This window comes from Oenanthe melanoleuca, chromosome 3, assembly GCF_029582105.1.
Source record: "Oenanthe melanoleuca isolate GR-GAL-2019-014 chromosome 3, OMel1.0, whole genome shotgun sequence".
Lineage (NCBI taxonomy): Eukaryota > Metazoa > Chordata > Aves > Passeriformes > Muscicapidae > Oenanthe > Oenanthe melanoleuca.
The window spans coordinates 91,634,720-91,706,309 of NC_079336.1; the positions used below are offsets into that span (position 1 = coordinate 91,634,720).

At 46.9% G+C, this 71,590-nt stretch overlaps 1 protein-coding gene and 1 long non-coding RNA gene across 3 annotated transcripts; one reads left to right on the top strand and one right to left on the bottom strand.

Moving 5' to 3' along the window:
• Positions 1-11,203: 11,203 nt before the first annotated feature.
• Positions 11,204-19,440, top strand: LOC130251534 (uncharacterized). Its single transcript, XR_008840174.1, has 3 exons — positions 11,204-11,483; positions 12,774-12,834; positions 19,354-19,440. It is a non-coding gene; the product is annotated as an uncharacterized LOC130251534 (long non-coding RNA).
• An 8,895-nt stretch (positions 19,441-28,335) lies between these two features.
• DUSP10 (dual specificity phosphatase 10) lies at positions 28,336-53,095 on the bottom strand. Of its 2 annotated transcripts, none has more exons than XM_056488232.1 (4): positions 52,957-53,095; positions 50,669-51,514; positions 33,552-33,929; positions 28,336-30,575 (listed from the first exon to the last, which is right to left on the bottom strand). In XM_056488232.1, the coding sequence occupies exons 2-4, from the start codon at positions 51,468-51,470 to the stop codon at positions 30,310-30,312; spliced, it is 1,446 nt and encodes a 481-aa protein (XP_056344207.1). In that variant the 5' UTR covers positions 51,471-51,514; positions 52,957-53,095; the 3' UTR covers positions 28,336-30,309. The 2 variants fall into 2 exon arrangements, with proteins under 2 accessions (XP_056344207.1, XP_056344208.1); XM_056488233.1 differs by lacking the exon at positions 52,957-53,095 and adding an exon at positions 51,653-52,656.
• Between the last annotated feature and the right edge of the window lie 18,495 nt (positions 53,096-71,590).

Here is a 71,590-nt window from a genome sequence, read left to right on the forward strand (position 1 = left end):
TGATTTTAAATAAAAAAGGATTTCCTATTTTAATAAATAGTTTTGCACTTTTTTGCTGAGGGAAATGCTGCAGCTCTTGTTCAATGAAACAAGTGATATGAGCAGATAGAAAATGGTTTGATTGGAGCTTCTCACAGATTGAAGGTCTCACTGGAGGTGTGGAGGGAATGGAAGAGCCCTTACACTGCCTACAGACAATGTCTCAATACAGGTGCAAAGTAAAACAGGCAATGAAAAATTGTGTAGAATTGGATTTCTTATAGTTGAAATAGCAGAGGACAGCACTGGAATACATTCACTCATTCCAGTGGCAGGTCTGTGTGTTACACATCAATTCAGTCAGCACCACAGAGGAGTGTAAGGTCCAGAACATGGTCACATCTATTTTTCAAGTATTCATTGTGTAAAGATCATTGGGGAGCATGAAGGGGTTATTGGGGTTCATTTTGAAGCTTGAACTCCTCCCTCTCATATCTTCCACTGTAGGGTAAAATCACATATCAAATACTGTCAGGTTCTGTTCAGTCCTTAGTTTGCTTCAGCTTTTATTTTCACTCTTTGCAGCTTTTAACTGAGAGGTTTGTGCAAACCCAGGTCCTTTAACCTCTCAGGCTACTCCAGGCATAACCCATGCAGCCTTTCTTGTGTGTGTTTGCCCTGTCAGGACCTCTGCAGTGAGGGCAGAGCTGGCACAGACACAGCACTCCCTGACACAGGGTCTGGTCCCTTCTGCTCAGCCTGTGCTCTGCCAGCCCTGCCTGCCACCAAAACCTGCAGGATAGCCCTGATGGAGCTGCAAAGAGCAGGATTTAGCTGTAAAGAGGAGAGAAATAGCTTGTCACATCTTCCCCCAGAGTAACCACTGGGCAAACACATCTACAGCACTACTCAGAGCAGGAGCAGACTGCCAGCAAATGAGGGACTGTCTCAAAAGAGAAGAGTAGAAAAGAAAGTGGGAAATCTTGGGGAAACTCTTCCTCTTTTATATGGAATTAAAGGGGGAAAAACATGATTCCCTTCATTAAATGGACAACTGATGTACATTGCAGCTGTAAATCCATTTTGACTTTCCATCCCATATCTTGCCTTTGCAGAAAGATCTATCACACACAGGTGCCACTTCATCCCAGCTGATCCCAAGTGTCCAGGTGCCCTGAAATGTTGGACTTGCAGCACAATGAATGTTGCTGATGTTGCTATTTGACTCTTTTGGCCATCTATGACCTATTTTTAAGCCTCTCCAATAGCCAGCACTTCCAGCACCTTCTCCATGTGGGCTATTTTTAGAAAGCACACTTCATACTTACATTTACATCTGTCATCAGCAGATCTAGGGCCAATATCTTATTTATGTTACTGTACTTTCACACATTGTCAGAGCTGCTTTTCAGCTGGAGTTTGATGCTGTGCTGGAGCTCATGTGTTTGGTAGCATTTGGACAGGCAGTCTTCTAATGCAGGCTCTGAACAGCCAGCCCCAGGTGCACTACCAGGGAAGGAGTCACCTACTTTGCCACCCTCCCAGAGCCAGAACAGGTGAAGGAAAAGACCAAGTGCTCTCTTTGAAACAGTGAAATGTGGTGGGGAGGGCTAGAACAGGATGGCTGGGAGAGCTAGAACTCACCTTGGATAGCCTTTGAACAGCTAATGAGGAATGATCAGACATGAAGCTATTTATTTGTAACTAAGAGCATGATTTTAAAAGCCCAGAACACAAAAAGCAAGTCTATGGGAAGGTTACACAAAATTTGCCAGTCTTAAGTACATTTTCCCTTCTGTAGAAAGTGCAGTCCTTCACAAAAGTCTCACAAGAGGCAGAGGAGGTCACTCACCACAGCTGAGAGACAAATCTGACTTAATTTCAGGTAAGGTTGGCACAATGGGGTTATCCACTGTTATTTGTATGATTCAGAGAGGATCTGTAGTACTCCCTCCTGCCTTGAGATTGCTCTATAAGGCTAGAAATAGGCCAACAGGTCATATAGGAAAACAAGCAGGTGCTGGGATAAGGCTGGACCTGGGGCTAGGAGTGCAGGCATGGGTTACCCAGTGCCAGAAACCTCCTGTGGTGTGGGATGGCTCCAGCCACATCCCCAGCTGCAGAGCAGACACAGCTCCATATCCCAAGGGAGGAGACAGAGAATCATTGAAAAATGAACCATTCTGGGTCAGACCAAACACCTACCTGGTTTTATTTGATACCCCCTACATTTCTGTTCTTGGAAATTATAGGGCAGCAATAAACCCATAGGATCATTAACCATGCTGATAATTTCAATTGCAAGTAGCAGGCTTAGGAATCAGCATAGAAGGGACACCAAGAACTGCTTGTGAAAGCCCAGTTTTGTTACATTGCCCAGGATTTCAGAATAAATTCTGTAAAAACATGCAGATAAAACCTCACCATGGGCATCCCATGGGAATCTTGGTTCAATCTCCCTGTAATGCTGATTAAATACAGCAGGCACATGTGCTGGGTCAAACCACCTCTTCTCTGTTCCAGTTAGCCAGTTCTTCATCACAATCTATTCCCCCAGAATTTACAGGCAAGACCCTGTACACAGCAATCCATGTCCTGCCTGGACACTCATTCCTGGGTGTCCAGCCCCAGGAACAGCTTTTGACCATTTTCCAAAGGACAAAGAGTTCAGATACCAGCAGACCAGGAAAAACAATGAGAATGTATTAAAGCTCATCCAAATTTTTGCCTTTGCCCCTTTCCCACAGCATCCAGCCTGCAACAGCTTCATTGTCCCCAGACACATTTTGCAGGCAGGAGGAGTTCACATCACTGTAGCACCAGGCAGGGCCCCATGAATTACTGCCCTTTTGTGGCATGTTATGACACAGTGTGAATGACATCACACCCCTGAGAAGCATTACATTTTCAGTGATCCCTTTGTCTAATTTTAGAGGCCAAACCCTATAAGAAAATTCATCTGGAAAGGACATCATGGTAGAGAAAGGCAAAATCTGTCTACCTGGTTCAAGCCTGGGTTTCTTCCACTTTTTGAAATGGAATTACATCATGCTAGAAAATAATCACCAGGGGATTCAAAGGCCAAAACACAGAGTTACCAACTGGAGCCCCTTTGTGAATCCCATGAACACTTTACAAGGAAAAAGTTTTTGTCCTCTTCTATTGCATGGAATTTCATAGCTACACTGCATCCCTAAATATTCACCAAAAGACATTGATGCTAAAAAGTCAAGCACTCAAATAGTTGGTCAGAGGAAGAAATCAAGGTGATCTTGTCTACTACAAGAATTCTTTAAATTACATGGCACCATACTACTTTTTTCTGCCAAGCCTGTTTTTTCAGTAAGGAGATTTTGAGGCAAACCTTCCTTTTCTCCCACACACTGGATGTCCCAGGTCCCAAATGCTGTGCCTGCCTGTGGGACCCTGCCCCAGGTCCCTCCAGTGAGATTTGGCAGGAGCAGGGACCCAGAAAGGAGATCTCTGCCCTTCAGCTGCAGAGGGGCTCCGTGGGTTGTGCTGTGCCATTCAACAAGCAGAGGATGCTGAGGGCCAGGTCCTCACTCCAGGCTCTGCAGCTGCTTTCTGGCAGTGGAGGATGAAGGCTCAGCCCTGTTTCAGACCCTGCCCAGGACATGCTTTTGTGCTCAGTTCCTTCTGCCCTGTTCTTTCTCAGACCCATCTTAGAGCAGGTTTCTTTACTCTCTGTCCCTCTCCTGCTGACTCCTTGCTTATGTTGGCTCTTTTTCCAGTCTCAGTTTCCCCCAATGCACTTGGCTCCCTTCCAATCTCCTCTATTTTCTCTAAGTTCACCATTCCTGGGCCATTGTCCTCCTTCCCCCACAGCACCTCTGTCTCAGTGCTTTCCCCACCAGGTCCTTGTCCCAGACAACCTCAACCATTCTTCTTAGAGAAAGCCTTTGCCTTCTCTTGAATTGATACTTATCCTAAAAGTTTTGGCTTATCAAGAAGTGTTGGTTTGGGGTGCTTTTTTTGAGAGGCTTTTCATAGGTAATGTAGCAAGCACAGGCAGCTGCAGCTGTCCCTCAGCCAGCACTGCATGAGATAGCCTTCCCTTTATCCTCAAAGGTTCACATGTGGGATAGCCTGGCTTCCCTTCAAGTCACTGCCAATAATAGGTGTAATGTATTCCCTTCCCCTGGGCTGTACCCACAACAGGAGAGGTGGATCTGAGTTCAGCTGTTCCCAGAGCACAAAAACTGCCACCCAGAGCACAAAAACTGCCACCCAGAGCACATGCTCTGCACCCCATTCCCCAGCCCACACCAGGTATGTGCTGCTGGGAAAATGCTGAGCATTTGGGGAACCTGGCCCCACACACAAAACCTGAGAGTTTTCTGACCTGTCTGTGTGGCATATCTCATCCAAGAAACATATGACATATTGCCTTTCCAATTAACCACTTTAAGCATTTCAGGAGCCATAAAGCAGCTGTGAAGGCATCTGGCTGAACTAAGCAAGCCCATCCATCAGGCATTTGTTCAGCTTCAGATCCACAGACATGAAATGGAAGAAGCAGTTGAGGAGTAGAGGGAGCATATCACTGCAGACAACAGAGAATTTCCCTTAGGTGGCCAGGGCACATCCTTTCCTCTCTCCCTCCACTTGGTTTCCCTGTGCAGGCAGAGATAAAAGATCTCACTTCTCCAAGCTCCAGTCCCACCTGCTTCTGGATAAAACAGGCAAGAATATCCATAAGCAAACAGTCCATGTTCGTTTTTTCTTTTCCCAAGACTGATTTTATTTGGAGGTTTAACTCCCAAAGCCCCTGTAGGGTAGACTCTCTGGAGAAAAGCTTTTTTATTTTTGAGGAACTCCTATAAGCATCCACAAAGTGTCTCCATTGCAGTGCTCTCTTGTCAATTTGCCCAGAGACAATCTGATGGCTTGGAAGTTGAGGATTGCCCTACATCCTCTGTCTGTGGTGCCATCCTCTGTCATTTTGCCATTTCTTTGTGGTCTCCTACATATCTTGAACCATTTTGTTTCGGACAGTGGAGTTCCTTGGAGATGGAGGCTTATCCAGCACTGCCATGCTCCTGTTAGGAAGCAGACAGTGATATTGCATCTTTCCCCCAGGTTTTGCATGGAAAATCTCTCAGGGAACGTTGCAGCTGCTCACCGCTGAAAAAGTGACACCTCTCCATCACTATATTTCATCTTTTGTGGTCTGTTCCAGCTGGGAGCTCACTGACACAGAGGAGCAGGAAACAAACCACTGTCTAAACATCAGATGGTGCAGCAGAGACAGGAGAAACATTCCACAAAGCAGCTCCCACCTCACCTGCACTTTATTACCAGAGCAGTCTGCTGACACTGCACCTGCTGCTTCTAAAAAGTGGTAGAGGAAATCTTATAATATACCCAGCTATTACATTACCACCCACGTGGCACGGAGCACAGAACTGCACAAAGCCCCCAGAGACAGATTGCTGGGTTATAAATAGGTGCAGGACCTACATAGCTGGAGTGACTGGTAGCTGCAGAGCAGGACTCCAAATTAATGACATTTACCAAGTTTCTGGCTGCAGCTGGTTTGATGGCTGGAAATAACTGGCCCTGAAGAGTGGGCAGCAGCAGCTTCCCTCTGAGTGCTGCAGAGAAAGTGAGACAGCAACAGGCACATCCAGTCCAGGGAGCTTGGGGGAACAAACCAAACCAAATGGAAGGCAGGCAGAGGGCGAAGTTATTTTATGTAAGGAGGTCCATTCTCCTGGTTTGGAGGACAGGTGTCTGCCAATAAAGGCAGGAGCTTCTCTTTAAATGGAGAATGTAAACCCTCTCCCTCCAAATTATTATAATTTTGAAATTAAGGGGCTCTTGGGCAAAGATATGGGAATTAGGAATAACAGTACTTTACTAGGAAAATTAAAATAGAAATACAGTATTACAAAGAGCAAGCCCAAAACACTGACAGAGTCAGAATACAACCTGACACCCTGTCAGTCAGTCAGGGTGTTGGTAGCAGTCCCATTAAATGGTGGCTGCATCCTCCTGCAGTGGCAGATGTGGTTCAGCTGAAGCAGTGCTCCTGTAGAAGGTGCAGTTTTCCTCTGGAGGTCCAGGGATGATGTGGAAAGGTCCCATTTTCCTCTGGGATCCAGTAGAAAGAAGGTAACTTGCTGTCCAAAATCTCATTTTTTATCAAGTTAGGAAAGGCTTGGCTCCTCCCCCTGGCTGGAGCATCTCCCAGTGGGATGATGTAATTTTATCAGTCACACAGTGGGACTCAATGGGCCAGCAGCAGATGATATCTTCCTGGAGGGAGGATGGGCTGTGGAAAAGATAAAGATGATTGCCCCAGCTGGTTTGAAGATGGCCCATTAGCAGATGGTATGTGCCATGGAGATAAGGAATCACTGCCCCACTCGGGGCAAGAGATGGTGATAGAACACACATTTCTGGCCACATCCTGTATTGCAACCCAAGACATCCACTTTCAGGGAATGCTACATTCACAGCACAGCTGTGTGTAATGCCAAAGCCTGTACTGCTCATCCACAGAAGGCTGTGCAGTGAAATAGATCAGAGAGCAACGTGGTCAGAAAATGAAGGTGCTTGATCTATTTGCTCAATCCAATCTTCATCTATTCTGCCTGTGCAAACGGTTCTGATGTCTTCTCATAAGCAATTTAATTTAAAGAGGGGGAGGAGAAGTGATTTTCCCATAGTTTTAGCTGCATTTACACCATAAAACCCACACCTTGTGCTCAGGGCACACGTTCCCTGAATCACTGCTCTGAGTCAGCTCAGGACCCCACTCCAGACATTCCTGGGAGCAGCACGTTTGTCACCCCCTGTGTGACGGCTGGGCTGGCAGAGCAAACCCATCCTCCGTGCCTGGAGGGGACAGGAAGCCACCAGCTCTTATCCACTGATTTGTTTGCACAAGAAGAGTCATTAGAGACTGGGCAACTAATGCATCCACTGCATTGGTTGGGGTTTGTTTGGGTTTTTTTGACAGAATAGTAAGAACAGAAAGTGGTTTTAAATACCATTATTTTCACATTTCAGAGTTGATAATCTGCCAAAATAAGGATTATTTTATGCCTGATAAGCTGCTCCCAGCAGCCTGTGAGCTCCAACACTGGGACACTCTGTGTCACACTAACTTTCCTTGGGCCTGTTCTCACCTGAAACAGCACACAGTGTCTGATCCCCAAAAAACCCCAACCACACCTCAAAACCCCACTAAACTAACTTAAACCAGCTTGTATTTGCTGTGAGACAGCAGCAAGCCAGCAGATGGCTATGACAGATTAGCTGAGGAGAGGCAATCTGGACTTTTCCAAACCTTATGTAACACAGCTTCATATTTTATCTGTGGTTTTAACACCTTCCTAGCTCCAAGAGTTTTCAGCAGCATTTTCCCTTCATGGGACACATCCCTCAAAGCCAGCTCTGACTGAGGGAAGCAGACACTTGTACTGACACAGCACTGGGAACTCTCAGATGGGATTCAGTCACATTGTGCTGTGGCCATACATATTTATCCTGCTGGCTGTAGTCCATATCTCTATATTCTTACCCTGAAATACTGGTTGTCTAAATAGCATGACAAGTATACTCTGGTTTCTAAGAAAGTCCTCCCTAGGCATTTAAATTTTACATATTACGTAGGAACTATAGATAGCTGGGTTGCACAGATATTTCCCATGACCATGGATACCAGCACTGGAAAAGGAGGATGAGGGTACTTGAGCTTCTCTAAGACTGTGGGCCTTAATGACTCACAAACAACCTGTTTCAGGACCTTCCTACCCCCTAAATATTTGCACTGCATTTTGTGGAATCATGGCTCTTCTACCCTGCACATGTAGCTTCATCCCTTCCTTTTATTACCCCAAACTCTTGAGTGAAAGTCCCTCCTTTAGCAGGAAGTGCCCTGCAATGGACAGTATCTTAAAAACTAATAAAACATTACTGGTTTCACATCTACTCAAATATTAAAGAGGTTAAGAAACTAATCAGTCTCACATCCCCAGGCTAACAGAGACATTGAGCTTCTTTTCCTTTCCATAGCTCCCTCCCCAAACCCCAGCTTTTCTGGGGGTTTTTGGTTGGTTTGTTGTGATTTTTGTTGGCTGGGGTTTATTTTTGCCTTTTAGCCCTATTTCAGTGTAAAATCCCTTCTTCTTCCTAACCCTCCTTGCTCACAGTTAATCCTTTTAACATTCCCTGGATCCTCCCAGCACTACCCTGCCAGACATGGAATCTAGAATCTCAGAGTGTTCTGGACTGAAAGGAAAAGTAAAGATCATCCAGTTCCAGCCCACTGCCATGGGCAGGGACACTTTCCACCAGACCAGGCTACTCAGAGCCCAGTGTGACCTTGAACACTTCCATGGATGGGACATTCCCAGATTCTCTGGGCAACCTGTGCTGGTGCCTCACCACCCTCACAGTTCAGAATTTCTCCCTATCTAACCCAAACCTACTCTCTTTCAGTTTGAAGCCATTCCCCCTTTCCTAGCAGTACTTTTCCTTGTAAAAGTCCCTCTCCAGCTCTCTTGCAGACCCTTTCAGGTTCTGCTATAAGGTCTTCCCAGAGCCTTCTCTTCCCTGTCCACTCCAACCCACCTGCCCTCACTTACTGAAGGCCATAACACTTTTATTGAGCATTTTGAGTTGCCAGCCAAGCTGGGCAGTGTCTGGCAGGCTGTGTTGGAGGAGATGGAGCACAGCTTGGCCCTGGATGCAGTGAGGGTGCCCAGAGGAGCTGTGCAGTGGGAATGCTTGGCTGAAAAAGCCGGGAGCTGGGCACACCAAACCCAGAACGTGGCTGGGCTTGTGGAGCCAGCACACCACTGGCTTCCAGAAAAGCTTAAATGCCTGCTGGAGAGCTGACAGGACAGAGCTGGTGGTGCTAATGGCAGGCCTAAAAATACCTCCCCCTGGGAATCCAAAGTGCACAATCATTAGGACTTCTCATTTCCAGTGGAGTCATAAGGTGTCTTATCCATAAAAAACACCTGATCTCATGAAAGTTTTCAAAGAAATCTTTCTGTTACTAAAACACTTCAGATTAGGTTTCATACAGAATGAAAGCTTAGAAATACACAAATTGGAGCAAACTCCAGCCCTTCCCATGGAAATGGCACCTGCAGTGTCCTGTGATAAATGCTGCTCATTCAGCTCCTGCACACGCAGGACAAAATGGGACTGGGGACTATGGAAATACAGCACAAAGCAAGTTTTGGAAAGGCCATGATGGGGCAGGTGGAGTTTTGCACCCTAGCTTTCCCCACAGCTGGTAACACTGTCTGGAAGCAGCCAAGCAGATTCCCCAGTGAACCTTTCCCTCCCTGTAGCTCACTGGAATGCATAATGAGGAGCTGGAGATAATGAAACCATTGGGCCTGTTAGGTTAAAAAAAACAAAACAAAAAAAACAACTTTTAAAAAAAACTTTTAAAAGATTAAAAAAATTCAAGCAGTATTTTAGACACTGGGATTCAAAAACTTGGCCCTGTTTCCAGTCCTGCCACTCCTCTGCTGTCTGAAGTTGTGACTGGCTTTCCTCACTGGTGAGGTTTCCCTTCTCTCTGGAAAGCCCTCAAGTGCTGATAGGAGCATGCAACATGCTAGTGTGGGGCTAACTGGAACAAGTACCAGAAAGAAGAAAATATTTCTTTCATTACTATCTCACCCTGCTGCTTTTAAGGCAACTTCGTCTGACACATCTTGAAAAAGACACAAAAAGGTTGAAGCAAAATTGTTGCCTTAATCAGCAGCTAAAATATTTCATGGCAAAAAACCTGGCTGTTTCAGGAGTGACTGCTGCTAACATCTCAGTGAAACCTAAAACAGTCCACCTCAAAAATACAAATTTATAATCATTTTGGCCTCAGGCAATGCAGTCTAGAAAAATCATAGCAGGAGCTGACAGAAAATGTCATGCTGCTCTGTGTAGGGAGAACAACTAAAAATAAAGTAATATCAAAGCTGAGACTACTGCGTCATGCTCTTTGGACATTGTTTTTGATCTTTCAGTGCACCAAAAGTAACACTCATAAATTACAGATGTTATTGGGAGCAGCATGTAAACACCACAAGACAGAAGCAGGTTATTAGAGAGAAAGCAAGGAATAAAGAAAGGTGGAAAAAAAGTTGAGACTCCAAGGGGAATTCAGTAAAATCTGTTCTTGGCTACAACTGTGTACACAGAGGTTTTAATTGGAAGAAACAGCTTTTTCTGTCAAACACAGTGCTGTGTTGTCAGTGACATCCCACCAACAAATACAAATGCATGAGTCAATGCTCTGAAAAGATGCAGGGCAGATTAATGTTTCATTATCTCCTACAGACCTCCAAAATCACGCAAGTGATGGGAGAAGATGAGAGAGGGAGGCTTCAAGAGCTAACACAGCTTTCTCCTCCAGCATCATGACCAACATGTCAGCACCAGAATCGTGTTTCAGAGGTGTCAAACTGCCACAACTGAAACATGCCCATATTTTTTACATTACCAGCAGCAGTTTCAACCATTTCATGACTTGAGGAGGCTCAATCTTGGCTCAATCTAGCCAATAGCAAGGAGAAAGAAATTCAAACCAGAAACCAAGGGTGACACTTTGGTACATGTGAGTGCCTTGACTCTTCATTTTGAAAACCACAAATGGACAGCCCAAACTGCTGATCTGAATCTACTTCCTGCCATTTCACACAGCTAAAAATATTTGACAGTGACATGAAAAAAAAAGACACATAACGTTATGAACTATCATTATTTAACAGCATTTTGCTAAGTGGCCCAGTAATGAAGAATCCACATTAAAAAAAACCCAAAAAAATTAAATAATTTTAGAAGCCCTTCTCTCAAGAGGAGAAGTGAGCAACTGTACACTTGAAACAACATTAGAACTCCAAGCCGTAACACACAGCCAAGTGCAGAAGCTGTTAGCTAATAATACAAATTTAAACCTGAAACAACAGATGATAAAAAGAAAAGAAATTAAATTTAATACTAAAGAAAGGAGGTTGGGTTTTTCTGAGGATGCCAAGAAAGGAAAATAATACAGATTAAAATTTTAACATTAAGAAAAATACAGTAGTAGTTGATAGATGTTTCTCTGCTACAGAAATAGGTAAGAGAGCACCAGCTCCTATCATATGGTGATGAAATATGGTATCATATGGTGATGAAATACCCTGTGTTATAAAAATAACAGGCGAAGGTTAACGAAAGCTAGCGCGGATTCAAGTTTTAAAAATAGTTGCCCAAAGAGTTGTTTAGATCACTGAAGCTGAATCTTGAAACCTCTGAAGCTCCAGGAGAGGGCAAGAACAGGAATGTTGTACCAGAAAGGCACAGTTTTGATCAGGACAAGAGGATGGCTGGTGTGGCACTGGGACAGAGGTCACAGGTTTCACCCTTGTGCCATCACTTCCCTCCTGGACCAAGGAATGACAGCAGCACTGATCCACGTGGCACTCACCAAGTGGCTCTGAACCCAGGCAATAAAGGATCCCTTCCAAACACAGGTGGGTTTTCTGAATGAATGGTCCTCACCCAGTGCTGTTCATCACTTTTTGGCAGCTGCAGCACAAACAGAATCACTCTCAATCCAGGGTTACAAATGACAGAGACCTGAGGATCAGGAAGGAAGGAGCACAGGCAGTGATGGCTGCTGGCCTGGATTCCTGGTGAGCCAAGAACAATCTCCTGCTCTGGGGGAAGTGGCTGGGTGGCTCTGTACCCCCAAGGGAGGCACCCAGGCCATGCTCACAGCAACTATTAAAAAAGGCTTATCTTGATGGATTTATCAATCCACTGTGACAGTGTGATCAGCATAATCAAAGCCTGCAAACAGGGGAATATCAGGAAGCCAAATAACCTCTCATTTGGCTCTGTTGCAGCTACTGCTGTGCTGCATTCTGGTACCCACATGCCTAGAAAGCAGTCAGGAAACTGTGATGGGTTCAGTGGATAATGAAAACAGAGATGGAGGGATGCACACAACTGGGTCCAAAGCATTTATGAAAAAAAAAGAAACATTACAAATGTTTTCTTCACAGTTTAATCAGCAATTTCCACAACTGCCATAACTAATGGCTCTTACATTCAGCAAACAAAAATGTAGTGGGAATGGACTGATGGAAGATGAATCTAGGCCAATTCATCCTAGAAATAAAACACATAGCAATAGTGGAGTGACTGATCATTAGGATTAGTATCCCATACCTTGTGAAGGATCTTCAGCTGAGGAAAAAAACTTTATCATCTGAAAGCTATGCTCAGTTCTGAAATAGACTTTGTGTTATAGTTAAACCTGGGGAATTTTTCTGACCTTTGTAACAACAGAGCTAATCACTACTTATATCCCTGTTTTTCTCCAAACAATTCTGCTTGTAAACCTAAACTTAAAATGGAAATTTGTATTGTTGCCCCAAATAAATAGCTTTCATTCATTTTAAGGCTTCTGTGTTATCCCATGGCCTCACAGCAGCTCCATATGGATATATGGCTGTATATCTTGGTTTCTTGGAAGTAGAGGACATACAGCCTGAAAGCCAGGCTATATATTTACCTGTCTCTAACCTATGATATTCCTCAGTGTGATAAGGAAAAGAGCAATTTGGTTTTAGAGCTTGAGAAAATGCTGCACGTGTTTATCAAACCTCATCCATAATTGCCACTGTCCCTAAGTGTGGCCATTCTGAGGAATGGGTGGATAAAACACCTTTCAGGAGGAGCAGGGCTCACCACCAGCCTGCTGCAGCTGGACTGACTGAGAAAGGCACAGAGAAATGAGGATCTTTTTGCAATTCCAGACAGGCAGAGGCCAGATTCAAGAGTCAAGAACCAGAAAACACACCAAAAGAAACCAAGCAGGTGAGCATCTATCTCCAAAAGTGCCACAAGACAGTGTTGTTTCACAGTTATGGATTTGTCTGGCAAATTTGTCCATACCTCTATCCATGGCAGACCAAGTCCCAGCCACAATTTACCCCTCTTTGGGTCTAATTCTCTGCTGAAATAACTCAGCTGAGCATTTGCCTTTGGGTTGCTACAGAAAATAGGAGGCTGAAGCTACAGTATAGTTGTAATCAGCAAAAAGAATACAAATGTTCAGGATTATTAGTGGCTTCTAAAGGGACAACTGGCAATCTTAAAAATCAAGGCTTGGCTGGCAAGATGAACAATCTAGAAAAAAAGACTCTAGGTGCTTTATTTGCATGTGTGGAAGGGAGAGCAGTGTCTCTAAAGGCTGCCAGTTTAACAGGGGTGTGTTCACTGATCTGTACAGCTCCCTGCTCCCACGGGTCAGGTATAGGCAGCTGAATGTCAAGGGACAGAGATTTCATGTGCACACTAATCCTACTGCACAAAAGTCTCCTTGGACACTGCAAACAAAGGGGAAGGGACAGTGGATATGTAATCACTGATCTCTTCTTGCACTAATAATTCAAGAGCACACATTATGTTGGTTTTTCTTAATGAAGTGCCTCTATCTATTTTCTGTGCCCACATATGTTGTTTCTTCTTTTAGCAGGTTGAATGCCTGCCATTCAGTCACTGGGAGGGATTTGCCAGGCTAGACCCAGCACACATTTCTGTAGTCTGAAGAGGGAGAAGATCAGGATTCCAATCCCCATTTTACAGTGGTGCTTTTGCTATTTTCAGAGATGAGATTTTCTAAGATCACCACAAACAGAACTCTGCCCCAAATTTTTGTGGGGTCCTTCTCTCTGTTCTGGCTGCACAATGTGCATTGTATATCCTCTGATAGTTCAAGTGAATTAAGTCTCATTTCACACGTGGAAAATATGACAGTCAGCAAAAAGGATGAAGCATGCATTTTTATATAAAGCTTCATTTAATGTCCTTTGAAACCAGTGCAAAGCCCTGCATTGACGTCAGTGAGCTTTCAGTCAGGCTCATACCACTGTAAATGTAAATTCAAGATTTCCAGTAGTAGAACTCTTGTAATAAACCCCATTTTTGATGTACTGAACAGTGCAATCAGGCTCCCCTTTGATCATCCACAGCAATCTCCTTCTGTGGGTTTTAAAGCAGGTTATGAAGGGAGGAAAGCATCATCAGCCTCAATTTACAAGTGAGAAAGAAGTGAGGAGGAGACAAAGTGATTAGCAAGGCTGGCTACTACGTCAGTACAGAAATGAAAATATAGCACATGCTTCCTGACACCAAACTGGGCTCTTCTTAGATAAGTCACACTGATAAGAGGCTCTAATTTATTACTGATGTATCAAACAATCCTTCCTCTTTATCTTGCTAGGCAGAGCTTTCTGCAGGAATGAGCTCTGAGAGCTTCTGGCACAAATTCCAATTGATACAGAGGTTAAAATCCCCACAACCAGGAAAAATGAACCAAGAGAAAGGGGCCCTTCACAAGTCATAAACAAAAATTAAATGGTGCACAGTCTTTAAAATAAAAATGAAAAATTCAGTTTTTAAATTAAGTATTTATTGCTTTGGTCAGGTTTAATACTTTGTGTTGGCTTTACACAATGCACAGGTGTACAGAAGACTAAAGTTTAATCCATTTGTGTTAGGTGAAGCAAACACATAATTATCCAATCCTTTAAAAAGTCAGATTCATTCAAATAAAGCCCTCGTCTAATATTTTATGCATGATATTTTCCCCTGCTCAAAACCTCCAGTGCTGTCTTGCACTGCTGACAGTGATTTTCAGCAGTTTGCTGTCCCTAGATTTCAATGGCCAGCATGAAGACAGCAGTGTCATACTGCTTGCCAGAGATCCTCATCATTTATGCAGAGAAAAGCCTGATCAATTAATCAGTATTTAAGCAGAGAAGAGGGAAGGGAAGCAGAGATACACAGGCATTCCAAAACAGACTCTGTAAGGAAGTGTTACTTTTAATATAAAAGATTGGCTCACAATGCAGTGTTCAAAGTCAGAAGGACTTGAAAAATGCCTCCTATTTATTTGTGTGACAGAGCAGTCCCAGTCAGGAGAGCTGGAGCCCACTGCTGCTCATTCAGCAGCAGCAAACCTGTTTATGTAAGCTGCCAGCATCAGTGTACACAAAATCACAGAGCACCCGGCTTGTAAGCAGGCAGGGAATGCTGTGGTGCCAGGGACACTCATGCACATCCTCCAGGACGAGTGGGAAACGCTGAATTACCTGAAGCTGGCATTCAGAGGTGCCTCCACAAGTCAGACCCAAAGCTGCCAGATGAATGTTCCCTGGGATGTGTCCCTGCACATCGGTGTGACAGCCCCTGGCAGGCTCAGTTAGGCTCAACATGGGAATTACCTATGTCCTCCCCTGCAGCACACAGCTCCTGTCCTTCCCCCTCTCCCAGCCCTGGGAGGGAGCAGCTGTCTCATCCCAGGCCAGCATGAGCCAGGGGCTCCCATGTCCTGATGAAATTAACCTCCTGTGTTAATTAACATCTCTCTTCTCTTGTTTGGTTATACCGCTTTTGGAATCACCTCCCTGGCTGGGGGATGGGGCTATTTTCTCTGGCTGCTCTGCCAGGGGACACAACACATTTTTCCATATTACAGGACAGGCAGCACATGGCCAAGTTCTGCTACAGTCCCCCCATGTCTCCAGCAATCTGTTTCTCTAGGGTGCTGCTGTGTTTATCCCTAAAATCCAGTCTCTTTCCTTAGCTATTTCCTATTCATCTAGATGACCACAAGCAATAGCTTTCCTTTGTGTTTTCAGAGGAAAACCTTCCTTTAGATTTTTTTGTGCCTTGCCCCAGAGGGGGTCTCAGATGGCTCAGAGACCTGGCTGACAGCTTCACTGGCAAGAAACACATGAGGATCCTTTGTGCAGATGGCATCTGAGACAACACTGTCTGCTTGGACCTAAGGAGGTCAAAATCTAAAACTATTCTAAAAGAGGCTGTTCAGATGTGGACTAACACAGTGTGGGGAGCAGTCCCTTTCTTGCTGGGTGGTGGTGATGGGGTCTGTTCACACCTCACAGATGAACAGTTCTTACATTAAGACAAAAAATACAAAGGGCATCTGTATTTATTTGCAGCAGTGCTTTCATAAGAACTGCCTGGAGCAATATTAGGATTGTGTCTGCACAGAATTCACTAACCATCCATAAAATACATATGTTTCTCCCCTGGGACTCATTACAGGGCTGGGGGTAGATGGGGCTGAGTCTGCCCTTCTTGGTGGTAGGTGGGAAAGGGAGCTCTGCCTGCTGGAAAGGCTTGGGAATCACTGCCAGAGCAGGCTGTGATTTAATGCTAGGAAAAACTGTATCCCCTCAGTAAATGTACTTGGACTAGATTTTATGTAAGCAAACTCAGAAAAACCTTACTCATTCTTATGTCACTAATCCAGGCACCTCATAATTTGCAGGGGGTGGGGGGAGGAGAAGGAAAATCGACACACTGCTGCTTGCCAGCCAAAACACAGCACTGATTTCCCACTGCTTGGATTTCATCAATTTTCTGCAAGACAACAGCAGGGTATTTGCTAATACACAGGAAGCCACAGACAACCCCCTGCAGGCATTTATTGCCTTTGCTCATCAATAACTGATGTTATTGATGAGCAAACTGGACATCTGTGCACTGGCAGGGGGAGAGGCACAGCTTTCTTGACATGCCACGTTTTAGTGGTCATAATGAAATGAAAGCATGCCAGGGGCTGCTGTCAGGGACATCATCCCTCTAATTTCTGTGTTGTTGGAGCTCAAACATTTTACAGGTCAGGATGTAGTGCCTTGATGTATCCTAGAAACAAGTCAATCTTGCTCTGCATCCTTGTGCCTTCCCTGCTCTCGCCAAGGCAGCACAGTCATCATCTCCCCCTCTTTTCCAGCCTTCCCTCTACCCACAAACACTTCAGAGGCATGGAGCAATTCAGTCACTGACTCTCAGAGCTGCCTCCTTCCCCCTGTGACAGCATCTTCTGAGGCAGAGCAAACACTTCAGTGTCTCTGGGGAAGTCAGGCTGAGTGCACCAAGTGTAGGGTCTCTGATCAGAACACACAGGGACTGAGCCCCACGTGCCCCAACACATGGCAGACCAGAGTCCCACCCAGGAACTTGGCCAGCTTTGGCTTCATGAAGCAATGCTTGTGCTTTTACTGACCACTGGCAGGACCCAAAAACTGTCTCTGCACAGGCAGAAAATTAATCAGTCACTAAAACCTTTCTCAGGAACCACATTAGCCTCAGACACCATGATCTCATCATGATGGTTGCTGGCTTTGTGATTCTCCTTAACAACTCCTGGTTCTCCCCCTCCTCTCTCCCTAAAAATGCTGCATTTTTCACACACAGGCACAAAATTGTCAAGGCCAAATGCTGACATCCATTCTGTCCAAAATTACTGCTTCACAAGCACACCCCCATCCATGAAAACATCCCAGCACCCACAAATCTGTCTCGTTCCTCCTTTAGGACCACAGACAGCAGGAAGGAACTGACCAAACGCATCCACCAAGCAAGCCAAAACAGAAATCTTCACCAAAAAGTTTCTAAATGTTCTCACCTTTGGGAATCTTGGTACCAAGCTGGACAGTTTGCTGCCAGTTGTGGAAATTAAAAGATAATATCCTGACCTTTCTGCCCTATACTTGTGTTTGCTCAGAAGGTCTCCCTGCCTCTTCAGCAGAGTAGTCACCACCCAAATTTTGCTTTAGAGACTCCCATACCAGCATCTGCCTGACCCCTCCAGGGGTGGGGAATGCCTGCAGCATCAGCCCTTGCACACAGCACCCTCAGCATTCCAGCTGGGAACAGCAAGGAAAGGCAAAGAGGAAAGTGAGGATCCTCATACCCTGTGGAAATCCCCCAGGAAAACCCAGGGGAGCTTCCTCCTGGACATTTATTTACCTATTTGGTCTCCACCAAGCAGGGGAAGATGAGACTTGGGATCACAAGAGCCTGGAGGATGGTGACAAATGCTCCCAGCTCTGCCCAGCACAGCCAGAAAAAGAACAAGGGGAAGAGAAAAAGTGGGTTTGGAGATCCTCCTGAGGAAGGCAGCTCCTTGTTTTCTGGTGTATAATCAAAGCCCCAAACCCAGCCCCATAGAAATCACCCATCTTTCTCTGTCAGGAGTTTCACCACACCTCCAGCAATGAATGTAAGAAACCTGACACCGAGTTTCATGAGCTTTAGCTGTGCTATGATTCACACTTTCCTGCAATTATTGTAATTTAATGATATTGTTATATTTTGATCCCATTACATCTAATTAGATAAGACAGGGAAATTATCATTATCATCATAAGCCTGTACCTCACACCAGTTGATGACTCTTTAGTTTTACATGACATCCAGCATTTTAAGCTGATTTTTAATTCCCATTTAATTCCAGCAGTACTCCAAATTCACATCACATTTCCAATGAAAGGCTGGATTCCTGTCTGCCTTTGGGGCTCCCAGTCTGTAAGCCTGGGGAATGCAATCCCCCTGGGAGCAGAGGCAGCACAGGAGCCACAGCTCACCATTCTGTCACCCAGGTTTGAGTCAGGAGTGCCTGCAGACTTGGCAGGGGACAACAGGCTGAGGACAGGGTGACACAGACTTCAGTGTTTCACCTTACTGAGAGCCCCTCTTTGTGAGGGAAAGCATCAGGAATGTCAGGATCTCTTGGGAACACCCTCCATGATGTTAGGACAAACCAGAACACATATCACAGTATGTGGTGCAGGTTGTTTCCAAGTCACTTTTCAAGCTCAGAATAACAATTCTATCTTTTCTATCTATTCCATCAACCCATCATTTCCTCTGGTGGAGACTTTCATTCCCAGCTGCCCACTTCTACTCTTTCCAGTCAGTTAGAAAATGTTATTTCTTGAGCAATCCCAGCCATAACCTGTGTCCTCATAACCAAGTCCCCCCTTCATTATCAACAAGGGGCAGATGTGGTTCTGTTTATTATCCAGAAAACTACTTATTCTTTAAATGTCTTAAATTTGCATCTTTGGAGGTATTTAATTCAGCTTTTCTCACCCCAAGTTTTATGCTACAAAGAAACACTATTCAGTCCTGCCTGGCAGCAATTACTACAGCCCCAGTTTGCTTCAGGATTTATGAAAAGGCCTCTATAGATTCTGGCAGCAGATTTGTTTGTTATTTTTATGGAATACTCATAGACTGCAAGTGATCACTGCAAGAGTGTTGCTGCTAAAGAACTTCCTTCAGGCTGGCAGTAGCTCAGTTTCCCTGCCCATGCACACAGAACAGTAAGAGCAGCAATGCCTTTAAATTGAAACTGTGAAGACTGAGCTGCCAATCATTAAATTCTTTACACATTAAAAAAAAAAAAAAAGAAAAAGAAAAAAAAAAGCATATTTGAATAGAGGACTCCAAGCTGTAGCTCCAGCTGGGATTTAGTGATGCTAAATTCACTGCTGGCACATTTTTCATATGCCACAGGTATCTCTGAGCTTTTGGGAAACTACCTGGCTGGACTGGATCTGAGAAGTGACCTGACAACACAGATGGACCTACCCTGTCACCCACACAGCCAACAGGAGATCCAGAGTTAACACAAAATCAACACCAAATCAGCTTCTCAAGGAGAAATTTTAAGACCATGCTGTCCACTAAGGAGGGAGGAGGTCACAGGAGCAAGGTGCTTCAGAAATTGAATTTGTCAGGTCAGAGCAGCTTAGAAGTCAGGCATAAGGTTTACTTCTTTATGATTAGAAGTTAAAGTTATTTATTGGAATTTCAAAACCCAGCCTTGCCATCAGGACTGTAATGCCGTAAGTATATAAAAACCTCAACATAATTTAGGAAAAAAAATGCTGTAAAGTACATTAATAATTACATTAAATAATTATCCTCTTATTTGTATTCAAAAAGAAATCCTTTAAAGGCTTACTGAATAAAATTCAATAATAGAAATAAAATTAGTCAGTCAGCCAGCTAGTCTTTGATTAGGGGGACAGAAAACAGGCTGGCCAAGTGTTGGTGGAGGATTATTTCTGTGGCATTCAACCTCAGGGTCAGGAAAGGAGAAGATGATGAAGGAAGAAAGCTGAGCAAGTGCAAAATAAACAGGATGAGCTCCCAGCAATGGGAAAAATACATTGTCAGTGGATTGAGGTTGGTCAATTTTGTAGCTGATGCTCACCACTATCCTTGAGTCTGCAGGGACTAGAAGAAAGTGATAAAAAGCTGGTGCTAAACATGGCAAGGCATTAAATCTGGAATTATTAGTAGCCACTTCCAAATAGCCACACAGATTTCTGCTCAAGCTGCCAACATCAGTGAGTAATTTTGAAAGCATGGGTACAGAGAGGCAGATATATTTCATAATAACTCCAACACTGATTTTGATAACTAGATTGGAATTTGAACTTTCACTGATCTATTTTCTGGGTTACAGTGGGGCTGATAAGGAAGAAAAAAGGACCACCTTTTCTGAGAAATATTGCATCCTGCCTGGAATGGGATAAACATGTGGTCAAGACATAATAGGGGGAAAAGGGAAAAGGTCTTATCTCAGAATTTCCATTTGTAGGACACAGAACCTGGGGAGAGGAGCAAGAGGAATCAGGTGTGTGGAAAGAGGATCAAAACTTCCAGATTTTTGAGAACTTCAGCTTCAGGCAGCACCCACAGGGCTTTTGAGATCAGGCATTTGAGAGGGTTTCACTTTGCAGAAGCTTAGAAACTTTGGAGACTCTAGCCCCAAAGCAGCAAAACCAAAATAAGACAGTTCAAAGTAGGTTAATTATTCAAAATTTACTCAAACTATAATTGCAAGGATGCTCTTGAGTAAATGAGATTGTTTAAATGCTGTGATGACAGGTCTGTAAAAATTTTGCTAGCAAGTTTCAAAAAATGGCACAAATCTCTACAAAATAATTCAGAGGAGCCAACCCTAGTATCATCCATGCATAACTAAAACTATGAATGCAAGACACAAAATTCTGAAATTTTAATAAAGAAAAGTTGCTGAGAAGTTATTTTAAAAGAACACCTTTTACCTCATCAGTGGAATTATCTGCATCAAATGTAACCAATGCCCTTGATACCTGCCCTGCAAAAAAGGTGCTGATGCTGTTAAAAGAAATAAGAGGTACATTACCAACTAAATAATATATATCTCTGAATTACCAAAATATTAAAATGCCTTTGAGGCATCATTTGCTTGTTTCTAATTCAACCTGAGATGGCAGGTTCTCACAGGATAATGGTCTTCTCATAATTATGATCTATTTTGCTCTTTCCAGCACATTTTGGGCTGATTTTCTGACAGTGTGTTGTGAGTCTTTTTACCAGCATTTACAGCTTGTTGTCCTTCATCACAGACAAACCAAATTCTACATGCTGCATTGAGACCACACTTCAGCACATAAATGCCTGCCTGCCCAGAAGGAGGAGCAGAAACAAGGAAACCTCCCCTGGCATGGGTGCAAGGTGGGATTCCCAGGTCAGGGAGATTGTCACAGGGATATCCAGCAGGGAATGTCCAGCTCAAACCCAGTCTCAGCAGCAAAGGAGCAGCTCACTTGTCAAAACTACAAACACAAAACTCCCACAAGTCCTTCTCTTGCACTTCCAGGGTATCAAGTGAAGGATTTTCCCAGTAAACATAGCTGAGTGCTTCTAGTCTGAGTGCTCTCCCAGAGGGGATCAGGCAAGCATTAGGAAGGAAGAAAAATACCTGCAGAGGGTTTGTTGTTAGAAACCATCATCTAGAAGGGAAGCTTCACTTCCCTCCAAGTCAGGCAGCCTGAAGAGACTGAAGCTTTATTTGGGAAAGCCTGAAACTCTGCAGAGCCTCGCTAAGTCAATATTTTTTAACATCTCTCATGAGAATACATCATTACACCTTCACATTAAGGCCCAGTTCAGAGATATCTGTCTATTTGTACCCCCCTTTGCTGCCAGATAGTCTTGGTAGAACAAAAACATTGCCAGCATCCTCCAGGTGAGGCACAGCAGCTTTGCAAGTGCTGTCCACCACTGACACAGACATTTTTCCAAAGACTCTGAAACAACCAAGGCAGGCAGACAAAGCTCCTCTCTCTCTCACATTTACTATTTTAGATTATTACCCACTGGAGGCATTAGCATTCCTTATTGGAAGAAACACCATAGTTTCAAAAACTACCTACACTGAGTCATTTTAAAAATTGTTCCTTCCTAGATGACCAAAAAGTTTTGAAGAAAGCAAAAAAAAAAACTTATTTTGACCAACAACTTTATTTCATTTTAGATGTGCATTCAGAAGATGAAGCCCTTTTAGGGGGGTGAGCAATTGAACAGTTTCATCACTAAAAAGGTTAAAGTGACACACTCTGACCTTATCAAAAGGTTCCCTTCCCTGCCAATTATTTTCTAAACAAAACCCTTAGGAGAATTATGCATTCTATGCAATGTCTTGCTGTTAATGAAATTAATCGTTTTCCTGATGAAATTTAAATTATTTTAATCTTCCTCATGAATAAAATCAAAACATCTTATTCCAAGCACTCTCATCAATTCAAGTTAAAAGAGAATTACCTAAGAATACAATGGAAATAGATTAAATCAGCTTCAGATGTTCATAAAGGGGTGCTCAGCCTTGGCACCTACCCAGCATGGAAAATTTTAGCCTCAAATAGCTCAGGTTCTGTCGAATTGTGAGGGACAGAAACCTGAGCCTTCTCATGATGAGTGCAAGGAAGCCTCAGTGAGGCAGACAGAGCCAGCAGGAGGATAAAGAAGTGCCCAAGTGCCCTCCATGGGACACAGAATTTAACCTTTATGGCAAAAGGGCTGCATGTCTTTTCCACCCTTCAATAATTTTTTAAAATTTTTTTTCACCTTAAGGGTGAAAAAGGAAGCAAAGAGAACACCCATTTCCAGCTGAAACAAAGGAGAATTTCAGTAGGCAAGCCATCATTACTCTGTGGGTGTACACCATGTGCCTGGAAGGCTGCTGGAGACACCTGGCAGACAGAGATGTAGAATAGGAGAGGTTGAAGAAGCAAAAATACTGTAGTAAACTTCCTTGGGATGTCAGGATGATGCAGAAATCCTTTTGCCCAGTTTCCCCATACGTGACCCTTCCTCTGACAGATTGCACCAAGCCATGGTTCCTCTCCTTCCCCATGTACAACGGGCAGTCACCCCAGCAAAAGCAGGGCAAAGGCAGCAAGAGATGATTTACTTAATTCTCCAGTGCTTTATCCAGCCCCATCCAGCCCAGACACCTCAGGAATTCAGCTGGGAGGGCCCCTAGCTTGAGCACACCCTGGAGTGGATGGTTTGCAAGATGCTCTCTGCAAGGTGGTGAGTGGAGAAGGGCTCAGCTGGCTCTGACTGAGTGGTCCCCACTCAGCTGGCACGTCCCCACCTCAGCAGTGTGCTGTAGGAAGCTCCTAGCTCTGCAGCCTTCAAAGATGATACAACATGCACAACTAAAATGAAGGAAAATGAAGAAAAAAACCCCTATTTTTCAACAGGCATTATTAGCCTGTCCCCAAAGCAAACCTCCTGCCTGTACAATACTCAGTGACCTGCACACATGGGGGATGCTGGGGCAGTGGTTCACCCCTTGCCAGCAGCAGTTGATGCTCAGACTCAATCTTGGAGGACTTTTCCAACTACAACAATTCTGTGATTCCCTGGGTACCTGCACTGCAGCACCTGCCAGAGCAGCTCTCTTGCTCAGCCTGAGGCCAGGGCTGCACAGAGGTGTGTGCACCCTGGCAGCCTCCCAAAGTGCTGCAGAACCCCTCACCCCCTGGGTCATCTCTGCTGTGGCCAGCCCAGCCCAGAGAAGTCCCTTTGGGGCTGTGCTGGGAGCTGGTCTTGCCCAAATACGTCGAAAACAGGAGGCCAGGGCTGGATGCAGGTTTGCTGAGATCAGGGCTATTCTGGTGCAGACAGGCTCTGTGCTGCTGATAGGCAGGATTAATGAGCCAGCCTGCTCATCCCTTGCAATTAGGAACAACACTACGACTATTTTGGTGCCATTTCTCTGCTGAGCTCTCAAACAGCTTATCAGCCCCTTCTATATCCACATGCAATCACAGCTTTGTTAAATATAGGAGCAAAACAGCCACATGGACAGCTGCTCTGCCCCTGGAGCTAAGGTGTGCAGGACCTCTTGCTAATGCTCATACAACATTACAGAGAAAGGGGTTTGGTGAATGGCACTAAGCAGCCTTCAGTGTCACTTTGTCACTAAAACTCCTCTGGCATTTTCAGTGCTCATAGGAGAGCTGGGCACAGTGATCACCTAATTTTCTCAGTTTACCAGGAACTGCAGAAGTTCAGTCCAGGTGTTGAAGGGTTACAAGACAGACAAAGCACTGAGGTACAGCACAACACTAAATCAAAGCTGGATGCCTTAAAAAGAGCTTCCAAATGGATGCTAAAGGGGCAAAGCTTGGTTCAGGACAGCCAGACCCTGTTCAGATCTCTGAAAACACAAACAGCTCCTCAGCCACCTGCTGGTATCCCAGTTTTTCACACCAGTATCCTCTTCCATCACCCCAATGGATTTTAACAACCAACATTGAAGCTGCTGCCAATGCCTCTGACTAAGGATTTTGTACCTGCCTAGACCAGAGAGATTCTACAACCCAGCAGCCCTCTATCCAGAGTCCCTACATCACAGACAAATCTCTGTCCATCCTTATAGCAGCTTACTGTGCTGCTCTACAATGTGATCTTCTTTAAATGCTCCACTGGTGTCTGCCAGGAGTGCAACTTGATATGAAACTCACAAGTGCCAGACAGCTCCTTCATCTCCCCATGACAAATAAATCTTCAGGATAAATCCAAGCTCTCCAATGTCACTTCATATATATAGACAATCAAAGAAACTAAGGTACAGAAGTGTGAAGACAAGGCATACGAGTCAAATCATATTTAACCCCTCGTTTATTGATCTAACAGAAATGGTTTGTTACTTTTTAAATTTTACTCTCTGGTTCATGTGAAGGTTTTTCAAGCATTTCTGCACTGTGCTGAACTCTCCCCCTCACACAGCCATTCTTATCCTCAGGAATAAACCTTTAGGTTATTTTTCCTTGCCACTGAAATGGCCCCAGCCCTGAAGCAGGAGCTCACAGGCTCTTGGCTCAGACTGACAAACTCCCGTCACATCCTGGGAAGACACTGAACAGATGGGCACCTCACAGGGCAGGATTTAAGCCAGGCTGGATCCAGCCAAATTCAACAGGACCTCAGACAGCTTCCAAGGCCAGGGACTGCATCTCTACATACTGCAGGATACAGGACACTGACTCCATAAAAATGCAAAGAGCAGAGCAGCTCAGACACCGAGTCAGCATTAGGATTGCTGGCTGCACTTGGGTAAGTTCTGCTGCTGCTCCTCACTCTGGCTCACAGCTCACCTGGGCAGCACCAACTGGAGATGCTCAGCAGGTGACTGAAATGTGCAGTTCTGCCATCCCATCAGTGCCCCTTGTTTCTAGTAAGGAGGCAGTTGCAAGCTGGAATTGCTGCAGGACGTCTTGGGCTCTGGGCTCCCAAGAAGAGCTGCTGACTGATGATGACCACACTAGAAGCCCATCGGGATCATTGCAAATAATTCATCCTGCTGCAATATGCCTTAAAAATGACTGACTTGAAGTTGCTTTCCTCCCAGTCTGAGGAATGGCAAGACTGGAAAAGATGCAGAAGACAGCTAAAGCAAGACAAGAAAGGAGCCTGCTCTTCCACTGGGACAAGGGCCTGACAGGAGGAGTACAGACAGCAGAGGCAAGAAACCCCTCAGCAGAAGGAGCACTGGACTGAGCAGAGACAGTAACCCTGCAGGATCCTGGCAGCAGGATCACCCCTGGGAACACAGCAGGACCTGAACTTGGCTTCCAGCAGCTGCACATCACTGGGAAAACAAATGGCTGTGATTATCTACTGCTCCCAGGCTGGCTCAAACCATTTGAAACCTGCTCTTCAGCAACTCCTCTGCAGTACTTACAGGAACAGCAGGCAAACAGGCCACAGGAGAGCAGATACCTGCAAATGAGCCAGCCCTCAACTACTCATTATCTCTGATTCCCTCCTTGGCTAGGGTGAAAGATAGCAGGCTTCATTTTTGTCCTCCCTACTGAATCAGCACCTTCAGTTCCCAGGGCCTTCCTGCTGCTGTGTACACATGCTGAGAGCAGCTTCACCATGGCTAAGCAGGACTGGAGGCTAAAACACTTCCCCATCTGCCTTTCCCACAGCCCTTGTGGCTCCCCAGTCTCATCAGCTCCTGCCTGTGCTTTTGAACACACCAACCTGCAAGGAGTCCTCGGCAGAGCTTCTCACTATCAGGCACCAGTGCACTTCCCACACGATTGCTTCACTCAAAACACCTTGAGTCTGTATCTGTCAGAAGTAGGAGAGGGACCTTTCATATTTTTCCAAAGGCTGCTGGCACATCTGTGAAAGGAAAAGCCATAGGAAGCCACAGAAAATCATCTGCCAAGACAAGGGGGATGCAGGTATCCCCAGTGTGACCAAGAAGAATAAAGCATATGAGCTGCTTAGCATGGAAAGTTTAACAATCTCTTGGCTCTGGAAGTCCAACCCTAAAGGCAGGATAGCTTGCAAGGTGGATGAATGGAACAGTTCTAGCTTTAGCAGAGCTTCACAGCAGGTCTCACACATGGCTGGTCACCGTTTGTGAACAGTAAATCCCCAACCAGGAGCAGCACTTGCTCACAGCACCTTGCCTGCCTTGCTTTGTGAGGTGAATCTCAGGGAGCCACTCACAGGACCTGGGAGATATTCTCAGAAACAAGAACTCAGGGGATAAATGGAAAATGAGTTATGAGGGAATCAATTTTCCAGGACTGTCCCTATTTCAGCACACCTTGCACAAGAGCACAACGCTGACACTGAGCAGGGAAAAGCAGGTCTTGGTCTGACTGACACCCATGTGTGAATAAAACCTACTGAGTGATTTTCCCATTTGTTTTTAACTGTGCCTCATCTTGGAGTCGCTGAGGGGAGTGTCACAGCCAGCAGTAAGAGCAAGGGATGGGTGATCAAGCCTCAATTCTGTCCTTAAAGACATAAATAACCTTTCTAGTGCTCCTGTGCTACAGTAATAACAATACCTGCTTAAACCCCATCACAATTCTGGCCCACATCCCTTCAGCCTCCCTCCCCTCCAGAAATGAGGGCAGATCTTTTATTTTTTTTCTGGCTAGGCACATATAGTGCTCAGGCAGGGGCTTTCTGAGGAGGCACATATTTGCAGTGCATCACACTGGGAAGCAGAAAAGGATGGAAAAATGCACACAGGCAGGGCTCCCCAAACCCTCACCAAATTTCTCCTACCCTTAGCATAAAGGTGCTAAGTTGTCATTTTCTAGCTTCACTAAATTCTGCTTTTAAAAAAAACAAAAAAACAATCAGCATTACCCTCCAACCTGCTCCCTGGTGAAGCAATTCTCAGGCTGCCACTTGTGGGACACAACCCTCCAAGGAATGGTCTGCAGGAAGGAAGGGGTTTGATCAGCCCATCTCCACTATCAACAAACCCACAGCAAACTGCTCACTCACAGCCTTGCACTGCCCTGCCCCATCCTTTCCAAGACCATGACACTGCAGAATAAAATCCAGCATTGCTCCTCATAGTGACAGGGTTCCTGCAGCAGAAACTCCAGCTCCACACCATGCATGGAGCAGCAGCAGCCAAACTGAGGCAAACACACTGAATCCTCTGCTGCCAGCAACTCACTCAAGGCTGCAAGAGCTGCTCAAGTAAGAATTAAACACCAGTACTTACATGGCTGCAAACCATCCTAATGTGTGTGGTGGCAAGGCTGAGCCACAGAGAGGATGCTGTGAGTCCTGGTGGTGCAGCACAACCTTCCTCCCTCCCGAGGTGCTCAAGCAGGAGTAAGAAAAGCAGTAACATGGAAGATGCACTCTGAGCCAAGTCCTCCTTCCCATCATGCTGGCCCCAGGAATGCAGCCTGCATGCTCCCCTTGGTGAATAACCTGTTTCCTGGCAGAGCATCAGCACTATTACACAGTGTTTATGGCCACAAACAGGCTGCAAGGAACAACTCCACAGCCAGCCCTCAGCCCTGCTGCTGCTGCTTGTCCTTTGGTAAGAAAGGTTTTTCCAAGCTCCTCCCTCCTACCTAACAAGGGGCACCTGCAGCTCATGGAGAACAGCTGGAAGAGGTTTGGCCCAAACAGAAGGAAAAGGGTGGAGGGAGGGAAGCAGAGCACTTTGCTAAGGAACCTCCTTCCTTCCCAAAGCACAAAGTTTCCCAACCAACAAATGGCACCTTCTCTGTCCAGCCACTCTCTCCTTAGCTCCAGGAACAGTCACAGCCCAAGAGATTTTGCTGTCTGGGCAACAATCACTGCCAAGGGTGTCTTCAACCAAAGGACCAATAATAACCATAGAAAAGAAAATAAAAAATTTAAAAAATCAACTCCAGTAGAAAAATAATTTAATAAAGGGATAAGTTTCAAGAAAATATCTGTATAGTAACAACATTTTAAGTAAAATGTCCACAAAAATATACATGTCTAATGTGATTATACATTAATTTTTCCAACAGGTCCTGTTTTACACTTGGTTCAGTCCATGTAGGTTTTCATCTAGGAAAAGCCTTCACTGCTCTCAGCCTTCCTGGGACAGATCAGTTTGCACAACAGAATTATATGAGAAATGTCTTCTAACTCATTTTAGGCTCATACAAGTAAAACTTTGGAGGTGGTAACAGTCCAGAACAGATCAGGTTATACCATATCATTAAAAAAAAAAGTGAATACAAACAAGGAAAGTGAAAGTCAGCTGCCCAAGGGACACTGTCAGGCAGAAACATCAGCCCTACAATACACACCACACAACACTGACACAGCTGGAAAAGGAGGGGCACAAAGGGAAGAAGGGCAAGAGGGAGGGGAAAAATCCCAGGAGGATGATTCCCAGGAACTGCTAAACAAGGGGACTATAGAGAGGCCAGGGAAAAGCACATGTGACCAACATATGTCTAAAAACCAGACAATTTTGTAACATAGAAGATAAGTTAACTACAGGGAGATGGAAAGGAATCAGTGGAGATAGTTTATTTCTTATTTTTCCAAATGGCTACTGAGCTGTAGAAATAACAGGTCTGTTCCAAAAAGCCATCACCAATAGTGCTAATTCAGTCAAACCAGAGAGAAAATTCTGGCTACAGAGAGATGCAAGAGTAGAGCAGAAAGTAAAGAAAACATGTTCCACCAGCAGAGGACAGGAACACAACACTGAAGGGGAGATGCCAAACGAGACATCAGTTTTGTCAATGGGAGAGGTACAATGCCACAAAAAAACAAACCAAAGGGAACTAAACAAAAACCCCATCCCATAGAAAGAAAATGGAAAATGGCTAAAGAAATAAAAGGACACACACTTTCCAAAAGATTTTTTTTGTTTTATAATCAAATTTCTTTTACATAGACAACTGAAACACACCAATATTTTGTGCGAAAAAATATTTTTAAATAAACTTTGCTTGTTCTAGATTTTTGTACATTCTGATATACATATGTAACAAGGTTTATGGCACTGTAACCAGGATCAAAATCATATAAAGGAACAAAATAATTGCTCTCATTTATCCTTCCTGAACCAAGCTGGCTGCTGTTGCACTATTAGACTTTAAAAATTATTATCTTATTATTAGTGGGCAGCCAACTCTTAATTGGTTTGAACACTCAAAACAAACCCCAAATTATTATTGCACAAGAAGCCAGTGAAGGCATATGGCATAGAATGATCGAAGTCCCTTACTGTTAAAACCTTACACCCCAAAATAGAAAAATAGAACTGGAACATGAAACACGCCAAATAAACTTTGTTTTCTTCTTTAGTTTGAGTCAGGAGTGTGAAAAGTACCTTGCAGACTTTTAAGCTGCTCTGATTTCCTTTGCATTGGTGAGCATTTTGCTAAGTTATCTTTAGCAAAGCCTTTGCAGAACGAAGGCCCTTCTGTTTCAGGGAGGTTTTTTTCTGCTTTGTTTTGGCTATTTGTGTTTCGTCTTCAACTTAGGTTTCTTCAGTCTATGAACCTGCACAGACTACTCAGCCATAAACTCTACAAGTAGCCAGAGAGGAGGGAAAACTAAAAATTAAAAGGAAAAAAGCCCAACATATCTTCTTCTTCTTCTTGTTTTTATATTTTAAAAAGTACTCCTTTTGCTCTGAAGCCTCCCTGCTCTGCCGGTGTCTGAGAAGGAAATCACAACAGCATCCCAAACCCAGCAAAGTTCTTGGATCTTTTAAAAACCTTTCCTTACAAAAAAAGGTTTTTATTCACAAAAAGTTTGCCACAAAACTCCCCTTTGAAAGCTAAAAAGAAAAGCCCAGAACCCACCCATCACTGCCCCAAATCAGGTGAAGAACAGGCTGCAGCTCGGCCGTCACACGACAGTCTCGACGCCGATCAGCTTTGGTGTGAGGATTCGCGGGGTCACTCCATTGTTCAGGTCTTCTTCAAACTCCAGTAACTGCCCCATGAAGTTGAGGTTGGGGGAAATGATTGGTCGTTTGCCTTTGACAAATTTGTAGGCATCGGTCATGGTCATGCGTGTGTGCTTCATTAAATACGCGATAACGATGGTGGCGGAGCGGGACACGCCGGCCTGGCAGTGGATGAGGAGGCCTTTTCCACACTGATGAGCTTCCTCTGCAAATGAGACAGACAGAAGAAAGTCAGATTCTGGCCAGTTTTTAAATTAGAACAAGCTCAGTGCAACTAAGAGTAACTTCATGTGCAAAGTCCCTTGATTTGAGTACAAGCACAGCGGCGTCTCTTCCCCTTCCCCTCCAGCACATCTTACTCCGAGGTTTAGAGCTACTGAATGCAAAACCCCCAGTCCAGTCTGACACTGAAAATCTCCTCACATCCACTCTACTCTTCATTAGTGGAACCATGGACTGAGAGATGCTGCTTCACTGCCAGGGAGCACTTCGTGAGGAATCTCAGGCTGCATTTCCACCTCAGTAACAACGCCACTGCATTGTGTCACCACCTCATCCTCCCTGTTTTTCAAAGCAGGGAGCCACTCTTCTAAAAACCAGGTGTTTTTAGATTAAACTCATAACAATACATCTGTTTCAAAGCCCTGTCCTCTGTAGCTTTGCAAAGCTGCTCTTGAAACGAGCTTCAGTGGGGCTCTCTGCTGTGGTGCCTGTGCAAAAGGAGGAGCTGGATACGCACGCACACCCACTCCACCAAGATCCATCCCTTAGAGGCACCCTGGGCACCATTTAGCAGGGACAGAGTCCTCCTTACCACATGCTAACAGGACATGAGAGAGGAGAGTCACTGCCATACCACCCTCATCTGCCACAGCTTGCTTTTAAAACAGGAGATGGAACTTTCAGGAAGTGACACTTCAAACTACTTCTTTTGTTTCCATCCGCAGGAGGAACGTGAATTTAGTTTGCAGGTTTGGGCATGAATCCAACCCCACCAAGAGCACAGTTCAACCCACTCCACATGTTCAGCCTATACTGTGAAAGCACAAATGAAGCCAACTTCCCTCTAGACATTTTTGCTAGTTAGTATTTCAGAAAGCTGAAACTCTCTAACGCATTTTGACACACATTCCAGAGAGTTTCTGATGATTTCACTTCCTATGGCTTTAGTCTTAGCTAAACCTGGGGTTGGTTGTGGTTTTTTGAATACATACTTAAAGAAACATAGGCCAACAATCTGCTGTTTAAATGTTTCCAAATCTTCTCAAATGCAATTTAAAGTTTACCCTGAGGAAGGGAAAGCTTAGACCAGTTACTTCCCCAGCTGGTTAATTTGATACGGAAGAAAAATTCTCAATGGAGAAATATTTGTTTATTAAAAACAAAGACAGACCCTCAAGCTGTAATTATTAAAAAGGAAAGTAAAATGGGTTTTGAAACACTTTCTAAACCTTTCCAGAGCAAAGCTGCTTTCTTCTGCTCTTGGTAAGGTCACAAGCCAAACACTATCTTTCAGTGGTTTTGAGAATTCTAATCCTGCAATTCATGGGGATGAGAGGTGCAGAAATCTCTCTTCTACCTCAGAAGGACCTCAACAGAGCTTCACAGTCACTTTACCTAAGCTTAGCCTATTGCATCTCCCCATCCTGTTGAACTCAAAATTTAAGATTTTACTGGATTTCTTGACACAGCTGAGGATCAAAGCAAGGTGCCCTTCTCCCTGCTCTTCACCCAAAGAAGCATTCACCTTCCCAGGCACACTGTAACCAGCAGCTTGGGGAGCTGACAGCACCACAGGTACCACTGGGGCAGGGTTAGGAACAAAGGGAAAATTTGAGTTAGAGATCCTCTGGTCCTTCACACTGTAGAAGACAAGCCCAAAGGCTCAGAGTGGTAAAACTCCCCTGAACTGCAGCATAAGCAGTGATTTCTCTATTCACTTCACTAAAGCAGCGTGGCTGCAGAGCACATGCATCAGCACACCATGACCCCTGCCAGGACACAGCCAGGTGAGGCTGAGGAGCCTCTGCTTCTGAGCTGCCAGCCCTGCCCAGCATGCAGCAGGGGCAGCAATGTGCTGAGCCTGGCCCTCCTGCCTGGCACCCAGTCCCACAGCTGGGGCCAAATCCTTGCCAAGCCTGAGTGCCCCTGAGTGCAGAGCCAGCACAAGGGAGGGCAGGGCAGAACACAGCTCTGCACCCACTCCAGACAGGGGCAGTCAAGGACCTACGCTGTGCTGCAGCACACAGGCACGCTTCTTCCTTGGTCTAGCACCCCTCCATCCAGCCTGAAGTGTTGGTAAAAGAATTAAACCAGTCTCAGCACAAGAAAATAGGATTTAATGTCAGTGGTTCCCCAAGCATATTTCAGAAAACCCCTCAGGACACATACTTGCGCTAGGGAAGCACCTTTACTATGCCACAAAAGCAGTGTCCACAAAGACATCCAGAGGGGCAATGAAAGCTCCTCAAAAGCTTTCAGTACCACATGCTGAAGTCCTCTCTGACCAGCCCTGCTTCAAGTGCCCATCTGGCTTGAGCCTAGCTGAGCATGGCCCTAAACTTGGCTGAGAGCTGTGCTGTGCTGATGGCAATGAGGTCCAGAACAAGGCTGCTGGGTCACTTCCTCAGCAATCTCCACAAGCTGCATGGCTGTGGTGAACTCTCTCACACAGCCTACAGGGTTTAGAGGCTTATTAATGCAAGTTTTCATCACTATCCACTCAAAAGCTACAAATCTAATGGTGGAACAAGCCAAGTGTGAAAGTTTGTCACTTTTCTCATTAAGTTAGCAAAGACTGAGACACCATTAAGAATAGTCTCTATGAAAAGCTGGCTGGAAGCCACTGTGTGGAAACTGGGAATGCAAAGGAATCAGAAAGAGGGGATGATGAAAACCTCAATTCTGTAGGGTTTCCTGAATTTAGAAGCCTGGAGGTAGGCGTTACTATCACTGGATAAAAACTGTAACCTCGGGCTACTCAACTGGATGTGCCAGAGATGAGAAAGGGCAGAAATATGAGGTGCTCAGCATTTCTGACAACCCCAACTAAAGGGAATACGGCCTTAACCAGCCTTCTGAGCTGCTGGCAAAGCATAAAGCTCACTCTAAATTGCTGTAACGGGTAAAAATAAGAGCAACAAAAACACAAACATTTGTGTTTCCAGGCAAGGGTAATTACCAATGAACTCAAAAGCCTCCTCGAAGTACTGCCTGAGGTTCTGCTTGTTGCTGTCGGTGGCGGGCAGCCGCTTGTAGTTGAACATGCCCTTCTCGTAATGGTACAGGGGCAGGTGCGTGGTCACGTTGATGACGTAGCCGATGTTCATCCTCTGCATCTTCTCCAGGTCCTGAGCATCGTGCTCGTTTCCCAGGAAGAGGAAGGGCAGGATGGGGGTGAGCTCGGCGTTCTCGATGTCGGGCGTGGTGGGGATGGACTGAGGTAGCACGGGGGGCACGGCGGCGGCGCCGCCCCCTCCTCCCCCCTCGGGGCACTCCTGCAGCTGCAGCGAGTTGTCGCAGAGGTTTTCATGGTTCTGCTTGAACCCGCTGAGTCCTCCTGGGGAGAGACACCAAGCAGACACCTTGGTTAGGCACCCCGAGATTTCTGTGGGGCCACAGTGGCGCTACTGTCCCCACCACCACTGCAGCAGTGCCGCTGGGCTGGCATGGATCAGCAGCGGGCATTGTCCTCCCTGTGCCAAGGAACGGGCTCGCACACAAACACGCCTCTGTGCAATCAGCTGCTGGGCTGCCTCACCTACCCGCCTGGGCCACAAGCAACGGGCTGTTCCAAGCCAGAAACATCACCAAAACTAGGGGCTATCCCAGCAGCAAGCCTGCTGGGATGGTCTGAGCTTTACCTGCCCTTTAGCAGCCCCGCAAGAGCTCTGAGGATGGGAGCAGCTCACCCTGGTACACAGCATGAACCTGTCTGTGCGCCCCAACAGAAGAAAACCACTCCTTGTAACCCAACGGTGACTGAGGTGCTTGCTCAACATGTGGCAAACAGCTCTCCTTTTGCTGCTCCGGCTCACAAATATCGAGCAAGAGTTATTTTTAGGACATTAAAATGGATTGGGAATTGGATCTGAGGGGGGAGGGAGAAGTCACTTTCTCAGTGAAGGAAGCTCATGCTCTACTGCTGGCTTTTTCAAGCACCATTTCCCTCTCCCCATTTTATTTTTTTTTTTTTTTGAGGAGGGTGGCTTCGCAGAGCTGGAGCAAGCCAAGTGGAGTTCTTTTACACCTCATTCTGCACTGACATCAGCGGCAGGCTCCCCACCTGCCCCGTTTCCATGGCGATCCCACAAAGCACACAATGACATCAGCTGGCATGACATCAGCTCTTTGAGGGCAAACAATGCAAGAACTGCTACTTTGTGTGTTCCTGGGAGCCGCTGATGTCATGCTAACAGGTGGCTCCCCAAAGGAAAAGGCAGAAAGAGGAGAAACGCAGGGATGCATTCCCCTTGTACCGGGATCCTTGAGGTTGTGCTCGGCATCCAGACGAGCCAAGTGCTCAGACTCAATGGCACTTTGTTAACTGCAAGCCAAAAAAAATCCCAGGAGGGGGGAGAGCGACTCTGAAGTTACTAGAAAGAGCCACACTAGCCAAAATAAATGTGGAATGTCACCCTCCCAATAATGATATTTAAAAAGAAATAGAAAAAAAATAAAAGAGAGGCTACTTGTCTTTCCCATGCTCTTTCACAGTGATCCAGATAAGGTTTTAAAGTGAAGCAAAACATGCTGCCACTCAGGCTCTGGACCAGACACAGCAAAGGGTTGTGCTGCCTGCTGTTGAGTGCTGCCATTCCAATGTCCAATCCAAGTGTCTGTGACATGCCTGTCCATGGGCTGGGACCCATCCAGGCCCATTTCAGTGCCCTGTGCTGCCTCCCAAGGGCACGAGGCACCCAGACTAGGTTACAACCATCTGAGCCCCTCTAATGCAAGTGCCCTTTTTCACATCCAAACTCATGTCCTTCACACACTGCTAGTAACCTAACTTCCCAGAAATCCTTGAAATGCCTACAAAATGCAGAATACTTCCCCTGCCTCAAAAATGTGCTTGTCTTCAGCTATTTCTGCTGTTTACAGGAATCAGAGCAAACAGATTTGCCTTAAAGATCTCTACTCTCAAAGTTGTTACAACAGGGATAGAAAGGGGATCAGGATAGAAAGAAGAGCAAGGACAAAAATCTGAGCTCAACTGCACCATCTGGCCTCAGCAGGGCCTGAAAAGTCTTCTCAGTCCACTCAAGAAAACAAACAAGATGATGGTCCCCAAGTTATCTGAAGTCTCATCCAAACCAAGAGGCCCAGCCTAGAGTCTAAGCTAAGGGCTACATCCTAACCCACATTCCCATCTTTCTGAACTTGAATATTGCTGTTTAAACAACAGCCACAGTATGCTCAGATTCCCAAGAAAATCCCTGAAAAAGCTGTTTTAGTGACCCTGGAGTTTCCACCTCTCCTGCTGACTTCTGGGAATAAGCAGCCCCACCTCTGGCTCACCACTCAGGTAGGGACACACTGATGGTGTGGCAGACACCACCCTGCGTCACCAGCTGCCTTGTAAGACACAGCAGAACATCAGGGCAAAGGATGGGAAGGGACCCCAAATACAACATGAGGAAGATGCCCAAACAGTAGAGTTGCCAGACATACAACACCTTCAACCATAACTGTTTTTACAAACATTTGCCACTGTTGCCATTCCTAATGTCAGTTCACATCCCCGCTTCTTCTTGTTCACCTCCTCGTGTGAGAGGAGAGTTAAAAAGTCAGTTCAAGCAATATTTAAAGCAACTCTCAAAGCAAATGTTCCTGAAAGAACACATTAATGGGTAGAGGATTACTAACCTGAAGTGGATCAGACACATCAGAGGAAGGACTGGACAAGAACACTGGTACCCAGAAAAGATAGAGCACGATGCAGTGATGGAGGGAAGCTGAACCCTAATCCAACAGCAGGAACTTAGCTCGGATCTGTGCTGCCAGATGAGTCATGCAGGTCCCAAAGCAGGACCCAGACACCTCCTGAGTGTTGTTCCATTCTCAACACACACGATCCTTGCACAAACTGATTCATGAGGCACTAGGGTAATTTAAGTGGAGCTCATGCATGCATAATGTTCAGGCTTTCCTTAAGTTTGAGTCTACCTCCCAAAACACATCCAAGCAAAGTTAATAATGATCAGACAGAGAGGGATTGGTTTTCCACACTAAGGTAAATATAAAGTACAAAGTATTCAGGTGCATCTGTATTCCCTTGTCAAGCAGCTGCTATTTCAGCATTCAAAATCTTCATGTGGGAAGGGCAGAAGAGGTGGGAGAGAAGAGGCTGTACCCAGAGCAGAGGCCAACACAAAGCTCTTGCAAGCCTGGTCTAAGAGTTGATTTATTAAACTTAGTAAGGTGCAAGACAACACTGCTACTGACCACAACTCCAGATCACAAGGAAGCTCAAGTCATGGATGCAGACACTCCACTTGGGGTTGTAATAAAAGCTGTTTTGTGGCTGACCCTGCCCAAGCCTTCCCAAACCTGGGGAATGAAGGAAGCATTACAAAGGGCAGTAACAACACTTGTGGCCAAGAAGCACAACTTAGCAGAAGCCTCTCACTAGCACAGAAGCTTTTCAGATGCTGTTTGCAATATGGGAAAAGCCTTCCTCATATAGAGAAATGGGAATGCATGGCAGGGCTATTGGAAACACAGCCATGGAACCTGGACTCAGGATGTAGCCACCTGCAGTGACAAACCAAAATGCCAGCAGGCTGATGAGCCATAGATGGATGTCCCCTTCAACAGCCTGCCTGCCTGCAGCCCATCTCTCCTGGCTTTAAACACTCCACAGAGCTTGTAATGACCAAAGCATGGGAAGTGTGCCCAGCCAGGGTGATGCAGCCTGTGCACAGAGAACATCCCAAGTGCTTTTGCTCTTGGGCAGGTGTTCAGAGGGCTGAACCTACCCAAACCCAAGCAGAGATGGACATGCAGGGACACTCAGCACTCTGGGGAACCTGAGGCATTTCTTCCATGAGGAAATCAACCAGTGAAGCAGAACCCTTGCTGGCAGATGGCCTTGCGTGGTATCTAGCAGGATACAACAGAACACCAAGGACTCTTTGCTCACCACTGATGCAAGACTCCGGTTGCAGAACGATTTTTGCAGTTGTAACTGCATGACATTTTCCAACATCCTGCCCTGCCAGAACAGTTAGTAACTGACAAAAGACCTTGGAGCATCTGAGACCTCAAAACTTTTGGGAAGTTTTAAGTCAGCCTTGTGCATACTCCAGCTATTCCCACTCATTTGTTCAAGTTCTCCGCAGCCATCTGCCCATAAACATCTTACTTAATGCTCCTCACACTCTCCCACCAGGCAGCACCCAAGCAGCAGCAGCTGCACACAGATTTCCCAGCTCAAAGCCACCCAGAGGCCCGGGGCTCACATCAGCACTGCGAGACCAGGTGAGCAGCTGGACAGCAGCCAAAGCAGCTCTGGACAAATAAAAAAGGACAAGCAGCATGGTGCTGGCATAAAAGTCATGCTTAACACAGTGTCTGTCATTTGCCATCAGGAGAGGGCAAATACAATGCAAAACAGGCACAAAAGGTACAGCAGGAATGAGGCAGCCAGCTTTTTATGGGACTATGGCCTTGCAATAGCATCCTCTTCCAAGAAATCCAGAAAAACAAACCTTACCTGCACAAATTTATAGAAGTGGATTGGCTGGTTCAGGATTTGTTTGAGGGGATTTTTTTTTTGTTTATTTGGACCATTGCAGCTTTTTAGTTTAGAGTTTTTGTTGTTTGTTGTTCAAGAATATTGAGAATTTAAGTACAAGGAGTGCAGTAACACCTGACAGAGGAGTCCTCTGTCTCTCCTTTGGCATCTCCTTCAGCCACCACTTCTGCTTTCTGGCTGTGTGACTACATGCAAATCAGGATTTGGGTTTACAATATACTTGGGTACATTTGCAATATGTTTCCTATCTGGAAACAGGCTCTTGCCCCACAGTTGAAGGAGTAAATTAGCTTGTTCCCTCTCCAGTGGGAGAACTCAGAGAGGCAGCTACAGTGAAACACCCTCACCACAAAGCAACACCTTTGCATTACCTCATCAGTGTGGATATACTTTGTTCTGAGCGTGGCAGGTACTAGGTGTTCCCGCTCCCACTGCAAACAGGAACATGCTTTTATACATGACAGACTGCAGATGTGGGAGCTACATTTAGACTAAGCACGTGGTCTTGGGAGACAACCAGACCTTTTATAAGGCTTTCAAAGCTGTCCAGGCGGATTTCTGGATCTGCTCATCCTCGATTACAATACCACAAAGCCATCTCAGAAAAAAAATAAATAAAAGGAAAGAAAGAAAGGAAAGCAACACACATACAAGCACAAGAACAGAAATCCCAGGACACTGGGAAGTATCAGCAGAAGAGCTGTTCAGCCTGTGAATTCCCTCCTCTTGTGTTGCTGGGCTCTCACGGGGTGTGCAGCAGAGAATCTGGTGACACCACAGCTCTGGCCACCACGAGCTGTACTCACTCAGGAATGAAGCCAAGCTTTAAAACACTCACTCAGCATGTGCCCTGTCAGTACCACCACAGCAAACCCTGGCTGGGTTTGAGTGAGTTTAGGGCTGAAATGTCACAGGGAGCATTTGGGGTGCAGGACAGAGACACTCAGACAATTGGTGCAGATCTGTTTAAGACAACGCTTTGAATTTGTGCAAGTACAGCCTGTTCCTTTAAACCTGTGACCTCATTTATTTACATTACTGCAGAAAAGCACTGCCAGAAGCAACAGCTGATGACAGTCTCATGTATTTTTCCACTAAGACAACAATTAAACTGCTCCTGTGTTATTAATGAACAGATGACTTTGTGTCAGGTTGATTCAAAGCACAAGGTGCCTCAAGGTTAAGCAAACGTGACTCCAGCATGTAAAAACAGAAGTTAGGTATTGTCCAGAACTCTCCTCCTTCCTCAGCCTGCTGGGCAGGAGGGCCCAGGTCTCATGGCCACCCCCCCGTGCTGCCAGCAGTGTCCCAAGGTCCTGCTGCAGGGTGGCACGCTGGTGCTGAGCCACCACCACTGCAATGCCACCCTGCCACCCTGCAGGCTGCTCCTCCACCACGGGTTCTCCAAGGAAGATGCTGCTGTGCAGGTGGAAGCAGAATTCTGCCTCACCTGCCTGTGGGATGTTCCCAGGAAACCCTGCCGTGGGGCTTTCCCTGTCACCCACACAGCATTCAGACCAGCCTTGCTGCACAAGACTGACCCTTGAGCAAACATAAAAAGTAAAAGTAAACAGCACAACCCAAGAACAGCTTCCACCTCAATACACTCAATCTAATCTAGTCTCTCCCTCGAACTGAGCTGCCAAAAGCACTTCAAAAAACAGGCAAAACTTGGCATTCTGAAGAACTTGCAAGGTCAGTTCTTTCTGTGTGGGAACTATCCTGAGAGGTCAGTTTGTACACAAACTCTGGCCTAGAGGAGTCACAAGCACATCCTTGACACAATGGCTTTGAGGCCCCTTTAGAAGTCAAGAGTGTGACGCTGGCTGAAGAGGAAAGGTTTCCCCTCAGCATCGAGGGACGTGCGCACACGTCTGCATGTTATTTCTAATTATATCTCACTATGGTTCACACCCCTTGCCACAGCACATCCTCTCCCACTGGCTTTTGAGGTCCTTGGCACCGTTTACTTTTATTTTTTTCCTCTGACACAAGGCACAGCAAAGCTGGCTCTCCTAGGGACACATCCTAGGGAGGGAAGCAAAGTTATCCAAAGCCCCTTCCCCTGCCAGGCTGTGCCAGAGCTGCTGGCTCTGCTCAGCTCCATTCTTGGCTCCTCCCATCCCACCACCACCCATTTTCAACCACACCATCACCCCCAGGAGCCTCCCACACCTCAACACATGACTTGGTTTTTTCCACCATCACCCCTTCACTTTTCTTCTTCTCATGACTACTAGATCATCTCCATTCATTCAAATTAAAAAGAAACAATCTTTTTTCCTTGACCTGTCACTAGAAAACCTTCCCTAGACTTCAGCTGAATTATTTTTTTTCTTTATACTTTTTTGTCTTTTCTCAGACCCTGGACACCCAAGCTAACCCACACATCCCATCCATATCGTCCCTTTACTAGTCAGAGATGCTACTAACCTTTGGACTACTAACCAGCCTGTCCAGAATATTTTGGGACCACCTCTCTGCATTCAAGACAGTGGTTCCAGCTTGTAACAGAAAATCTGTCCTGTGCTATGGGAGTGCTGAGTCTGCTTATTTCAAAATAAAAACTCAAGTACTCACGGGAAAATAAGCCAGCATCCTTCAAAGCACTCTGTTATCCTTGGGGAGTGGTCAGGAAGGTGAAAGAGGAGAAGGCCTGCTCTGAATTTTGGTACAAGGACTGAACTATACAAGAATGTAAATAGGAATAAGGGAAGAAATCCCACATCCCAAACACACTATGGTGACGACTCTGCAGCCACCAAGGAGGACTGGACTTACCCTCCCTGGAGGGCAAGCGTTTATAGCAGAAACTCAAAATTAGTCACATTACAACTTCTCATGGCAAAAGTATGTGTTCCCATGGGGATGCAGGCTAACATGAAGTCCAATTAAATAATCACTGGAAATGTCAGCGTAAACCCTGAAGGAATACATACTTCTACTGTGAAATGCTCCCACTGGAAATCATATTAACAAAAAGGTCATCAAGAAATGCTAAAGCTATGTACAAAGGAGGCAGGGGAAGTGAGGGGGGAGGGAACAGAAACTATTTTAATGCAATAAAATACCACAAATGGTTTTATATTGACCAAGACCTATGGGTCTGTTTTCCCAGACAGAGGTAGAGCTGAGCAGATTTGCCCAGAACACCAAGTTGCATTTGTTTTTTAATCCATTACCAGTTCCCTCCCTGGCCATCACCATATGCATCTGTCAGGGCAGTGGCCTGGAAGGAGCCAGCACAGGAGCAGGATGCAGGCAGCTGTGGCTCAGCACGTCTGGGGAGGGAGAAGGTCCCAGCACTGTGTCAGACACCCGAAATCCTGGATGTGTAGGAGTGGACCTTTCTGTTTAATCTGCCTGTTTTAGAGAACACTGACATTTTCATGCTTCAGCCATCCATTTATTCTCTTTCCCCTTTTAAGGGCAACCTCTCCAGGACAGCTTCTTTCTAAAGAGAGGGCAGGCTGCTTTGTTTCTCCTGAGGATAACACAGGCTCTTTTCCAGTCCAAACCACTGCTCCTCTACATCAGGAACACCAGCACCATGCACATTAATATGAAAGGAAAACGGGGTGCTGATATACCATACTCCCCCCTTTGGGAGTACCATCCATCCCTGATGAATTTAAACTCTTTTTAGACTGAAAAGTTGCTACCCTTTTATATAGAAATAACAATACCTGGCTCTGATTTGACATTTTCCAGCAAGGTATTCCAAAGCACATGAAGGAAAAACAGAGAAAGCAAAGGATGCTGTTTTGACATATCCCAGTGCCACACAGTCCAAAACAAAAGCAGCAGACTACTGGAACTGGCATGGTGCATGCCAGCCCCCACTTGGACAAAAGCTTCAGGGCCAGCTCTGCTGGCACATATATCCCAGTCTAAATGGTCAAGGAACCAAAGTGAGCCCACAGAAACCCCAGAGGGAAAGAGAAAGTTGACCTAGATTGCATCCAGATTCTCCAGAGCCAAGGCAAGAAGAAGGGAGAGGGGGAAGAGAAAGACATATTTATAGAATCCAGAGCTAAACAGCAAAAAAAACCAAGGAATATCTCCAGCCAGATGAAAATCAACCCTTGTGCTCAAATAAAATAACTCATTGTCTCCATGGGTGAGTTAACCCAGGAAGTGTAAGAACTGTGTTATCCCTCAACAGAGATGTTGCTCTGCCTAGCTGGACTAACACCTGTGAATTTAAGATTAATTTCATTTTAAACAATCAGAGTGGTTTTGTACCTAAAATATGCCAGCAAATTTTAAGCAGCAGCAAAAATCTTATTCTTAGCTCTCATCAGCTGGACAGACAGATTCCCATTACCTTAACACAGAACAAGAAGAATTAAGAGCCCAGCACCAACATAGTGCAGGTCAACTGCTCCAACAACAGCTTTTGCTTTAAAACATTAGTGTTCAACTGCTTCACACTTTGGCATAATGAACTGGAGACAACCTATTCGACTGATATGACAGAAGCTTGCAAGTTATCTTCTATTTTCCAAGTCTCTTTAAGCCATTGTAAAAAAAAAAAAAAAAAAAAAAAAAGATAATTCATGTGTGGACAAGGAGTAACATTTGTTCTTCTTTTTATTACCATTAATTAGAAGCAGCTCTTCTCTGTTGCAGTGAATCAAGTGGGAATTTATCCAGGCATGCTGTAGACTTTTTAAAACTAGAGCATAGTAGAAGAATTGGAGCCAATGTGTTGACATCTGTATTATTATTCTCTTAATTTATTTTTTCCAACTCACACAAGCAGAGAAACACATGAAGATGAACCTTGATTTTTTTGAAGCACAAAAAACACCTGAAGGCAAATCAGAGCCTAAAATTTAGCAAAAATGCACTGTCAAGGGAAGAGGGTGCTCCTAAATCCTTCTCCCAGCTGGATTGTCCCAGGGCACCACTGTGACTGTGGATGAACCTGGGTCAAGCACACTTCACACCAATGGCAGCAAGAGAGAGAAGCTCAGTGTTACAAAGGGTGCAAAGGACAGCAAAACAAACAAACAAACAACAAAAAATCAGATTAAAATAACTTCTCTATGCCTCATGGCAAGTCTGTCGTGTGGGCTTAGTCAGAGCACCCCTGGCCATGAGACTGCTCTGCTATCTAGACCCAGATTTGTCTCTCTAGTCCAGTTCCTCCCTCTCTGCACATGGTAGACTGACTTGCTTCTCCATCTCTGCCCCTGTCCTTCCAGCCCCAAAATGCTGCTCCAGAAGTAGGTCAGAGACCACCTCCTGTTAGGACACAGGCACCTGGGGAATCAACTTCTTTCTAAGCAGCAGAGGAGACACCAAAAACAACCTTCAGCTCCCAGATGTGAGGCTGCCTTCACCATAGATATTAACCGAAGCAAAGAGTTTCCTGTGCTAAAAAGTCACAAGGTGCTTAAAAAAATGAAACAACAAAACCCCCAAGTTTCACTACTGAGCATTCACCAACACACTGTGCAGAGACCACGAGCATCCCTGGACTTTCCAACTGCAGAAATGTGTCCCCCAAATTCCTCTGTGCCTCCTGCCCACAGCAGTCCTGATTCTGCCTCCTCACAGGGTGTCCTGACTGGCACAGCCAGGACTGGTGGCCAAAGCCAGGGGCTCTGGGGCACACTTCATCCTTCCCACAGCCCCCAGTATCCAGTGGCCAAAGCCAGGGGCTCTGGGGCACACTTCAGCCTTCCCACAGCCCCCAGTATCCAGAGGATCCAGAGCAGGTGGAAGAGCTGCAGAGGAAGCTGAAGCAAATGCAGTGTTCAAGGCAGCACCTCTCAAGGGGACTCTCTGCAGCCTTTACTTTTCGATGAGGCAGGGACAGGTGGCATCCATTATAGATACACTGCTCTCCTTTGAGCCCCAGCTTACCAAACACCTTTGTGATAACAACAAATTAACTTTTACAGTATAGAGGTGTTTAAAAAACTGCTGAAGACTGATTCAGGTGAGAATCAAAGCTTGAGAAAAACTACTGCTCACAGTAATTCAGGTCAGCCTTGTGATTTCTGCAGCCAGCACTCTCTCCCAGGCCCACCAGGGACTTCCCAACAAGGCCAAAGCACCACACATAATCTTATCTCACACACAGAAGGACAATGCATTAGGTTATCTTCAGATTACCATAATCTATTTCTTTAAACAGCATGACTCCTATATCCCTGCACGCTGATGCTGAATGTTTGAGAGGTGTTTCCTTCCTGGCTGTGTGGTGAAATTGCAAAGCAGGGAAACGTTGAGATGTTTGCATGCTGCTTATTTTTATGGCATTTCTTCACTTTCAAGTTGCTTGCATAAATAACAACCTCAACTATAATGGGGCTTTTCACAGAGTAAAGAGTCATAGCCTCAAGACAAGGGATGAGCCCCCACTTCATAAAGCCAAGGCAATCTCACCAAAAACATCTGTGCTCATAAGTGTAGTAACAACTTTGGCTGCTGCTTTGGAAGGAAACCACCCACGTGTAAGTCTAAAAAAAATTTAAAAAATAGTCCATCTGTATCAGGTAAGATGCAGACACCACTTAAACCTCAAACACAGCTACCCCTCCATCCTGAGCCTCTCCAAAAGTTGGTATCCACCTCAAGAATAAAAAGCCAGAAGACAGATGAGCACACCATCCTAGAAAGATTTCGGTAGCGGAATTTCTCACCTCTGGCAGGGCAAGGGTAAGGCAGCACATGAGGCATTCAGCTAATTATAACCAAACATCTACCTACCAGGAACATTGTAGGGAATGTTACGCCAGTTTACACAGACCTAGAACCAGATTTTTCTTCACAAGCATCAGATAGGTTTGCCTAATGTAACAGTTTGCTTCTTAACTCTTAGTTCTTAATTCCAAGGGTACAAGAAACTGGGGAGCCAAAAACAGAGGGAGAAAATCTCTTCTATTCCTCCCTTTCCAAGGCAGTGTCATTGCCTCCTTCCCAAAGACAGTTAAAATGTGCATGCCAGCCAGCACAGCAAACTCTCAGATGCCATAATCTGGGAGAAAATGCCACATTTACCATTACTGTTGAGTAGGCAAAGTGTAGAGGTACCTCCCCTCTACAGAAGTATGCCCTCAAAATATGGTGGTCTCCAGGCACACCATTGTCCCAATTTATCTATATGCAAAAAGTAATGACACATGCAACCAATTTTCTAGTGTGATGGCCAAGCAGATTATTTATTCCAGTAGAAAGATTCTTTAAGCACCAGCAGAGCCTGAACACTGAAGGTGAAATCCCAGCCCCGGCAGAGCCAGCAGAAGTTTTTCCCCTGGTGACTGATGGGGCTCTTCTCTGCAGCACAGAGGGAACACACTTTATTTTTAAATGTTAAGTAACTCATGTGAAATGTCCAGTGTTTTTAAAACTACACATTTCCCTATTACAACCATGACCTAATACTTATTCAGTGGAGATCTCTGGTGGAAATAAGTGCCAGGCACATGTTTTGTTGGTCAGCTGGATTTGTTGACCATTACATCAAGTTTTACTTTCAAATACATTTGTGCAGTGTAATCCAATTAGGGTTTAAAGCAACACTGACACTGTTAAATTATACAATTAATGACAGTAATAATTAATGTATTTGTACAGGCTATGACCAGGTCAGGTATTTCAAAGGCAGCTGATCACAGTATTTACACGAATATAGGAGAACATAAAGCAAGTAATTATTCCTTTTGTAAGCATCTCAGTCCCTCTGTAGTTGTTTCAACTTTGCTGATATGTGACTCTAGTGTGGTAAGAGATCTGAAACTATTCTTAGACCATGGCAGAAAGCATGAAGTGGTTTCTTGGCAGGCCTTACACTCCCCACTATAATGAGAGCAAGTCACTTCGTTTATTTCCCCATCAGATGAGCAGAGAGAAGACTGAAAGCCAGAGCATAAATAAGCTCCTCAGACTGTGAACAAGAACAGAGGAGGAACCAGGTTTTGTGGAGGAACCAGCTGGTTCCTCCATCTCTTTTGCAGAAGTCCAGCCATGAGCTCATAGCATATAGTGGGAATTAAAAAAAAAAAAAAAAAGCCAAATCATATTTTTCACCTCTGCTTTTGAATTCCATTGCTTCCTTGAAGTCAAACACAGAAGCCTTTACAAACTAAACATGATACTTAAGCAGGTTCACAAGGCTCCTGCTGCTGGGTCTCGAAGGAAGAGTAAGAACAGTAGGATAGAGACAATACCACTAGACCATGGTCAGGGAGACAAAGGGAGCTCCTCTTGTGTTAAAAGCTGTCAAGATGTGCTGGCATAGATGCTTCAATTCTTCATTTTTGTTTCCTTTGTAGATTTAATTTAACTCATGAAAAAAAAAAAAAGCAGCTGAACTTCAAGCCTAAATGTCTTAGTCAGGGAAAAAAGAATATTTTTCATCTGAATGCAAATGAATTTCCTACTTTCCATTTTTAGGTCCCAGTAGCAAACTCAAGCACACAAGCCCCCAAGACTTCAGGCCACTTTTCTGTGAGCTGAGGTGCTCAGGGAAGGCAGAGATCCCTCACTGTTGGGTTTGCAGGAGGGAAAAGGGTACAGCCCTACCAAGGAGGGCCAGGGCTGCTGACCCAGCCCAGGGTCACAGCACCATGCTCTCCCCATCCCCAAATTCTTTGACATTGGCCTCAAGCAGAAAGGACTATCACCAGGTTTGCCCCCTCCCCTTTCCAATTATTAGAAAAATAAATAAATAAATAAATTAAAAAAAAAAAGCATCCACAAAAAGTGAGGCCTTTAGATTTCAGCAAACATGGAATACCATAGTCATGGGGTGTTGGGGAAATATGATTTCTTCCTATTCTGTAAATAAACAGGCTGAGCAGCAGCTTCAGCTCTGACAGCTCAGGCTCCTACAGCCTGTGTAGCAGGATTGTGAAATGCATGGTTCTTACGGGTTTGCTTTTTGTAAAAGTAGAGGATTTATGCCTGTCTCAAGCGTTGCCGTGCCTTGTGGCAAAGTAAATAAGCAAATCTTTCTTCTTGAGAGCTTAAATCAAAATTATGCATATGTTACGTTTATGACAAAAAAAAAAAAAAAAAAAAAGTTAAAGGAAGCAGCAAGGAGAGGCACAGATAGAAAGAGAGGAACAGAGATCTTAAAATCCTCCATGGCACAGGGGACACGAAACCCTGTGGTGTCACAGCGCCAGTTTATACATTGGTCTGCTACATTAAAAATAAACCAGACCACCTCTTTATAACTCACGCCTAATAAGGCGCACGGTACATACATTTATCTATAGGTCACAGAGCAGGGGCTTTTTTCAGCACTGCTTTAAAAGCCAGGGGCTCCTCAAACCTGCATGAAAGCAGGGCTGGGTGCTGTGGGGCAGGGCTGTGACCATGGGGCAGGGCTGTGACCAAACCCAACTGTGACCAAACCCAGCTGTGGCCATGGGGCTGAGCAGTGACCCAAACCCAGCTGTGACCCAAACCCAGCTGTGACCCAAACCCAGCTGTGGCCATGGGGCAGGGCTGTGGCCCAAACCCAGCTGTGGCCATGGGGCAGGGCTGTGACCCAAACCCGGCTGTGCCCATGGGGCTGAGCAGTGACCCAAACCCGGCTGTGACCCAAACCCAGCTGTGGCCATGGGGCTGAGCTGTGACCCGAACCCAGCTGTGACCCAAACCCAGCTGTGGCCATGGGGCAGGGCTGTGACCCAAACCCGGCTGTGCCCATGGGGCTGAGCTGTGACCCGAACCCAGCTGTGACCCAAACCCAGCTGTGGCCATGGGGCAGGGCTGTGACCCAAACCCAGTTGTGACCCAAATCCAGCTGTGGCCATGGGGCTGAGCAGTGACCCAAACCCAGCTGTGACACAAACCCAGCTGTGGCCATGGGGCTGAGCAGTGACCCAAACCCAGCTGTGGCCCAAACCCAGCTGTGGCCATGGGGCTGAGCAGTGACCCAAACCCAGCTGTGGCCATGGGGCAGGGCTGTGACCCAAACCCGGCTGTGCCCATGGGGCTGAGCTGTGACCCGAACCCAGCTGTGGCCATGGGGCAGGGCTGTGACCCAAACCCAGCTGTGACCCAAATCCAGCTGTGGCCATGGGGCTGAGCAGTGACCCAAACCCAGCTGTGACCATGGGGCTGAGCAGTGACCCAAACCCAGCTGTGACCCAAACCCAGCTGTGGCCATGGGGCAGGGCTGCGACCCAAACCCAGCTGTGGCCCAAACCCAGCTGTGGCCATGGGGCTGAGCAGTGACCCAAACCCAGCTGTGACCCAAACCCAGCTGTGGCCATGGGGCTGAGCAGTGACCCAAACCCAGCTGTGACCCAAACCCAGCTGTGGCCATGGGGCTGAGCAGTGACCCAAACCCAGCTGTGGCCGTGGGGCTGAGCCCCGAGGTGCCAGCGAGCCCCGGGCTGGCAGCAGCACCAAACATGGAGAAGGTGGCACCGCAGCGGGGACGGGAACTTGGAGAGCCCCGCTAGCAACCAGTGTTTGCAAACACAACACCGGGATCAGATGGGCCAGCCATAAATTAGGGAGTGAGAGGAATGGCTCCAAGTACCAAAGGCAGGCACGGAGGGCTCCCCGTGCACCCCCAGTTTCGTTTTAGCGCTGAGCCCAGGGATGGGGATGCGCCAGCGCCGGGGCTGCTGAAACACCATGGAAAAAACGCTGTCTGTCAAGGGAAACTAAATAATCAGTGCTTCCAGAGCCACTCCCCCAGCTCGGAAACTCAGCCACAGCCTTCCCAAATGCTGCTTTATCCCGCGCTCAACTCCATCTGACCCAGCTGGAGCCCCAGTTCGAAGAACGGGAGGTGAGGTACGGTGATGGGGGGAGCTCCCCACTGCAGGCTCCCCAGCCCAGCTAATCACTGTTTCCAAAAAAGCAAAGGATTTGGGCTTTCTGTCCTCTGGCACACTTCCAGATCTGTTGACAGGCCAGTCTGGGGAGGGGATTTCTGCTGAGCAGGGCTCTGAGGTAACATTTCTCCGTGTCTGAAAACCAAAAGTGACCCAAGGACTCCCAAGCACCTGGTTAAACCCAGAGCAGCACACAGAGCTGCTGCAAGAAGAGAAAGGGCTGCCACAACCTGCCCACAGGGCCCAACAGCTCTGTGCTGCCCAATTACTGCTCTGCAGCTTCATGTGAGCCACCATCTCACTCCACATACTGAGAAAGTACCAGTGAGAAGTTCAGAGAAGCTACCCTGTTTTCAGAGGAACACAGAGAACACCTTCAGCACACCACTTTTCTAAGGATTGGAAGGCTTGCAGACCACAACACACATATCCAGCTGCAAAGGCTGTACAACAGAAGGATTCCCACCAGAAGGGCAGGACTCCAGCGGCAGCCTCTCTCTGCCCAACACCTCATCTCCCTCTTCCACAGATGAAGGGCATCATCATGACCCCAGAGACTCAATAAAAGTATAATGGGATCCTGTAGCAAGTACCAAAACAAGACCAGCATGACCACACTCTTGCCAGGAGCAAGGAGACAGTTCAGAATTTCAAGCTTCCTCAAGATACACACACAGAGAAGCATCTCACAGGACCCTTAGTTCTTACAAATCCATGAAACTCAGCTGAGGAAAAGGGATAAAGTACCAGCCCACTCCATTCTCCAGCAACACCGTGAAGGTTGGAAGCAGCAAGCTGCACAGAAAAATTAAGCTAATTAAATACATACATTATGAGCTAAGCAGCAAATCCTTCCATAGTTTCCCACTGCCACAGCCAGTCTCTGCCAACCATGCCTCCGAATGGCATAACACCCAGGGGAAAGGAAATTTAATCTAGAGGGCAGCATTGTTATAAATAGGATCTCGAGAATAAAGTGAAGAAAAGGAAGTGTCCTTGGATGATGCCTTAATTGGTGGGGCTCACCTCCACCAAAGCTTCAAGAAATACACCAAATTCCATATTAAAACAGGAACCTTTACAGGAAAGCCATATACATACATAAGCACTCAGAAACACTTTCAGATCACTTTTTAAACAAATTATCTCCCCCGTCCACTATTCTGACACCATATCACCAAAACAAGGCTTGATTGCTCCTCAAGTTTTGCTGACTGGTCCATGACACAATGCCTCAGACCAAGTGACCTCCCTTGTCTTTCCTCCCCCCTCCTATTCTCCCACTGTCCACCTCCAGCACCTATGAGCCCAGTTTTACACGGACTAAAATAAGGCTGCTAAGTAAAGGTCAGTCTGGCAAGCTAAAAGAGAAATATCCCCTCCTGGACCTTGGCTCCGTGGGCTATAAATACTCAGAACAAGCACTGGGGGAAATTCTTTTGTCTGCACGGACAGACACCAGGAAGCACATTTCCTCCTCCTTCCACTTCTCACCCCTCCTGCTAGTCAAGGACAACATTCAGAGAAAAGCAAGCACCTCCCTGCTACCAGCTCCATGATTTGTCCATGGAAGGCATTTGCTTTGGCACTGGTGACTTGAGGCACACAGACCTTCCCAGAGATAAACAGATGCTTTCAAGGCCCAACCATCAGCGAGGCTGACAGCAGAGAGCACGCACTGCAAAGCAAGCCAACACACCGTGTCTGGGCAACGAGGAGAATTACCTTTCAGGACCAGGGGCTCCTTGCCTTCTCGCTTGAGTGACTCTAGCACTATGTGGAGCGGCTGGGAAGGCATCACCCTGCTTGGCTCATTGGTATTCTCGTCATAAACTACGATTTCTTTGGAAAAGATTCTCTTGAAGGAGTCCTTGCCTTCCCGGCAGGAGATCAAGTCCAAGACGGTGATCTTGCCCTGCTGCAGCCTTCTCCGGCTGATCTTGTCAGAACAGTTAATGTGCACAGCCCCTTGAATGTGGCTCTTATTGTACTCCATGAAGGGCCTGCAGTCAATGATGACAGGCCCTTGGTTCTGTTGGTGGCTCTTGCTGCATTTGGTCATCTTCTTGGCCAGGTCGTTGGGGTAGATGATTTTGATGCTGGCGAGCTGCTTGGCGCTGCCTGAGACGGGGCTGCCCACTCCGCCCAGCGGGCTCAGGCTGCCGGCGCTCTCATTGCTGTTGACCATTTGGGTGGCGGGGCAGGCGGGGGCGGCTCCGGCGTGGGCGCTGCTGGTGCTCGCTTGAGTTTGGGCCTGAGTGTCCTTGTCGTACGTTGCCACAGTGCAGCAACTGGCACTGCTGCATCCACAACTCAGGGAGCGTGCAGAGCCGTTGGATGAGGGCATATACGTGAGATTAGCAGTCTTTAGGGACACGACAGCTGCGCCGAGCAGACCGGGGTGGCTCTCACCAGAAGAAGAGGCAGATTCAAGGAAGCTCGAGTCTAAACACAGGTTGAGATCCTGAGGTCTCACTGGCCTCGAAAGTGCCACTACTACCCTGTCGTCTAAAGGAGATGGAGGCATGAGGAGGCTGAGCGCTAGCAAGTTCAGAAGAACTCAAGATCACCCTGGAAAAGAAACAGCAGAAGGGAAAGAAGAAAAAAGGCAATGAAAACAGATCATGAAATCACATAAACCTACATATCCAACAGCTTATTTTGCCAACACCCATTATCCCCAACCTAACAACCCCTTCTGACAATTACCGGCTCGCAGTAGTTGCTAAAAAGCCTTTTCAGTGCTGCAGAGAATACTGTGGCTATCTGCACGCAGAATCCACACGAGCAGCCTGGACTGTGCAGTGGCACCCAGGAGGCATTCAGCTACACGCAGATGGTGCTGAGCTGTTCCAAAACCCCAGGCTGCAAGGCTTACCACTGATAATGACACAGGCACGTTCCCTCATCCCGTTGCTCACTGAAAAGGAAGCACCTACTGGGCTGAGTCTACTACAGGGAAGAACGTGTAAGAGCTGAATAGCTGAATGTGTCAGGGGTGATATGCAACTTTTCCAGCACGCTGGAATAAAATTAGCTTGTGAATAAATTTCCTGAGACAGTTACAAACTTGAACACGTAAGGCTAAACAAAAAAAAAATACCCAGAAGAAAACAGAAAAATTAGCTTCTGGAGATCCTTATGAGCGTACACCTTGCACTTCCTTCCCCCCGTTAGAGGCGAATCCAGCCCCAGCTAAGCCCGTAGCTCCAGCCTCGGAAAGGCTGCTGTTCTCCAGCAGTCCGTGAGGCAAGATCCCCGCTCCCCAGCACATTTCACTCCTCTACAAAGCGTGGTCCCTCCGCCCCAGCCAAGGTCACTGCCTGCCCATTTGCTAAGGCGCAGCACGCAGGATTTGAATCCCCCCGTTTCCACTCGGCAGACAAGAAAGACGACGAGAGCAAAACACGCAGAGCCAACCATGACAGCGCGTCCCCTTTCCCCAGCAACTTCGGGAGCAGCCGCAGCCACGGCTGAAAAACCCATCCCAGCACCAACTTCACCAACTCCACCGAGCCCGGGGAGCGCGGCGAGCACTCGCGGCTCCGTTTGCCGCCCCAGCACGGTCCGTCCCGAGCAGGGGCCGGGGGGCACTGTCACACTGTCACCCTGTCACGCTGTCACCGCCGGCAGCCGCCGCTGTACGGAGCGAGCCGCCGAAAGGTGAAGCGGCTGCCGCGGCCGCGCAGAGCGGGGCTCGCCCGGGAGCCTTTCCCAGCCCGCTCTTTTCCCAACCCTCCCCTCACCCCGTTTAGGATGAGAACTAGGGTAAGGGCGCGCTGAGCGCCTTCGCCTGACGCAGTCAAAATTTTAAATAAACGAGGGAGACAACCCAGCGAGGGGAAACAACGAAAGAACCCACAAAAAGCGGGAAGCTGAAGTTTTGCCCCCGATCGCTGCGAGCCGCGCGGCGGGCCGGGCCGGCGCTCGCCGGCGCGGGCTCCCGCTCCGCGCTGTGCCGTGCCGTGTCCCGCGCAGCTCGGCTCGGCTGGGCTGGGCTGTCCCGCACTTACCGGCGCGTCGCGCCCCGGCGCGGTGCGCGGAGGAGGCGGCGGCCGCCGCGGGAGGAGCCGCTGGTGCCGGTGCGTGTCGCGCCCGCTGCCCCGCGCGCCGCCCGCCCCGCGCCCCGCGCGCCGCCCGCACCATCCTCGTTACTTTCTCTTTTGCTACCGCGTAAATGTACGGCCCGGCGGGGGCGGGGCCTGCGCCGACGGGCGGCCGCGCCAGCCAATCGGAGGGCGGGGGCCGGCCGGGAGGGCGGGGCGGTGACGTCACCGGCAGCCAATGGGGAGGGCGCGGCGCCGACCCGCGCCCCGGGGCAGCCGCTGCTCCCCGCGGACGGGCGGGGGCGGCCCGCGCGCGGCCCCGCGGCAGCGCCCCCCTCAGGGCGGGGAGCGTCCCCCGGGAGCGACCCTCTCAGGACGGGGAGCGTCCCCCGGGAGCCACCCCCTCAGGACGGGGAGCGTCCCTAGGGAGCGACCCCCTCAGGACGGGGAGCGTCCCTAGGGAGCGACACCCTCAGGGCGGGGAGCGTCCCCCCGGAACGACCCCCTCAGGACGGGGAGCGTCCCTAGGGAGCGACACCCTCAGGGCGGGGAGCGTCCCCCGGGAACGACACCCTCAGGACGGGGAGAGCCCGGGAGCGTTCCCCGGGAGCGACCCCCTCAGGGCGGGGAGTGATCCCCGGGAGCGACCCCCTCAGGACGGGGAGCGTCCCTCGGGAGCGACCCCTGGGAGCGACCCCCTCAGGACGGGGAGCGTCCCTCGGGAGCGACCCCTGGGAGCGACCCCCTCAGGACGGGGAGCGTCCCTAGGGAGCGACCCCCTCAGGACGGGGAGAGCCCGGGAGCGTTCCCCGGGAACGACCCCCTCAGGACGGGGAGTGATCCCCGGGAGCGACCCCCTCAGGACCGGGAGCGTCCCTCAGGAGCGAACCCCTCAGGACGGGGAGCGTCCCTCAGGAGCGATTCCCTCAGGACAGGGACCGTCCCTCGGGAGCGCCCCGCGTCCGGCCGTGTCCGCGGCCCGCGGGAACCGGGCAGCGGCACCGGCTGCGGGGGCAGGAGCGCATCAGCCCCGCTCCGGGCAGCGGGCGGTGCTGCCCGTCCGCCCCAGCCCCAGCGAGCGAGCGGCGCCGAGCCGAGAGGATGCTGCTGAGGTGCTTTTCCAAGCGGTCCTTCCCTGTCACAAACGAGCCCGCACGAGGTGCTTGGGAGGAGGAAAGCCCTCATGTCTCCTCATGGGTCAGTCCATCACTCACCAAGCCAGCGGGACAGAGACAGGGAAAGTGGCATCTCCGGAATGGTGCATCCTACCTGCCCATGGAGAGTTTCACCTACAGCCCGGCATGCACACCAGCCTTTGAGCTACAGGAGGAAGGGTGAAGTTGGAGCAGGTAAGGACAAGCAGAACGAGCCCACACTAAATACCTGGGAGTAAAAGAGCAGTGATTTCCCCACACAAAAGCAGTAAATCACAGGCAGGGCAGGAGATGTGCCCCACACTGCCCAGAGACAGACAGGCCTGACCCCCAGATTAAAGATGGATCTGGCTGCTCCATGTTATGGAAACTCAGATAGAACCCAGCTTTGGCACATTGTCCAGTAAAGATCCTGGATGTCCAGATTAGACTAGCCTCTCCCAGTGTGAAAAGGAAAGCAGCATGGGCTGGAGGACAAGATTTTAAGGGCCTATTACAAGGATAAGCATGAATCACTTTCATCCATTCTGTCAGAGGCTGACATGGGCAAAATAATGATCTTTCACCCTTGCTACGTGAGCACTACAAGGTGAGAATTGATTTTCAAGTCACAAGGATCAGCTCATCACACACACTAGCAGGGTACCTGGCAGCAGCATGGGATTTCTGCACCCCTTCCTTCCTCACTGTGCAATCTATTTACACATCTCCTGGTTCAGCAGCCATGTCTCATCATGTACCAGTCCATCACATATCAGTTCACTAAGTCAGAGACAGGGAAAGTGGCATCTCCAGAGCAATGCATCCTCCCATGTCCTTCCTAACCATGGCAGTGACAAAGCCTTTCACCTACAACCAGGAATACCAACCCCTGGAGCTACAGGAGAAAAGATGAACTTAGAGCTGGTAAGAAGTTGTCAGCAAGAAAACATTGAATCTAAATTATCGCCCAAAGATTTTGGTTCAGGGATGTATGCGGATAATTAATTTTTCAACTGGGATTTTCAAGCTGTAACTCCCAATCCAACTGGGTCTATTGCACAAAAAAAAAAAAAAAAAAAAAAAAAAAAAAAAAAAGAGAGAAAATTATAAAATGCAATAATAGCATAATGCAGCAACTCAGATTAAAAAAAAAAAAAAAAAGCAAGATTTTAGAAGCACTGAATACTTGATCTTTTAAAATTAATAGTTCTAAGGTAAACAGCAAGTCAGATCCTTTTCCTCATAGCCATTCTTTAAACAACTAGTTGCTTCTCCTAAATGTTCCTTGCAGGACAGCAACTCATCCAGCACGAACTCAGGGTTTTGGTTTCCAGTGTTGTAATACCACAGCAGGGCAGCAGTTCCCCTGCACGCTGGGAAGGAAGGGGAAGTGGGGGAAGGCTTTCACGTGTAACAGCTTCACCTCCAGCAATCTGCTCCCACTGACAGCAAATGTAGGGAAAGACTTCAAGCAATTAAGTCACAGAGTGACTTCACCCAGCATAGACCACAGTCTGGAGGAATTACCTTCTGAAGGTTTAAAAGCCCCCATGCATAAATGCAAACCAGGCTTGAAGAGCTGTGCAATTGCTGCATGAGCAGCTGCCCTCCCCAGCGAGGAGGCAAACAGCTCCATGGAGAAGTGCACTGCTCCCAGACTCCACAAACACTGGTCAGTTCCCCAGAGATGCCACTGTGAGACACCACTAGAGCATTGCCAGGCTCTCTATTCCTCTTTGTCCATGGCTTGCTGAGGTTGGCACTGTGCTGACAGCAGAGGAGGGGTAGCTCGTGCTTCCCTCAAAACCTCCCTTTCAGGCCATGCTTGGGCTTGGGGAAGGAGCTTCCCATGGGCTTGTGTTCAATTCACCACCTGAAATGGACCCTCCAACCAGGGCAGCTGGAAACTGTGTTCCTCTCTGTGCATCTCTCAAAGCTAGACATCTCCTAAGGCAAATATTTACTAGAAAACACTTGGAGTCATTGATTTAGCAGCCTTTTACTTTCTGACCAGACTTCTCAGTACAGTACTAACAATGTGCACCAAAAAATGTTTTGTGGTTTGCCTATGGAGGAGTTCTCCTCACAGGACAGCTGTGCAGAGGTTACTCACAGCAAGCAATGATCCATTCTGAAGGATACTCAGCCTTTGCCAAGTTTTCTTACAATACAAAGAGAGGCCAAATGTTATTTTGTCTCATATTTTACTTAACTTTTTATTTTTCTAAGAATGTCAACTGTAAGTTGCTATTCCACCCCAGTTTCAGAGGATTTCCTACACAACTTTTCTGACTTCATGCTTAATACATTTTATTAGCCTATGACATAAGATTGGCCTTTTTCCTGCTCTCAGAAACCACAGTCCACTGTGACTTTTTTCTGAGCATATTCAGTGAACAGCTTTCTAAATGCTTTTGCTCTCTGTAATTCAACACCCAAAACAGACAAGACTTATCTATTCCCTAAAACTAAACTTCTATTTTCTGAAAAGCACACAAGAATTCTTGCTATGAAAGCTGGCAGATCTTAGTTAAATTCCCACTTCCAGCGGTAGCAGCACATGGGATTTTGACATTTGTTTTTCTCAAATGCTTTTGCCACCATGGTGCACTTGCTCAGACATTTGAAGAAAACCACAAGCAGACAAAGTGAAATCATCTCAGAATTGAAGCAAATCCTCACAAACTCTCACAGTAAACTAACTGCATAAAATCCAATCAAACCCGTTCATCCTCACAAAAAGGGTAAAGATTGCTAAAAGAACATTCTGAATATTTAACAGATGTGAAAAAGAAGCCATCAAAATTCTCGCCAACAACACAGACACCCTTTAAGTGCTCTCAAACTAAACAGTTCCTGCTTATTGAAAGATTTCTTCCACATTAACCATTCTTCCACTCTACAATCAGGGACCTTTTGTCTTGTTAGGGATTAGAAAAAGACCCCAAACAAAATTGCCTTCATCAACACAGCCATGTACAGCACCTGCCCTGCACCTAAGCAGAGAAGAAGGTGTGCTGTCCTGTCCCCTGAACATTCATATCTGGAGTCATGCATGAAGAAAGCATTTCACCTGTTGAACACTGCAGAATGTGGCACTCCAATATTGGCTGCTCTCTGGGGTAGCATTATTCAGGTTTTAGGGGCACAGTAACAACCAAAGCTGGGATTTCACAGTAACAGGCTGTGTGTAAAGACAACAAAGGACTGACAACAAAGCCTGTCGCTCCTGAGACTGTCATTTGAACAGAGCAACTCAAGTTCCCAATTTTACCAGCAGAAATGGGAAGCAAGAGGCTGAGTGACTTCTCTAAAGTCACCAACAGCTTACACAGTGGAGCAGAAAATTGGGAAACTTGGTAAATCAGGTGCTAACCAGCACAGTATTTCAGCTGCAAACCTGTAGCTCACACTTCATCAGGTATCACATGAACTGGCTAAAATAAAATGTCCTTGGGGCCTAAACTGAATTTCTATGTGTTCACTACTTAAGTTTGGCCATTTGGTTTTTTTTAACACTCTTTGATTCTTGTTAGGTTTTAATAGATTGCATGACACCTTTGTTTGTCCTTGTTAGATATGTCAGTTCACTACGCAGGCAAAGCTGAGAAACCACTGTTAGCCATTCTGTTAGCCTTTTGCAAGAAAAGGATTTTTTCCTTTCTTGTGGAAGCTTGTTTTAAAGGCACCTTAGTAAAATACACGCTTCCCTCTTAAGGGTTAGTCTGGTACGAGAGGAAGCAACCTGTTTTAGAGAAACAGTTCATCTTCTAAGCAAGGGGGTGGGATTGAAACTGTGCACAAAATGAATTTATAAGGAAAATGAGAGCCAGTAGTAAACATAAAGATGCATCCTGGTGCTCCTGCTTGCTTTTTATGGCTTATCTCCTGTGGGGAAGCTGCTATAAAATGACTTAAGTGAGAAACTGAAATGCAACAGCTCTGGCACCGTAACTCCACGTGGATGCTTTTGCTGCACAGTTACCAGCCTGTGTGTGTTTGGCAAGGAAAAGGTGATGCCAGGTGTCCCTTCCCTGGGGCACACCACAGGACAGTTAGGGCAAGGAGGTCAGGGTGGTGAGCAGCATCCTCTAAACAAAGCAGCAACACAGGCAGTCAGACAGGTGAAGTCAGCCCACATCTCCTGCTCCAGCTCAGCTCTGGGTCACTGCCGTGAGACTGTGGGCAGATACCCACCCCACAGCCCTTCCTCATGCTTGGTAGCAGATAACAGCTCTAGACCACCCTGCAAACACCTGGAGCTGCTGCAGCTGGATGAGTTAGTTTGATTAATTAGGGGACAAGCCAACCTGGGGGAGTCTGCCTCCAGCACCCCCACCAGCATCCCCCCGACCCTTCTGCCAGCAGAACATGGGCATGGCTGCACATTGGGAGGAGTGGGAAGGGTTCAACACCTTTAAGAAGCTGGAGTGAGATGATATGTGCTCACAGCCTTGTTTATACACTTTCATTAAACAAATGCAGCTACAGATTGACATTTTAATTTCTCTATATGACATTTACCCAGGGCTTCAAAACAAACATATTTCCACTTACCTGCCTGCATATGCCACCTTTAAAGCAACAGAGGAATGATTAAATTGGAGTTTGCTTCAGTAAAGTCAACTAGTTTTTCAAATCTGCCTGGGTCCAACCTGCTCATTTTTATTTAAGGTTCTTTAATCATCTCTGGCTGCAGCCTGGCCAGGAATCTCAGCAGGACAGACAGAGATTATTATTTTCATAGCAGCCCTTTTATCAGTATGATTTTCCCATTTAAACTGTGGCTGTTTGAGTGAACAGGCACTTACTGGTCTCCCCAGGATACTTGTACCTGAGAGAGCAGAGGAGACTCTGGTTACAAGAAGTGTTCAGGTGTGTCCTGCATGAAGCAACATATCAGGAGCACAACAGGAACACATCAGTAGGACAGGACAGGCACATCTGTGCTGCCCAGGAGGGGACAAGGGCTTGGGAGGAAAGGAGTAAAAAGGTATGAAAAGAAAAAAAAGTAACTGCTTTCTGAAGGTCTTTATTTATATATTGTCCCTGGGCCAGACACAGTCTTTCTTTTCTTAGAGCCCGGGTGAGATCCCTCACTGTCTCTCCCTAGGAGAGCCAAAGGGGAAGATGCTGGTGATGAGGAGCAGAGCAAGAGGGCTGGAAAAAGTCCAGTTGGAGTCACTCCCACAACTCTGTTCAGCAGTTTGGGGTCATAAAGGCTGGTCCCTCCTGGCTTCAAAAAGAGATCAGGGAAGGTGAATTATTCAGACGGGCTCTGTTGGAAAATGAGTGCACAGACAGTCGCCCCCGTGACACTTGCTGTGAGCCGAGAGTGCTGCAGAGCTATTGACGGCCAGCTGGGCCAAATTCCGCTCCCTGTCACACCCAGCCCGCCCGATCGATGCCTGAGAGCAAACAGTGCCTGCCGTGCACAAGGTCTCCTTCCCAGAGGCAAATGTCCGATTGTCCTGGCCTGGCAGCCTGCCAGGGGCAGAGGAGGCCGTGCTGCGGCTGTCACGGTGGCACAGGGCACTTCTGGGGCTCCTCTCAGGCCCCAGCTGGGAGATGCTGTAGGTGTCCTGGGCAGACCTAAGCCTTGCTACACCCCTGCAAAGCCAGGGGCAAAGCCTTTGCTTCTCACCCAGGGAGGATGGCTCCCTGCCTGCTAAAAAGGGACATCTCTTACCTTTGGTGTGTTCTCCCTCCTATTTTTTTCTTTCATGGACCAATGTGGCTCTTCTCTCCTGAGCCACAACAGTGAGAATACTCTGTCTTGCATATTTCTCTCTCCATCCCCAGAAACAAAAGGGGAAGCAGGACAGGAATATGACTTTTATGACTTATCTGCACTTGGAAGCATACCAGAACAGATCATCAGAGATGCTGGTTTCAGGTGCTGCTGTAGCTGCTTGAGCAGCAGCCCTGTATAGCCCTAACTTGGGAAGGGCAGCCCCTGGTTCCCATCCTTTAGAGCAAGCTTTCACATCAGGCCTTCCACCTGGACCACAGTTTTGATCCTGCTTGCCTGCAAACACTAGCCATGCTCTGAAGGTCAGGGGTGTGAGAAAGTGCAGTGCAAATGAAGTCCTTCCAGACAGCAAATTTGTGTCAATAATGGAGCTGAGCTCTCACTAGCCTTACCCACTGACATAAGTGACCTGACTTTGGGGGGTCAAATAGCAGCCCAGATAACTGGCATGAGCTGCCCTGATTTACAGGTGTTTAACCCAGCGTTTTCTGCCTGTGTCACCTCCAGCTGCTGCCTCACTGCCTGCCCTCCGCTGGCCCACTGAGACAGGAACCAGCACAAGAGGCACAGACCCCCCTTCCTCCACCTTGCTCCAGCTCTGTGCCAAACAGCAAAGGGACACAGAGCAGAAGAAACCCGTGGGCACACACCACCCATGCAGGGAAATCATCAGCTCAGCTCCTTTGCTCAAAGGCCACCTGAGCCTGCACAGCCTCTCTGGGGGCATGGATGGCACAGCTCACTCACCTGATTAGCCAGGTGGAAGGACACCAGGCTCCCAGCCCTCCCACAGAGGTGAGGGGGTGCAGGACCACACAAGCAGGCTTCAAGGAAAAGAACTTCAGCCAGCCATGAGCAGCCCTGCACTTTGGCATGTGCAGGTGTTTCAGAGGAAACTAATGGAACTCTCACGAAACCACTTCAAATGTTTGTCCTAAGAGAACATCCTCACTCATTTGTTTATGGCCCATGCTTTGTACTGTGAGTTGCTGCATTCAGATTAGCATTCAGTGCCACTTTCCACCCCACCCCGTTTCTGTCTGTATTAGACAGAGCTGTCAGCATCTCACCTTCAGTGAAAAGAACATCAATATTCCCTGGCAGCAGGCAGGGGAGGCTCTATGCAAAGCCAGAATTTTAACAGTTTAACAGTGCAGACTTGCAGACCTGGAAACTTGTTCTTGGCCAGCTAGGTGGCTTAGCCCAACTACCTCCCTCCTTCAGTGCAGCTCCTGCCAGAAGGGAAGAACAGGTGCTCTTCTGGCCAGCAAACCTTCCACATGGCTACACTGATGTGAACAACTCCTGAACCACACAGACCCTTCCCATGGGCTAGCAAAACCTTTCTTAAAGTATATTTTCAAGCAACTCTTCTTCTCCAGCCTGCACCTCAAGCAACTTCCCCTCCATGGGATAAACAGCTTCTTCCTCAGCTTGATTACAGCAATCCTAAAATTGGAACTGAGGAGCTAACAGGAAGAAAGAGCTGGGATCTTATTGAGATCAACTCTATTTCTGTCATGTTGACTGAAATAGGCAGTTGACCTTGTTCTACTTATGACTACCTCAGTGCAAGCCACAGCTTGCTTTGTCACCAGCATGGGACAAGCAGGTACAGCAGAGAGTTCTCAGCACCCTCTGCCTGTCTCACAAATTCCATTCCTCCCACTACAGGCGAGCGACCAGCAGTCACCCCCATGCAGCCAAAGCCAGGCAGCAGGGAAAGTGGACTTCATGGTAATGGGCTCCAGAATTTCAACTCATTAGTGAATGAGCAAAGTGCTCTGGGTCACAGGACAAGGTTTTCTCCCTCCTCCTCCACTTCCCTGAGGCAGTGAGTGGTAATTACCTTCACCATTTTCCTCATGCTGATACGACAAACCAGTCTAACTGCAGAGGGTGCTTCCCTTGCCAGTCAATTGTACCAAAGGCTAGTGAGGCCCACTGGTGTTTACACAGCTTTTATTAAAGCAATTTTCCCTTTAAAAGGGATGAGATTTTAATCAAACTGTCTCCTGCCTCCAAAGAGCCTCCCTCCAACCAGAAAACCACTCCTCACTTCCTTCTGCTCTTACAGCTGCCAGCTGAGTCCCACAACATGCCTTAGATCCCCCTTAATGTTGGCCCAACAACTGTTATGCTGGGGGCTGCCAAGACTTGCCAGAGTGGGTAGAGGAGGCCAAGGTCCTGCTAATCCCTGCAGGGGAGGTGATGCAGTGCAGGACACCAGCTCACATGTTGCTGCTGCAAAGTTCTTTCTTTGGTAGGTCATCACCACTTTTATCTTAGTGTGATGTTGCTCCAAGGGGAACAGCATGTTCTCTCACTATGTTTTAGGTGTCCCCTCTTCCATTGTGAGGTCAATATGTACCAAGGCCACCAGGAGATGAAGGACACAGATGGTTGAAGAAAGTAAGATTACAGATCAATCTGGCTCTTGCCAGATGAGTCTGTCTCCATGACACATGCTTGCAACCAAAGTTTAAGCAAGCAGACTATATTCCTACCACAAAAATTAGTGACAGCAATGGGACAGTGTAATCAATGGTTGCAATTGTCAAACATTTTATGTCAAATCCTGCTAGGTTTACTCATAAGATGGAGGGACTTCCACCTCTCTGGGTAGAAGGAAAATGACATAATGTAATCAAGGCAGAAGAGGAAGCTGTCTTCCTTGTGTCCCCTTCTGAGAGCACAGCAAGCAGTACTTGGCCATAAATACAGCACATCTTGTGCAAAATGCTTTTTCTCACTTACAGGGAGATTACTTAGCTCGAGTTAGGCTGAGTGTTCCTAATACGAAATTTTCTTATATAGCAAGGTACTAAATATAAACCCAAGTTTCTTTAGGTTTAATGTTAATGTCCCAAGCATTTCTCATGACTTCTGTTTTCCCACGCTGATGATCCTGCAGCTGATGGATTGTGAAACCATGGTGCAGGGACTCACACAAGAGATGTCAGCAGTGGAGATTACACACCATGGACTTGCTTCCCCAGCCCACTGAGGATTAGCACCACACCTACCATCTACTTAGATCCCTCCTTGAGAGATTAATGCGTTGGTTGGACCAATAATTATTTTCCCCCCTGTTACGTGCTGAAAGAAATTTGGCATGCAGCCACCACCTGACCAGTCCTTTTTCTTGGTCCAGGCCAATTCTTGTAGTTCTCCTGACCTCTAATGAGCTCCTTCAGGCTTTGTATCAGTTCTCAGTAGGCAGCCACATGGCTCCTGAATTGGCTCTAAAATCCCTGCCAGCACCAGTGACCCTGGCTCCAGATCCCAGAAGACATTTTGCCCTGTAGCAGGTGCAATGCATTGGAGAGACATCTCCTAGTGAGATGTTCATGTCCCAGCTTTGGGTTACACAGCTCTGCTCTGCCCATGGGAGTCTCTCAGTGAGCACTGCTGCAGCTGCACTTCAGTGGCTGGTGGTGGGGTTGGTAGCTCAGCCCTTGTTTCCGTGTTCAGTAGCAAACTGCAGATGTCAGGAGCTGGATGGACAAGCTTTAATCACAGCCCCTTCCCTGCCTCAAAGCAGCACCTCAGTCAATGCTTGCCATATTCAGGCAGCTGTGGGACAGGCTGTCACTACCCTAAGGATCATCACCTGCAATATCCTGCTGCTCCATCACCTCACCACGGTGGCCTTTTGCAGGTGATCTCTAACTCAGGGCTCATCCTTTGAGATCTGGCTGGAATGAGTTCACTAGAGATGAAAACAGTGGTGGTGCCAGTCCTCCATGGCTGAGGCAGCGATGCCTCACGATGACCACACTGACCCCCAAGATTGCCTCCTTCCTCATCACTGAAAGGCAGTTTTGTGTGAGGTCACAGCAATGGATCCATCCTGAGAGCTGGCCAGTCGTCTGTGCTGCCTGCCTGAAACAAGGGAAAGAGGAGCTGGCACTCTGCAATCCAGTCAGAGGGTGCCATACTCCAGAAGTGGCCCTGCAGGCTCTGAAGTGACCATCTGGGAGATAAGATCCTGTCCAAAGTGGGGGATCATTGGTAGCCCAGAGATCCCTGGTGACTTAAACCCAGACTGTTTAGGACATAAAAGCAATCCCAGAAAGGAGAATCCAGGGGCAGCCCTAAGACCAAACCATTAAGTGCATGCCAGGACATGCAGCAGAATTTCAGTTCTACCTGAATCAACTAAGGTGGGCTGATAGCACAAACAATGCCTGTTTTTTCACCCTTGTGTTCAAATTCTGCTCTTCCTCCTAGAACACTGATCAATTTTCCCTTTATAAACATGCTCAAAGAACACTACTTCTCCTCTTCCTTCTCCAAAATAGGCCATTAATTACAGAGATATAATAATAAAGGTACAGAAAATTGCAGTACTTTGTATGTTATTTATGAGATGGTGACTCAGCCTTAAATGCTGTGGAAGCCAGTGTTAAGTAGCTGTAACCTAGCAGAAGAGAAAGGTTCTGATAGTAAAACCAAGTAAAACAATCACCTGTACACCAGGACAGAGCACTGTGAAAATATTTTTGGGCTGTGCTAATCATGCATTCTGCCTCAGGCAAACCAAGCAGATTTCGTCAAAAATATAAAGGATTTTTCCTAGATGAGGGTGCACATTTACTATTAGTCTGATTAAAGTAGTTTTCCTAGTTTCCAGACTAATCCTATCTGGCCAGGAAGAAAGTAAAGAATAGATTTTTTTTTCCCCCTGTCAGATGCAGCAATACCATGGTGAACACTGTCATTCCAGGTATCATATGGGTCTGCTCCGAATCCTGTCACAGGACTTTCATTCAGGATTTTAGTCCTCTTCCTTTCTAGGCAGCCATGCCATCCAGATGAGGCAGCCAAACCACCCAGATGAGGCACCCGACTGTCCCTGCCTAAATTAGACACCACCCCCGCATCACTCCAGTGCTCTGAGTCACCTCCCTGTCCACTGCTTATCCCTGGAGATCTGAGAGGAGATGCCAAAGTCAACAGTGCCAGTAATTACTCAAGGTTTTAATCGAAGGAGTGTAAAAATAAAAAGTGATGATATAATGAACTGAAAGATTCTTTCTTCATGAGTGTTAATTAAGTCACGGTCACACAGGCCCTGTGGGAGCTCGGACTAGATTATTGTCTTCAGGTGGCACAACAGACCCACCCTGGTCTGCTGAGCCTGTGGCTATTATGAGATTAATGTTCCCTGATGGGCAGTTGCCACACCCACCCTCACAGAGGGGATTACACCCTTCATCTGGTGTAAGGGATCATGGAATGGCTTGGGTTGGAAGGAGCATTAAAGACCATCAAGTTCCAGCACCTCTGCCAAGGGCAGGGAAACCTTCCACCAGACCAGGTCGCTCAAAGCCCCGTCCAGCCTGGCCTTGAACTCTTCCAGGGCATCCACAGCTTCTGTGGGCAACCTGTGCCAGTGCCTCACCACCCTCACCAATTCACTCACAAGAGACTCACGAAAGAATCTCCTCCAAATATCTCATCTAAACCTGCCCTCTCCCAGTTAGAAGCCATTCTCACTTAGTGCAGTGTGGTGTAGTGTACTCCAATCACTACACTTCTGACAAACAGTTCTGTGCCTTCCCTGTAGCCCCCCTTCAGATACTGGAAGGCTGCTATGAGGTCTCCATGCATCCTTTCTCTTCTCTGGGCTGAACAACCCCAGCTTTCTCAGCCTGGATATCCTGGTGGTCCTGCACATCTCATTCCCATTCTGCTTCACTGTTTGGCTGGAGAAAATCCACCCCATACACCTGGTATTTCAGAAACACCACAGAGAATTCCTAAGGAAAAACAATTGTTCCAAGAGGCATTTCCAGAGTCATTGCAGTAGACACACACACATTGACAACAGCAGCTACCAGATCCCTGTGTGTCTGAAAAGGCACAACATATTCAAGGTTTATCTTCTCTATTTCTTTACTTCCTACAGTGCAGAATGACCTCTTCAGAAATAAGCACTCCAAAGGGACTTTTCCCCTTGTACACCAAAGATGTACTTCCCTGCCCACACGGGAAGCTTTCCAACACGACTACTGACAGTAGCAGCACTGCTCAGGGGCTGTTGGGAGGACAGAAAGGGATGGAAACTGGACCTTCATTACTCTTTTAAGGGCACAACTCATCACCTGAACAGGTTCTGAATGAAAAAAAAACAAGCCAAAACTTCTTTCTGCTATCATGGCCAGACAGGGACCAGCAAATGTCCCAACCCAGCCCAGCTGAGTGTCCAAAAGCAGCAGTAAGCACAGCTGAGTCCACCAGTGTGTGCTTGTGTGCTGCTCTCACTGGCACATGTGGAGAAGCTCTGGAGTGTATTTCACACTCAGCCCTACTGCTGCCTGCATGTTTTGAGAACAAAGCCCTGAGTCCACACCTGGGTAATTTCCCATGAAGGTCTGTGCCCTGTACCTGCAAACCATATGTGTAAGTCTGTGCCTGCAGCTAGAAGAGAGGGGCAAGACTATTTACTACTAATTTTGCCCAGAATGAGAGATCTTTGCTATAGAAACCACCTCTTCTGTGTGTTCAGTTTTAGAGAGGAGCAACTCAATGTCAGTTTTTAGTTCTGAACTAATTTTAATGGTTGAACTGTAAACACTCGAGTAACAGTGTAATGGAAATTGTCACAAGCCTTATCTGCAGCAGCTCTGCCAGCTGCTGCTCTGATGCTGCTTCTGACTTCTGACTTTTTTTCTTTTTTTTTTCTCAAAAGTCTTTGCCCGTTGCCTAGTTATCTGCAGGATGAGCAGAACAGGAATTGAGAAATGTGCAGTAAAATGGTTTCAGACCCATGGAGGCTCTGATAATGAATCACCAAAGCTTTCCCTGCCAGCAAACACATTTTTAATCCCAAGCACAGCCAGAGCACTGCTTCTCCTTTACCCTCATTCTCCCATCACTCTCTCATCAGGGCTTCAAGACCTGAAGAGAAGAGGGGTCCTACTGTTCCCAGGCATCCCAGGTTTGTCCTGTTCTCTGGCTGGCCCCCTCCCAACTCTTGAATCACACCTTCATTCCCAGGAGGGCCTGGGATAGTACAGGGCACCTGACAGGGATGAAGTCTGCTCCTGATGAAGGCAATAGTGATGTTCCCACCTCGAGGTTTAACAAAATCAGCAGCCCTTTGTGTACCACTCACTGTAGTAGTCTGACTCCACTGCTCATGATTAGCACTCCTTGTAGATGACAGGGGAGTGAGCAATGTCCTCTGTGTTAAACGTGGAGCAAACACAAACAATTAGTGCTCAATAGACAAATAAGGAATTGCTTCATCGGGCAGAGGATGTATGTAACTGCCTCCACGGGCCATAAACAACAGGTCTCTTCATCTGTTCCATTTGTCACTGCAGATGCAAGTCATCTCTCATCCACAGCATTTCTTAAAAGACTGCATTGTATTATAGGATTATACATCCTTTCAAAATAGATGAAATAAAAGCTTAGGAGGACAGTGATCTTACGGATATTTCATTCATGACTAACATTTTTCTGGCAAACTGTGTAAATAAAGCTTCAGCTTGGGCTCAGGAGAGTGATGGGACCTTCCAAGCATTCTGTCATCCTGGCTGGCTCAATGTCCTGCAGCCTGGCCTGCTGGGGAACAGCAGGGACCTTGAGCCACTGCTCAGAGGATTAGGACATGCACGTTTCACTGAGACATTCCAAAGAAACACAGATATCAGGAAGAGCTCAGAAATTTTAGTTTAAACTGCAGACTTTGGTGTGAGGATCTTAGTGCACATTTGGGTAGGGAGCGGGGAGAGGAAGGGAAAAGGAGGTTATTTTAATATAATTGCTTGTTCAGCCCATTAAAAAGAAAATATTTTGCAAAACTCAAATCTAGCACGGTGTAGGATTTGGGAACATGCGTGTGTAAGCAGCCAGGAGGCTTTGTTTTGATTTTTTTTTTCCTTGATATTGCTGTCTTCATTGCTACAGTTGCTGAGATCAGTATATAAAATCGAGGCTGCAAGCAAAAAGGTGATAAATGCAACATTTCTCCTTGACAATGTCATGGGTTCAGACTTTTTGGTAAAACTTAGCAAGGTCTGAACAACCCTGAATATTAAATAGTTCCAATTAACGTTGTGTGCTCAGGCACGTTTGCACACACACAAAATGCCTTTGGCTGATTGCCTCCATGCCACACAAACAAACTGGCATTATGGGCAACCCTGTGACTGACTACTCCATTGTGAGCCTCTGACAGCAAGGAGATACAGCAAGAAGTTGAATGAACTCCTCAGTGGACAACCAAGGAACAGCTTCAATATCCAAGCCTTGGCAAATGCTCCTGGAGGCAAAACTCCCCAGTGCTTCTGGTTCCTTCTGACAGAGCTGTTGGGAGCAGTCTCATTAGCCTCCTAAGTGTTTCCTGCACTCTTTTCTTCACTCTGGATCCCTCTCTCCTGCCTCTTGACCTCGAGGCTCTCTCTGAGAGGAATTTTCACGTGTTAATTATGCCATGGGTAAAACAGCGTGCTATTACTCCACCACATACTCACTGCCTCTTAATTTTTCTGGGATACTCCCACACTGTGAGAAGCACATAGAAATTTGGTGAGCTAACTTTCCCGATTCACGTGCTAGTTACTGAGTGAAAAGGGCTGTGACAATCTGAGGCGGTTTCAGTGAGCCATTCCTTAATCTTTGAGTTTGATCTTTCCCATTGCAGGAGCCGTCCTCCTCCTCCTCCCCGACTTTAACCCCTGCTAATGAAGAAAATGCCTGGGAGAAGAGTCACACTGGGCCCTAAACGATGAGGTCACCCCTTTTCATCAAGGGACAAATCTTCATCAAGGGACAATATTGCACAATTCGCAATCACTCACAGCAGTGATGACTGGAGTTGATCAGTCATGGCCAGACTTTAAGGAAAAAACATTCATTATCAAGCTATGGAAAAGGGAAACAGAAGGTGACTCATAAGCTTTAACCACTTAGAAATCAAAACTGTCACAGGGGTGGTAATTACACCGGTGAAAATGTTCAGTGACTGCTCTCCAACCTGCAGCTCACACCCTGCCAGGTCACCACCACCTTGCAGAGAGAGGATTTTCTTTTCTGAGAATAGCCCTTGCTGGGTGCCAGAAGAGAGGTTTTGCTGAAATGCCACCTCCAATGGAAGATGTAACGTACCCAAGGGTTTTGTGGTGCCACAGTTTCCCAGCAGTCAGGTGGCCATAAAACACAATCATTCCCTATGGACACTGCAATGCCCCCGGAGATCAGAGAGAACCAGACTCCTTGGGCTGCAGAGCACCTTCCTGCTGGTACAATACTGCAGCTCCACAACCCCCTGAGCACATGCTATGCATAAATACCAATTCACAGGCAGCATATCGGCCTCTTGGATTTTCAGCTCAGATCTACATGACAAAATCACCCAGTTTGTTTTTGCTTTCCTCTGAAGATACCTCTCCAAGGATTCCTAGGCTTTTTCTTTGCTTTCCCCAGGTTTTTAGGCCCTCAGAGGCAAATGGACACCAGACAGCTCTTCCCACCAAGGGTGTAAAGCTGATACTCCAGTGTGAGAGGAGCACAATAGCCCATCAGTACTGCACACCCACCACACAGTAGGAGCACCAGGGACAGTATTTCTTGGGACAGCTGTAGACAAGTGTTGGCAAATGTCTCAGACCACTCCTTTCTGCACAGACACTGGGAGCTAAATATTACAGTGCATTTAAATGCCTTTTTATGTCCCAGTTCCTTTAGTGCATCATTTTACATAGCCCCATGGAGCATTAAATCCAATTCTATATGGTTGCATACAAAATAGGAAGCACTATCAACTGCCTGAAAGTTGATACTACAAGGAGAGATCCCATATATAGTATATTCATATATAATACCCATCCCCCCAGTAGATATCCTTTTCATACATCAGTACATTAAAAATAAGATCTTATGTTAGCGTAAGATATCATGAACTCTGCTGGACTCATTCAACCCTGCTTAGTCACCACAAAGATCCCATTTGAAAAAGTGGTGTGAGTAATTCTGAGTGGAAATCAGAAAAAATGAGTAAGGAAGGCCAATGGTAACAGAGGCCAACACTCCCCATCATGCTGGGCAGAATGGCTGCAATGGCACCAAGGCAGTTTTGTCTTTTTATGCCACTTGAGGGGCTTATTTACAAAGGGATAGGGAAAGCTACCCAGAAATCCCTTTAGTAATCCTGAAGAAGGGCAGACATTTTGCCATTGCTACCAGACCCATTAGTAACACCTGCTGATTGAAGGCTTCACTCCATATAAGCACATCCCTTGAGCCACTCTGATGGGCCAAACTTAACATTTTGTTGCCTCAGAGAAGCAAGTGGTGTACTCTGACATTGCTCCAGTGTCCTGACACATTCACCCTGACCCAGGGAAGAGTTTTCCCCTCCCCTTCCTCTGCCATGGATGGAGCAGATCTCAGCCAGCACTGGTCAATCCAGGCTTGCCTGCTGAAGCTGATGGCAGAGCCATTGCCTCCAGCTTACATGCAAAGTTAATATATGCTCAGGTTACCTGAATTCTGAGAAGAAAAGCCATGGGAAATCATTAAAAGGGTTATTTCGTGGTGCATAAGTGGTGCCCAGCATTCAAGCATCTCTGTTCCAGGTCTGGCAGCAAAATCAACCTCCTGGCCCTACTTCAGGTGCCGCAGATTTACCTCTGGTCTCCAGCTGAATGTGGAAAAGCTGAACATCATGCAAGAGCAAGGCAAAAGGAAAATGGTACTAAGTGTCACACTGGGAGATTGCTATGTCAAAAGCCTGGCTCTAATCCTGACTTTCAAATGACACTTTTGTCTGCCCTAAGATGCAGCCAGTGTTACCCCCATGATGGTGTGCCAGGAGAAGCGGTGCCCTGCTGAATGAATGAGGGATGGAGATGGCTGAACAGCCTTCTAAAATAACATATGATATGAATAAAATGGCCTGCAGAGCTCAAGGATTTTCCCCATGCTTCCTCATACCTCATGCAGCAAACATGCAAGAGACATGCAGCACTTGCATCATGCAGGCTCTTGCCACATCATCCCCCTTCTACTCAGAGCCCCAGCTGCTGTAAAACCTCTGCCACTCCCACACATCTCCCCGATGTGCTCATGGTCATGGGACACCCTGTGCCTGAGCTGCCCTGGCCTGAACAGTCACCTCCATGGAGGTTCACCTGTGCAGGGGAACAACCTCTGAGTTGTTCCATCAGATGTCTGTGTACCCATCCACCTTCTGCTGAAGATCTGACACCTTTCTACCAACCCATATCAAGGTTTTGCTTCCATACAGGGCATTTCTACAGCAGTGCTTCAGTCTCTCTCTTACCTAGTAACCACAAGGAAGCACATCAAACTAAGAGGGCAATTAAAGGAAGAAATCTAGGGCAGAAGAAAAGAAAGAAAAACCCTCTGAATCCAAATCATAAATATTTTCCTGCAATGTGTCGTGGTACGTAGACTGCGAAACACGATCTACGCAAACAGATGTAGTGAGGCTTCCTCTTTGGATCATCCTTTTTGGAAAATCCCCAGTAGCTGCAGACAAACCTCGCCTCTGGAAATCCCCTGCTCACTGCTCTACTGTCCTTTTTCCCTGGGGACAAAACCCCAGCTGTGCACTTTACTCTCCTGTGTGGATAGTGGGAGGCCAATCTTGCATGAACAGCATTCAAACAGGAGGCAGGGGTTATTTTTGGCTGCTCTGATAAGGAAAGAAGTCCAGGCTGAGACAGACAGGGAA

Excerpts from the sequence above, each read along its gene's own strand:
- DUSP10 (XM_056488232.1), bottom strand. The coding sequence starts at position 51,470 with ATGCCTCCATCTCCTTTAGACGACAGGGTAGTAGTGGCACTTTCGAGG. Across the intron at positions 33,930-50,668 it reads GGAGCCCCTGGTCCTGAAAG|GAGGACTCAGCGGGTTCAAG; the intron begins GTAATTCTCCTC and ends GTCTCTCCCCAG. Across the intron at positions 30,576-33,551 it reads GGAGGCTTTTGAGTTCATTG|AGGAAGCTCATCAGTGTGGA; the intron begins GTAATTACCCTT and ends TCTCATTTGCAG.